Raw genomic sequence first — 70328 nt, 5'->3', positions numbered from 1 at the left:
CCATGAAATGGCTTCACCTGAATGGGGGCCTGAGCGGTTCACAAACGCGCAAAGCGGGGCGGGGGCTTGCTGACCTGCTGGGCCCACGCCCCGCCCGCTGGGGCCTGTCCTGCAGGATTTCCCCAGCACTCAGTCCACAGTTTCCCCTGGCAACTGGACCTTTTACAGGAGTCCCGTGTCAGCAGGAAGGGATAGACCCACTGTTACAGAAATGCAACAAAACAAAACAAAACGAACGTCTGAATAGAACCCTGCAAAAGCATACCCACCCCAGCCGTAACTGGGCGTTCTGCACTTGGATCGCCTAAGTGTTTTCGGTGCGCCTTTGAATCCATTTCTTCTTGTTAAAATTTGCAGCCATGGATGGGTTTGCCCAGGCTAAAGGCTGCAGGGGATGGTGGCGCAAGCCTGGCGAGAGGGCACTCCATAACCACCGCTCACCCTCCGCCAAACCTTTCAGGGTTCTCAGAGGCCAGCGCCCCGCAGAGATGGCCCCTGCAAGTGTGAGCCTGGCGGCCACCGTGCTCTGTCTCTTGGCCTGGGCTGGCCGACCCGCCGCCGACCGGGTGTACATACACCCCTTCCACCTCCTCGTCTACAGCAAGAGCAGCTGCGACCAGCTGGAGAAGCCCAGCGCCGAGACGCCCCAAGACCCGACCTTCACGCCTGTCCCCATTCAGGCCAAGACGTCCCCCCTGGATGAGGCGGCGCTGCGGGAGCAGCTGGTGCTGGCCGCTCAGAAGTTTGAGGGGGAAGACAAGTTGAGGGCGCGCACAGTGGGGATGCTGCTCAACTTTATGGGCTTCCGCATGTACAAGACGCTGAGCGAGCCGTGGGCTGCCACCCGTGCGGCCGTCCTGTCCCCGACGACGCTCTTCGGCACCCTGGCCTCCTTCTACCTGGGGGCCTTGGACCCCACAGCCCACAGCCTGCAGGCCTTTCTGGGTGTCCCGGGGAAGGATCAGAGCTGCACCTCCCGGCTGGACGGCCACAAGGTCCTCTCTGCCCTGCAGACCATCCAGGGCCTTCTGGTCCTGCAGGGCGGGGCTCGCAGCCCGGGCAGATTGCTGCTGTCCACCGTGGTGGGCCTGTTCACGGCCCCTGACCTGCGCCTGAAGCAGTCTTTTGTGCAGGGCCTGGCTCCCTTCGCCCCCATCACCCTCCCGCGCTCTCTAGACCTGTCCACGGACCCCGAACTCGCCGCTGAGAAGATCGACAGGTTCATGGACGCCGTAACAGGGTGGAAGATGAGCGGTCCCCCGGCGGGAATCAGCCCGGACAGCACCATGGCCTTCAACGCTTACGTCCACTTTCAGGGTAAGGCGAAGCCTCCGGGTTGACCCCGCCCCCAGGCGGGTGCCACAGCGGGGCGCTCCCTGTCCTTATGGCTCTAATGTCCAACGTCTGAGCTGAGCAGGGCCCGGCCTTGGAGCCGGGCAGGGGGGCTGACCTGACAGGTTCCTGCGGGCCACCCCCAGGAGGACAGGCGTGGCTGTCCTGCTGGGCTCCTGGGGTGAGCGCCGCTTGGGCGCCTGCCCCCCGCCCCGCCGCCCTGTCTCTGCAGCCGCTCTCCTGCGTCCTTTCGCTCTCATCCTCTGACCCCTGTGATGTGGTGAAGAGGTGTCACCGCCTTTGTCCCTGGAGCAGAAATAGAGACTCAGAGAAACAAAGTGACTTGCTTGCGATGGCCCAGCCGTGAGCGCGGGGCCTGGGATCCGAACGCACATCTCCTGGCCCCCGCGGCCCAGCTCCATGCTCAGGAGGCCCGGGTTTCTCCCTCTTGAGGAGGTCACTGTCCTGTGTGAAAAGGACCCCTTTGCTTAAACCCCTCCCGCACGGAGCGGGTTCTTACCTAGCAACCCCTGCTGCATGGGTCACCCCTTCACCCGACAAGGGATCGTCGAGAAGCTGCAAGACGCTGAGCTGGGCGCCTCGGAGGTGCCACGGGGGAGGGGGCGTGAGCCCCGACCCCGGGTCATTGAGGTTCGCTGGGGAGTCAGACCCTGCGGGCCGATGCCCTGGCCCCGGAGCTGCAGGCTGGAGTCCGCCACGAGGGTGCTCCGGGAGGCTCAGAGCACTCAGAGGAGGGTGTCACCGGGCAGCGGACAGAGGCCTGAGGGTGACAAGGGGAGCGGGGCGTCAGTGAGGAGAAACCTGCAAGCAGAGGTGGCCAAGTTCAAGGGGAAGAAGGAGATCGGACATCAGGAGGAGACAGGGACAGTGGGAGGCGAGGCTGGGAAGGTGGGTGGGGCCAGGTTTTGAGACTTTGAATGTGCTGCTGGGAAGGTTAGAGTTCTTTGGTGGCAGGCGTCCAAGTGGACAAGCGTTCTGCCCGGAGGTCGTGCCGGTGGCCTGAGCTGTGTGCTCGGGAGATGGGTGGGCCCTTGGAAGGTGTTGCGATACTTGAGGCAAACTCGCCAGGGACATGCTCTAAGCTAGGGGCTCTGCGACGGATGACTAACGGGGGGAGCCCGGCATCTCGGGGGCATTGAGGAGATTCGCTCAAAATTAGCAACTGAGGGCGGGGGATCGGGGGAGGGACAGGGAGCCCAAGTAAGCCAGTAGTTGAAGACAGAGCTGTGGAGAGAGAGGTCAAAAGGGGCAGATCACTTTCTTACTCTGGTCACATGCAGGAAGTTCCTAAAACGGCACCAGGAAAGGACCTCCAGCTGCCCTTGGGGCGAGGAGGAAGAAGACAGACCGTTTGCTCAGGTCCCAGGTCGGACAGGTCACGGGGGCAGAGTCCAGCAGAGGGGCCGGCCATCCGGCTGAGGACGGCCACACCATAGTGGGGGGGGGGGCCGTGGGCTGGCGTGTGGTCTCTAAGAGTGGCCCCAGGGGAGAGCTCACTGAGAAAGGCAAAGCCAGAGAACCACTGGTGTCCGAAATGAGGCCTCATGTCAGAGAAGTGCCCATCCATGTGATTCCACAGGACAGAGCTGGATGGGAAGGTGAGGGAGGAAAAAGGGGGAGACGTAGAAAAAGACCAGTCACGCTCAGGACGCAGGAGTCCTGGGGTGCGCGCCCAGCCCCGCCACGGCCCAGCCCCTGCTCTCGGGCCCTGACCTCAGCTTCTGTCACGTGGAGATGCGTGTGCCCTTCCTGCCCCCGATGCGGGTCCGTTTATGAAACAAGCAGTCTATGTCGGGGGCACTAATCCCGTTTAGTAATAATGTTTTGCCACGACGACCTCAGCGCACGATTGGACGTTTCTAACCAGCGGGGGCTGGGCATCGGAGAGCCGGTGAGCTCAGGCGCCCTTTGCCGGCACTTCCTGTCACCTCGGGCTTGGGTGCTGGCGCTGGCAGGTTCGGCGACATCCGTTGACTTAACCTTGAGGGGTTTACTTAACGCTGGACGAGGATGGTGCTTCTCAGATGAGCTGAGGCAAGAGGGCAGCCCCCTCGGCTCACATTCCAGCGCCTGTTTATTTTAGTTTGTTGGTGGAAAGAATTTAGTCCTTTTTCTCTCTAAACTAAAAAGCCTCCTGCCGGGCCTGGTGGGCCAGTGCCGAGGTCCCCAAGGGGAAGCGTGTGAGGAAGGTCGCCGGAGCTGCTGCTTTTTTTTTCAAATTGAATTTACGGGGGTGACACTGGTTAATAAAATGACATAGGTTTCAGGTGCACAGTGTGTTCACCACGCCGGCCGTCTCCTTCCCTCACCATTCCCCCCCTTAACCCCTCCTACCGCCCCGCCCGCCCCCTCACCCGGGAAATCACCGGACTGTGGCCGGTCTAGGAGGTGCTTTTTCTTAACTCCTTTACCTTTTTCAGGTGGTATTAGTTCTTCTCTGACTTACTTCACTTGGCATAATACCCTGCAGGTCCGTCCACGCTGTCGCAAAGGGTAACACGGAAGCTTCTTGCTCCCACGCCCTCGCTCCAGCTGCTCTTGTCAAAAGTGCGCTGGGTACAAAGACCAAAGAGACGCAGGGCCTACCTTCCCTTCTCACAAGACCCTGGCTCAGCAAAGCCGGTCCAGCTCCCTCCCGCCGGGAAACCCGTTCCGCACCTCCCCCCACCCCCACCTCCCGCCCCAAGCCCCACTCCCTTGGCCTTGGACACCTGATTCAATGAGGAGCAAGGTGACTTGTTTTTAAGCTTCCTCTCCTCACACCCTCGAGGGCCATGCTCCCCGGGGCTGCTCTGTGGCGGCTCTTCCTCATCCTCACTTTTCTTCCCAGAGACACCCCAGAGCAGGCCTTTTGAGGCAACAGGGAGGGTTTCAGAGGAGGGGTGAGCCAGTGGGACGTCACGGAGGTGCCCTGAGTGGCCGTGCCTTCGACGAAAGTTTGCTAAGAGCTCGGCTCTGCAGCTGCCTGCCACCGGCCTCGCTGCCGGGCAGGGGACAGGGCCAGCCCCACTCCGGGTCCCTCACCGAGGGTGTGCCTAGCGCAGCAGCTCAAATCCGCTGGGCTCAGCTGGGCTGCAGGTCTGTCCCGAGCAGCAGGGTGTCTTGAGACACACAGCCTTCGTTCCTGGAGGGGCGCGCCCAGCTCTCAGGCTGTGGCTCTGAGAAAGGGACAAAGGACCCTGGTGGGCAGCCGGCCGTCTCCGGCACAGCTGGTGCCGAATGCGCATACAATCGTGAGCGTGCACAGAGAGCGTCTGGGGCAGCGAAACTCTCCTGTGTGGCAGTGTGATGGTGGAGTCACGCCGTCGCACATTTGTCCGGGCTCCTGGGCTGTGCCGCGCCCAGAGAGAACCCTCACGCAAGCTAGGGACTCTGGGTGACGATGTGGCAGTGGGTCGATCCGTGCTGGGCGTGCTGGTGGTGACAGTGAGGGAGGCTGTGTGGGCGGGGGTTGCAGGTTCCTGAGAAATCTCTCTTCCTGCCCCTTAATTTTTCTGTGAACCTAAAACTGCCCTAAAAAGTAAACTTCATTCAAAAACGAAAACCAGAGGGAGCATGCTGGACCCCAGGCCTCGGGCCCGGCAGATCCGGGGTCCGTTCGCCCCACCAGCTCCTGGTGCGGGAGGCTCCTTAAGCTCTCCGATGTCCTCTGCGGGCCTTAAGGGGACAGCGCACCGTCTCCGGCTGGCGCCTGGCTGCACCGTCGTCACCGCTGGCGGTTGGTGTTCCCTTAGTGAGCTCACAATGGCTGGATGCGGCAGGAGGAGAACTTGACTGGCCCTTGGGAGACGCGGTGGCCCTGGGTTGTGCCGGGGAGGGCGGGCAGGGGCCGGGCCTCTGGCGTCTGCCCGTCTAGGCCTCGCTGACTCTTCCCTTGTGTCCCTGCCCGGGTCTCCAGGGCAGATGAAGGGGTTCTCCCTGCTGGCGGAGCCCCAGGAGTTCTGGGTGGACAACAGCACCTCCGTGTCGGTGGCCATGCTCTCGGGCACAGGCACCTTCCAGCACTGGAGCGACGCCCACGGCAACCTCTCCGTGGCCCGGGTGCCCCTCAGCCAGAACGTGGGCCTGCTGCTCATCTGGCCCCACTGCGCCGCGGCCCTGCGGGAGGCCGAGGCCCTTGTCCTCCAGCACGACTTCCTGACGTGGACCAAGAGCCTGCCTCCCCGGTATGGCCCCTGGGGATCCCTCGGAGCCTCCCGCTGCCCCTGGAAAGTGGGGGGCGGTGCCAGGCCTTCTGCTTAGGATGGGAGGGGATGTGGGGGGACGAGGGAGGACATGGGCGCTGGTGTCGGCCAAGCCCCGGGCACAGAGCAGGGACAGCACCTCTGCTGCTCGGGAGTAGAGGCTGTGCATCTGCCCTCGTCTCTCCAGCGTCTGCTGAGTTGCTGCTTGATTTATTAATCGCTGTCTTTCTAGGGGCAGGAGAGGTGATTCCCACCCCCCTGCCCTGCCCCGCCATTTGGAGGGTCAGGGTGCATTTCGATGCGCACTCTGAGCGGGGACTTTTTGGACGCCAGCGCAGACACACACACCTCTGCTGTCTTCTAAGGGCTTGTTGGGGGCTGGCTTCCCAGGAGGGCTCGTCCCCTCTGAGCGACCTGGGCAGCCTTTCCCAGGGGAGCCGCCCTTGCCTCCAGATGCCCCAGGGCTGCTGCTCTGGCCGCTTGCTCCTCTTCCCAATGGTGACAGAGCAATTTCTCCCCTGGCAAATGCTCCCTCCACGGTGCACACATCGGCCAGCTGGCTTCCCAGGGCGTCCGAGGGCCCCCTGCTTGCCCCGGCCGCGCGCTGGGAGCCGCCTGCGGCCTTCCTAACGGCGGGTCGTCTCCTCAGGGCCATGCGCCTGACCCTGCCCCAGCTGGCGCTGCGAGTGTCCTACGACCTGCAGGGCCTGCTCGCCCAGGCCAAGCTGCCCACCCTGCTGGGCGCCGAGGCGAACCTGGGCGGAATCAGCGACACCAATCCCCGCGTCGGACAGGTACCGTGCGGCGTGTGCCTGGGTTGGGTCTGTGCATTCCCAGGGTGGGAGGTGTACATGGAAGGGACACAGAAGGTGGGGTAGCGCAGGTGGGAGAGGAGAGCATGGCCAGGTGGGTGTGTGTCCAGGGTGGGAGAGATGTGACCAGAGCTTTCTGGGGCTTTCCAGAGACAGGTGGAGAGCAGCAACCCCCGCCCCCGCCCCGCCCCTATGTTCTGTGGCTCTGCCGGGCCGGACCTTGCCTGCGGTCGGGGCTAGGGGAGTAGGAGCCCCCAGCGCAGGGCCGGCCCTGCCAGACAGCTCCAGTCTCAGGGGAACGCCCCCCAGAGAACAGGCTCTCCCGCTGCCACCCAGGATGACGCACCTTGGCAATGAGAGGGGGCTTGTGAGCTCCCAGCACTGTGCTCAGTGCAGGGACACATGGGGTCACTCCCCATCCTGGCCTCAGACGCCACTGTTGCAGGGAGCAGGAGACCCTGTGCTAAATGGGCAGGACAACCCTCAGCCCAGGTGGGCCATGGTCGGGGGCCAGAGGCCCTTTCCAGGGCAGCGAGGTGGGAGGCTGGGACAGGCAGGTCCGAGGGCACTTTGGGGCAGAGCCCTCACGTTGTGCTGAGAGTTGCTGAGGGCCTGCAGGCACCGTGCATTGTCTGGACGGGCTAGGACCATCCTCCGCTACGGCAGCTCTGCACAGCCACCCTTGGGCCCTGCAGAGCTCGCAGGAACGACCCCAATACTTGCCGCTTTGCAGGTGCTGAACAGCGTGCTGTTTGAACTCAAAGCAGACAAGGGAGAGCAGCCCACAGAGTCTGCCCAGCAGCCGGCGGGACCCGAGGTCATGGAGGTGACCCTGAACTGCCCATTCCTGTTTGCCGTCTACGACCAAGACTCCACAGCTCTCCACTTCCTGGGCCGCGTGGCCAACCCTCTGAACGCGGTGTGAGGTCGGCCTGCTGTTGACACGCGGCCGCCACCGTGGGTGAGGGCAGCGATGCAAAGCACCACTAATTGGTCTCCATGGTCTTCTGCTTTTTCTTCCAATGAGTCAGCTGGGAGCTGAAAGAAGCCGTTCCTCCTCCGGCAGGCGGTGCTGTGATGGGAGCAGCAGGACCTGCAGGCAAAGCAGGCCCTCAGGTCCTTAGGTTTTTCTTGGGAGCGTGGGGGGAGCCGAGAACCAGCGTTCAGCACAGGACTACCGTCCTGGAAAGAGTTTGCATGGGTCAACGTGTTTGTGAAACCAATAATTGTTTCCTTTTTAATTGGAGACAGAAATTGGGTTTTAAAATTGACATATATATTTTTCACTGCCCTGGGTTTTGCAGCTTAGTGAATGGGAACTGTGGCCTGCACGCTGTCTCCACAACGCCCGAGTTTTTCTTCCCCATGATACTTGTGATGTTTGGAAAACAAGCATCTGAGTGTAAGTTAGAATGTAACACCGTGGCTGATTATCCTGTTATTAATAAATGTCTTACAACAATAAGCAAAAAGGAAAAAAATTCACTTAGCAGACAAATATATGCCATTTAGCAGACAAACCGTACAAACAAAAGTTCTTTCTAGGTCTTAGAAGCTGAAGGAGATGTGTTTTTCTGGACCCTTCCTTCCTCAGCGGCAAGTGACTGCCCTGAGCCATGGCTCCGCACCCCACGCAGCTGGGGACAAGCAAGACAGATGGGCACTTCTCCGTTTCTGGGACACAGGGTCAGGGTGTCATGATGAGGCATAGTGCCCGGGGAGCAGAACAGAAGTCTTCACTTGCACATTCCTTTCTGTCTGTTGAGTGTCCCTGTCTGTCCTCCTCCTCCCTGCCCCACACCAAACCTCAGGCAAAGCCTGAGGAGGGACTGGACACCCGGCAGGCCCACGCTGCTCCCTGATAACTGAGGATGCTGCTGAGGGACAGAAGACACTGTCTATAAATATGGGCTCAGCAGGCAAGGTGACAAAGCAGCTACCCATGAGAGCTACGGAGCACGTGACAGCAGGGATGGGGCTGGGAGGCACCCCGGGGAGGGAGTCGGGATGGCCGGGTTCAGAGTTGACCGAGTGCTTTCCTGCTGTATTAGCACGGTGCCCGCCCTGCGCCCAGGCCTCACCCGCTCTCCTGCTGGGCCATCGGAGCCGCACTCCAGGGGATGGCGGTGGGCCAGAGCCTGCGTGGGTTCAGGTGGCGGGTCTGCCTGCTCCGAACAGCAACGACAGCCTCCATACCTCAGCTTCTCCCCTCACATTCCCAAGCGCCCTTCTGGTCGGCCACAGGCCGTCCCGAGCTTTGGGAACAAGGGGGACGGCTGGCCCTTCCTGCCTCTGTGGGCGTGATCGGGTCTGGGTGCCAGGCACCTGGGGCAGCTTGGTGGGCGCTCGGAGGCGGGCCCTGGAGGGGGGCGGGCCCTGGAGGGGGGCGGGCCCTGGAGGGGGGCGGGCCCTGGAGGGGGGCGGGCCCTGGAGGGGGGCGGGCCCTGGAGGGGGGCGGGCCCTGGAGGGGGGCGGGCCCTGGAGAGGGGCGGGCTTGCAGGGAGCCCAGCACCGACACTAGATGCTGTGTGACCCGGAACAGGTTACTTCACCTCCCTGCCCCCATCCCCTTATTTATAAAATGGGAAACACTCGAATGAGTCAATGAGTGTTTCCACCATATGGCACTCGGCCCCTAACAGGACCATGGCCTCCGCCCGTTCTAGCAGCCCAGTTCCAAACCGGACTGGGAGCCAAGGTGGCCGGGGCGGCTTCCCCCGGCGCATCGAGTCATCATCTGACCGCACAGCCTTTACGGAGCTTAGAAAAACCAAACAATTTTTGTTTCCGTTTGGCAGCAAAATGCCCTCTGGGCAGGTGTGAGGCTCTTCACAACCTTTGTGTCACAGGAGGATGGTAGCGGGAGGAGTTCTAAATCCAGGATGCGCACGCTGGATTAGCGAGCCCTGTCCCCGAGACCCCGGATGTCACTCGATATGCAGGACAGAAGCCACACCCCCTTTCTGCCGTCTGACATGGCCCGGGCGCACCCCACCTCATTCCGGGGCACCCCAGCACCTGAGGACACCAGCACACCAGCTCTGGGGCCTGCGACCGCTTTTTGGTTCTATATGTTAAGTTCTTCAAAATTAGTTTTACATGAAAAAGTATTACTTCATCTTTAAATTTTCTTCGATTGAAATTCTCTAAAGCGCAGCTAAGTAATTACATGCATTTTAAAGAGAGGAGATGTTCTGAGGAAGGCAGAGAGAAGCGTTCTGGGACCTTCTGCTTTTTAACTAAAGATCCTCATTTCTTAAGCCTAAAAACATACATCATGGCCTTAAAGATGTTGCTGATGTCAAACAAGCTGGAGACTGTGGTGTTACTGGATCAAGGCTGAGCTGGGGCTTGAGGGGAGCCAAAGAAATCAACACCCAGGCCGTGACCCGCGCGGCTCCGCTGTCTGGGTCTCATCCTGCAAAGTGAAAGGTCGCTGGTTCCGGTCCCAGTCAGGGCACGTGCCTCGGTTGCGGGTTCAGTCCCTGGATGGGGCGTGTGCGAGAGGCCACTGATCAATGTTTCTCTCCCTCTCTTTCTCCCCCCTTCCCCTCTAAGAATAAATAAAGTCTAAAAAAGAAAAAAAAAATCAAGAACCTAGATCCCAATCCCCCATAATCAGCTCCCTGTTTCAATGCTCATGTCCAGGAGGGAGCGTTACCTAGTGGCGAACAAATTGGGCTCCGGAACTATTGCCTGGGCTTAAATTCCACTGTCCTGTTATCGCAACACCTAAGTTTCTGTCTCACATTCCTCACCTACAGAATGGGAGTAACAGTAGAGTGGGGGCGGGGGAGGGCTAACAAATCATATCGCCCTCCTCTGTGTTGGGTACAAAGTGGGGAGGCAGAGCAGTTGGGGACACGGGATGACACTGAGTCTGTCCCTGACTGGGGCCGGGCTGGAGGGACCAGGTCAGCCATGTGGCCACTGGGTAGGTCTGTCCCGGGTCACCAGGTGCGGCGGGGAATATGCTCCCTGGACTCCCTCCTGGGGTCGTTCGAGGTTCCTGCTGGCTGGAGGCTGCGGGATTGGAAGGCGGAGCCACACGGCACGCTCACCCGGGCGGGCAGGTGCAGGTCGCCAGGTGCAGGTCGCCGGTTGGCATGGGGCAGTAGGCCCCGCTGGACCTCTTCCTCCCAAGCCCCAGGCGGCAGCTTCCTCTGGTCCTTGGCCGGGTGTGTGCACGGCTTCAGGAAAGGCACAGCTCTGGCAGGTCACCCATTGCTGAACTTGGGACACAGGCAGGCAGCGAGACACAGGTGCAGGCTCCGTTCCGTCCCCGCTGTTTCGACCTTTGCATGCACCTTTCCCTCCTGACTGCTCCCCGCTGCACCGAGAGGCAGCGCGAGCTGCACGCAGACCAGAGAGCCAGCCCCCACACCTGAGTCAGGTCAAACCCTTGTAGTTAAGTCCCCACCCCCTCACTCCTCACTCCCACAGTCCTGTCCTGACCCAGCTCCCTAACGCTAACTGCAGTCAGACGCTCACCCGCCCAGGGGCAGGGCCTGGTCCGCTGCTAAGCCCAGAGCAGGTGCAGTCTGCAGCGACAGGGCGGGAGCCGCCTCCAGCAGTGCGGGCGCGGGGCCGATGGAGCTCCTGGTGCCCACGCCGCTGCCCTGGGCTTTCCCCAGGGCTCGTCCTCAGGGCTCCCTGTCCTCCCTCCAGCCAGGCCTCGTCACTATGCTCAAAGCAAGCCCTTCCTGTGACTCCCCAACTGCTTACTTCCCTGTCACTTCCCCCTTTCCTTGGTCTCCCTACAACTAACCTTTCAACAGAGGGGAGGCTGAGGTGCAAAGACAGGTGAAGCTGGAGGAACGCGCACGCCTGCGTTCCTGTTGTCGCTATGCTGCACGGGCAGGTGCCCCAAGCACGAGCGTGCAGGTGCGTGTAAGGGCGCAGGTGGCTGAAACCAGCACGTGCTCTGACCACCTCTTCCCGATGTCCCGACTCTGTCCACCTGACGAGCTAACCCCCCGACACAAGACTAGCTCACCAGGAGGGAGGGCGGCTGCGGGCCTGCATGGGCAGGTGTGTTTGTTGCCCGCCCCTGGATGGACCCTCCCGTGCCTACGGGCAGCCTCACTGGGGGGCAGGGCCCTCCCAGCGGTGCGGGAGGCAACACTGGCCAGATGGAAATGGGTCATTACGGGACCCTGTGCTGAATTCACAAAGGAAAGGTACGCACGCTCTGGGCAGACACTTCTTTTATTTAGAAAATAGATCCCCCCGCCTGGTCCCAGCTCCGGTAGAGGGCTGGGCGAAGAGCACGCTCGGAGTGCTGTTCTTGAACAGCTGGCGGGAGGGCGGGAGCCGGCACCTTGCAGCCTCTCGGGGAGTCCATCCACGTGGCCTTGGAGGGGGTGCTGCCTCAGGGCGGCCCCTCGGGGCAGGAGGCCACTTCTGTTGCGGGCCAGGGAGAACGCTTTCTGTACTTGTGTGTATATATTTACTTTAATCATATTTTAGAAATCGGCTCTTCCTCACTAAGATTTACAATAAAAATAAAATAATTTGCTCTGTAAACTATAGTAGAAAGTTTCAAACGTCTTAAAAACTATCTTCCATACAACGGAAAAAGGCTTTTGTGTTCTTCTCGGGTGAAAGAAGACCCAAATGTGCGGGGCGTGCTGTGCTGGCGCGTGGCCGGTGGGCTGGCGGGAACATTCTGTCCACTCCGGGGGTGCGGGGCTGCGGAGAGAACAGAGCCGCTTTCTTCTGCGCTCCCCACGGGCGCCCCGGATGCCTACGGCTGCTCTGCTGTTGCCGGGTCCTTGGCGGCGGCCACGAGCTCCGCGAGCGCCGCGAAGCTTTTTATGTCCCTTGTCTGCAGGCCCATCTTTTGTATCTGCAAAGGCCGTGAGAATGAGTTAAGTTGCTGCGATTTAAACTGAGTGTGAAAAAAAGACCCTTACAAAAAATAAAATATTCACCCCCAGCCGCTACTAAATAAGAAAAAGGCAGCTCCTTAAAGAATGGCAGCATATTTTTTCCCTTTAGAGCAAAGGATTTACTTATTGTAAAATTTTCCTTTCAGGGGTCAAACGCTTAGCATTCTAAGGAGCCAGTGTGTGTAACTGCCCTTGGCCCATCAAATCAGAATCTAACAGGTTAAGAGCCTCTTTTGTGGACTGGCAAAGAAAATTCACACTGAAAGAAATAATAAACTGAACTATTTTTTTAAGTGGCGAATTCTCAGAAAAGAATTGGCCTGTCTGAATTTCTTAACATGCCAACCACCTTTTCTTAAACCCCGACTGATTGAAAATACTTTGGCACAGCAACTACTGTGTATTATTTTGGTAACCGAGAGATGGCACATGGTGTTCCCTCTTTAGTGCAGCAGCAGCAATAGCAGCAGCAACCACACACACACACAAGCACGCACCGTAGGAGCCCGAACGGCCTATACGGCGTGTTAGCGCTGTTAGTGTCGCGGTCTGTCGCGGGGACTCACGAGATGGGGGCTGCCTTTTCTCCCATCCTCCCTCCCACCCCTCCTTTCTTCCCTTGCTTATTCTTTATACTTTCCTAACAAACTTTCTTGCTTATAAAAAGATTAAGTTTTTTGCCAGGATATGTCTCTAAATTTGCCTCAAAGCAAAGAATTCAGCTTTTTGGCAACAACCCTGATGGGCGGAAGGCGGCACTCGGTGGGCTAGAAAGCCAAGCGTCTCCGGGTGGACACGTTCCGGTCTCCCTTTTTCCCCAGCAAGCAGGCCTCGCCGGGAGGGCCTCCTGGAGGATCCACCTTGAGGACCGTTCTCTACACAGAACACCTGAGCAGCATGCAAAGCCACTTCTTGACCCTCTGAAGTTCCGGGACACCCAGGGACACTGCCTCTGCCTCAGAAGGCAAGGCCTGTGTGGAGCCCTTACCCGCCTCCCACCTGGCGACACGCACGCTGTGTTCAGCCGTGCGCCCCGCCTCTCAACCTGCGTCGGTCGGAGGGCCCCCAGAGCAGCTGCGCCCCGGTGCTTTCTCAAGCTCCACACCGAATTCAACGCGCTGGGGCTTTTCTAGTTGTTCCAAGCCAAACCAGCTAACATTTCCAAAGACCCGATGTGGCGGTGATCACGTGTCAGGCAGGGAACCGAGGACGAGACCTCTGTGAGCACCTCCCCAGTGGGCTTTGTGCCTGCGAGCGCTGAGGACCAAGCCGACGTAACCGCACAAAAGAGCCAATGGATTTCCGAAAGGAGGCTTTCGGTATTCTATCTTTTCTTTCTCGTATTTCCTAGGTGCAAGTATTTGCACTTTGAGTATCTTGGGGCCCTGGCCCCTTGTCCTGGCATCGGGGACCAGCCTCCCCAGCCCCCTCAGCAGCACCTCTGGGCTCATGTGAACCACCAGGTGACACCCAGGGTTCGGTTTCAGAGTCCCTGGGACTGACGACATGTTGCGGTTACCTGCTCCCCGAGGTACTCAACGTCCAAGGCCAGCTGCAGCCTGATTTTGTCGTCGTCACTCATTCCGCCGGGGCTGGACCCACCGGGGTGGGTGGGGTTGGTTTTTCGGGCTTGTTTTAGCCTTTTCAGGCTCTCCTCCATCTTCTTCACAGAATGCAGGACGTCAGACACGGTCTCATAGTACCTGGGGCACGAGACACATTGACAGGTGAACAGGTGTTGTGTAACACCAAACACACTTACTGGCACTGGGGACCAAAAAGAAAGAGAGAGAGAGACTGATTTTTAATATAAAAATTCACTTCCAATAAAATATCGGCCATGGTAAGTACTTAATGTTTCTTCAGACTGAATGAAAAACAGGGCCTTGACTCCCTAGCCATCCATACCCGAGAACTTCAGACATACGTGTGTGTGTCTCGTTACAATTTTAGTCCTGGACACTAGGAGGAAATCATGGGCGGAACTGTCGTTCTTGTATCAAGAGTAAACATCTGCAGCTCATTCCCCCGTGCAAGTAACACGTTCATTGACAATCAGTTCTAGGAACAGTTCCTCTTTTTAGAGAGTAAAAGCATTTCACAATTAAATAAAACTAATTGCCTTCAAAATATTCTCAATATACTGTTCAAGCTATAAATGAATGATGTTTAAAAACTCTGTTTACAAGCTGATTATCGGGCATTTACATAGAAATAATATCATAACTCATTTTGATGTTCTAAAGTAACCCACACATGCCATTTAACCCGTAAGTAATTGAAACAAATAAAATACTGCAGCAAAATGAATATTTAAACAAAATTCAACAACGAAACTGAATAATAGTCTCCGACATAACTCAATGTCGGCATCTGGGGAAAGGAGACTGAATTAGCCACGGGGAGGCCTTCAGCCACGGCGGTTCTGAGGGGGCCCCTTGCGATTCCCTGGGCTGCGGGGTCTCAGGCACCGACCGACCCTTTATCGGTGGCAATGCCTTTCCCCTTCCCCGGCAACGACGGCACGGCTGAGGCCGTCCTGGGCGGACAGAGCGGGGCAGGGGGAGGGACGTCAGGGGAAACGTGTGACTGGACTTTAGAAAAGGGTGCCCGCATGAGAGGGTATCAAGGACAGCAGGAGGCAGGGGCGCCCGGGGAGGGGATGGAGGGTGCCGGGACCCCCGAGAGGTGTGGCTGGCGGTGCCAAGACAGTGGGAACGTGGGCCAAGCTGTCTGTAGCCCAGGCGGAGCCTGAGGGCGGGGGCGGGGGCACAGCTCGCCCCCACCTTGCTGCGTGACGAGGCGATCTCATGGTCTCACCACCCCGTCCGCCCTCCGCCCTCTGATAACCTCGGCGAAGCCGGAAGCAGCGTTTTCTAAGGCTGGCCCAGGAAGGCCCGAAGAGTCCCTTACTTGTGAGTGCTCTCCGAGAGAGCGCCTTGTAACCACTGCTGAATGATCGCGTGTTTCAGCTTATCCTTGTGCCCACTCTGAAGCTGGTGGAACGGTCTCAGAGCGCTGTCCACGTAAGAGGAAGCTGTCGTGGGCACCTCCTGGAGTATTGTTGGTCGAGGTGGAAGAGGCACAGAAAAAAGAGATGGTAAGTTATTCAAGCCTCAAGTTCAAAAGGACACTGGTGATGTGCCAGTTCTGAGACATGTGCACCCTCCCTCCTTTCCACAAAGCAGTGCTAGGCTGTGTGCAGACAGACACCTGGAGAATAAGAGGGACTCAGGGAGCGGCGGCAGGGAGGCGGCGTCTGGAGCCTGACTGGGTTCAGGGGCTGCGCTAGCCGCCGGCAGCTTCATTCCCTAGGGTGCTGCTTCCTGTCACTTCACATCCACACCTGCTACCCAGTGAGCTCATTCAATTTCGGGTCTCATTCCATGTGTGTGGATGGGCTGGGGCGGAGGGCTGAGCTTCAAGATGTTTCTAACAAGCTCCCAGCAGGTGATGTTAACGCTGCTGGTCAACAGACGGCCGAGTGAGAAGCAGGATCTAGGGTGAGTAACTTGACTTCTCTGATTTTGGTTTCTCTGTCTGTAAAGAAGGGCACTAGCACCCACGTGGCAGAAGGACTAAGAAGAGCGTATGGCGTTTAGCACAGCGTCTGACCTGCGATGCAAGCACTCAGTAAGTACAACAGCCGACTGAACAGAAGGGGAAAGCTGGTAGGTTATTGTAAGAAAAATGTGCTCGGCAATACAAAACAGATCTGTCTCTTCCTTTTAAGTGGGAGCTTCCGGTCAGACCAGGAAGAAAACTCAGTGACACGGTTCTCTTGCTGAAAGTGACAATTCTGCTGCATGGTGCAGCTCTAAAAGGAAAAGGAGGGCAGCCACAGAGCCTAGTTCAGTCTCGGCTCAGCACTGAAGAGCCGCCACCACCCTCAGGACCCTGTGTCAGGAGCACAGAGAGACACCAATGCCACACAGCAGAGAGGCTGCCCCCCTTGCCTCACCCCGGCCTGCAGGGAGTCCACGGATTTTCCCAAACTGAACAATGTCTTAGCAGATTTCTACACTTCCTGAGAATAACTGTAGCTGTAAACTGCCTAAAACCCAATTCTACAACTGGGGAAAAAGGAAATCCGAGGGAAAGTTAAGTGAGATCTAGCAAGAATGCACTAAGTGTTAATGCATGAAAATGCGAGTTCAACAGGGAGAACCAAGGACACTGGTAAAAATGAGCTCCCCAGTTCCCACTCCACAAAATCAGAGAGCAGGAGAACGCCCTTGGTGTTTCTTAATGCAGCTTTCAAACCGCATCCGGCAAAAGAACAGGGGAAAGCAGGCGCTTCCAATGGCAGGATGAAGGGGACAAGGTAAATTCTAGTTTTTTCAAATACGAGACATGGAGACAAAATTACCCCACAAAGGTCTAGGACCTCAAAGTACACACTGCCCCAGTCTGACTGCCCCGGCCCCTGACCGTCCACGTGGGGCGCGCCGCACAGACACGAGATCTCCAAATGGGCGGTGCGCACTTGTCTCGGGTGGCCCCCGGGAACCCGCCTCCCCCCCGGCCCCCGTGCGACGGCCCCCTCCCCCGGCTTCCCTACCGGGCGTCCCCCCAGCTCGGCGTGCGTGGCGGTGAGCGGCGCTGACCTTGTTGGTCCTCCTGTAGAGCCGGGGGACCTCCAGCGCGCCCTTCAGGTGACTGACGCAGGCCTCGCTCAGGTCCTGGACGACGCGGGCACCGAGGGCAGGCACGCAGGCCGCGAGCGGCCGCTGGGCGTCCTCCAGGGCGGCTGCGGACACACACAGGAGCTCACTCGCTCTGCCAGCCCAGGCGTGAGCCTCACGTTCAGCACTGTCAGAGCGTTTAGAGCGTGCACAACAACACATCAAATTAAATGATTGGAACTGAACAAAATGTCTCCTTCAGGGAAGTTATGATTGCAGATCAGAATAGAGAAACTACTAAGGATTTATGACTAAAGAGAATGGTACTTGAAATATACCCCCCAGTCTCTAAAATTTTAAGTTCTTTCTTATTCAAAGATGTGTCAAGTCTAAAGAATTGTTTTTACCTGAGAGAGAAGAAAAATTCTTAAAGCCAAGCATTTCAAGTTTTGGCTTGATTGTTTCCAAGAGCTCTGGAAGCTGAAATAAATACGCACTTTATATAGTCAGTCACTTTTTTAAATCGAAGGCAGAGGCTTCACCCACACTTGCTAGGACGCTCTCCGTGAGCACTGCAAGGAAACTCAGGAAGAGAGCGCGTCTGGTAGGAAACAGCCCAGGGGAGATGAACAAGGTGCTCTCTTGAGGTGCCCCAGGACCCCGCAAGTCTAAGCCCATGGGCCGGACGGTATCCTGTGCTCGCACAGACCTCCTAAGAAAACACCGCACCGAGCCCACGGCACCCTGGGACACAGGCTCACCTGCTCCTGAAGCCTGTCCAGGTCGGCGACGACATACACCAGCTGGGTGCTGGAAATGGAAGCCACGGGCTTCGTCTCGGGAGGGCCACCTCCTTGGTCTTCAGTGTTTCCTTGGGCGGCGGAAGGGTCTTTGCTACCAGTTACCAAAGGTTTTTTAATATCCTTGGCGCTTTCATTGGAGATGGGCCTGAGTAAAAGCTGAAAAAGGAACTGAGTGACTAAACATTTCTCCACTAGCAAGACAGTGAGATGCATGAGCAGTCAAATATGCGGGTCCACAAGTCACCATAAAGCGCTAGCTGACTACAACGTCTCAGCAAGGGTCTGCTAAGACGACACTCCATGTCGTTTCCACAGACAGGTGTGAAGGGCTCGCGGAGGAACAAGAACAAACCTCGAGCCCACGGACGTTATCCTCCTGGAGCATGTGTCTAATTTCTGGAGCTAAAGGGTAATAGGCAAATGTAAAATAATAGGTCCCTGAACCAAAGGCAAATTAATTTCTGGAATACCGCAGGTTTTTAGAAACTAATTAACTATGTTAGGTAAACAATTTACTGAGTTTCTTAACTTATCAATAGTAATATAATATTAAAAATCAAAATCCGAACCTCATTATGCTTCAAATAATATAAACAAAGTGTTTGCAGTATGTATTGTTTAGAAGGAGAAAACCAGAGAGAAGTACCAGCAGCAGGAAAAGAATGAAATAATGAACCTTCAAGACAAAATAATTTATTAGAGCTTTAAGAAATACTGGCTAGCACGGAAGAATGCATGGCTCGGCAGGCCCCAGGCCCAAGTAAAGACCCGCACGGCCCGCTGGGCCCCGTGAGCCCCTCGGGAGTCGTGCGCTGGTCTTCAGAACCAGCCTGATGGGTCGGGCTGGCCTGCAGGGACCCTCTGAACGGAGGGAAGGAGGAAGCTCACTTCGACTGAGACTCCTTATGTGTCACACACTTGACTCAACAGTTGTTATTCAACAAGCGTCTCTTTACCCCTCATGACAATGTATGAAAGCTGATTCCTTATTTTACAGATGGAGAATCTGAGTCTCCTAATTTTCCCACGGCCACAAAACGAAAAGGCAGCAGAGCCAAGTCCGATCTTGCCTGACTCGAAAGCCTGTGCCCTTGGCACGAACACCCTCAGCAAGGAGACGACGGGCCCGCGACTCCACTATCCGTGTTGTCTTTCCTTAAAGCGCACGCGCGCCTCTGTTTTCATGCTCATCCCACGGCACCGGCCGGGGCATATGCCTGCTGTCCCTGGGGGCTGCCATGAGAGACGCGTCCCAGAGCCCACGAGGGTGGTGCGGAGCCTGGCGGACGGGGTGCTCGGCCGCGGACTGTGTCAACGCTCCCGTGGCTGTGTGCCTAACACCTAATAAATCTCCACAGGCAGGTGGGCACTGAGTATAGCCAACTACCTGGACGGGGAAGAAGTAGGATACTCTGAAGTGGATGAAAGGCTAATTAACTTTACTACCTTTTAATCTCAATGATCATGTAATATTTGAACGTCCAAATATTAACTATTAAAATATGTATGTTTTTATTTCTAAACATTGCCATTAAAACGAGCATTTTGTTTTAACACAGAGCCACCGCAGAGACTGGTTCTGAGAAGGAAAACAAGCTCATCGGCGCGGTGCTTCCCAACGAGACGAGCCCTGAACGTGAGACGGACGGCGGCCCCGCAGGAGCACTAGAGAGACTAAACGGGGAACGGAGACAGAGCGGGACGCACACCTGAGACGCAGGCTTCCTGCCGTCCCGCAAACCAACCACTCACGACACCCTGGCCTTCGAAGATCTTCGAGCGCTTAGCTCAGTGTGTTTGTGACCCTCATCAGCCTTGGTCACGGTTGAGCCAGGGGCTGGCCCTCACCTCGTTGACGAACACGGAATAGCGCGCCAAGACCTGCAGTGTGAGCCTCCACAGGCGGTGCGCCAGCAGCGGCAGGAACAGCTGTTCGGACCAACACCTCTGAAGGCTGCTCCACGTTCTGTGCGAAGCCAACAGGCAGTAGGAACTTCCAGCTAGAGAGGAAACACACATTGCAGGAATCTCAGTCGATTAAGGGCTATCATCCAATACAGTGGAACCTCAGTTGTTGAACTTAATTCATTCTGGAAAACTGTTCGAGAAGAGATTTGTTCGAAAACCAAATCATACATATGACTGATCATACAGACCGACTCAGCTGCACGTGCAGGGGCGGGAACTGAGTGCAGCTGCCTAGAAACCTAGGAATGGCCACAGCGTGACACAGACGGATGGGGCTGTAAGGAAGGCGAACGTGCCGGGGAAGCGCACGCCGACCACTGTCACCTGTCCCATGTCCCAGGGCGGGTGCCCGGGGCTCCAGAGGCCCCAGCCTCAGCTGTGAGTCTCCCCAGGGCGGGAAGGGCCGCCCTGAGCCTGGGAGGAAGCAGCTCATAGCCAGTTTGCTATAAAAAGGGCTGATCACTTAACCACACCAGGAACTATATCCCCTTGACATGTGATATTTGGGAACAAACATGAGGTCTGCTGCCTACATTCTTAAATAAGCATGCTCTTATCATCTCCACAATGCAAAAAACTGCAGAAACCAAAAAATTCTATTTTTTTGGTCTCTTAAAAAAAAAAAGTTAAAGTAAGCCTTTAGGGTTTAACATACTGTAATGATAGACAGGACAGGGATAAAGTACCCGTGGGCATTACGGTCTAGGTGACTTGGTGAGCTCAATGAGCTCATTCAGTGACATTCTGTCATTTATTACTTTAAGGAAATTACCTGAAAAAAAGAAAAAGGAAATTACCTGGAGCATCTTCCAGTACATCTGTAAGTGCTGCTTCTAAGGACCCCGCTATTTCTCTAAATCTGGGATTGAAAAAAAAGAGCGCACATTAGTGTTTTTGCTGCTCCTACATGCCTTTCCCCATCTATTCCCCGCTCTTCCTGAGCTGCAGGAACTTCCTCCGCCTGCGGGCCCCTGTGGGGGCTGACAGCGGCCCCCGAAGGCACCCAGGCCCTAATCCCGGAGCCCGTGACTGCGACCTCGTACGGCACAGGGGGCTTTGCGGACGGGATGAAACGAGAGGCCTTCAGCCGGGGACGGGGTCCTGGGTTATCTGGGTGCCGTCAGGCACTCTGTGTAAGACGGAGGCGGGGGAAGGTGGGAGACAGAAGAACAAGGCAATGTGACGAGGACGTGGGGAAGGAAGGTCAGAGCTAGGGCTCCTCCTGTAACTCCTACAGCAACTGCAGGCGAAAAACGGGCCAAGCGAGTGTGACCACAGGATCCAGAGCTGCTCTCCCAACCCCCCCAGAAACAGAGTTCATTCCACAAGTATTCGGGGGCCGGGGACGACAGCGTGTCAGTGTGGGTCCATGCACTGTCATGGCACCCCGCCCGCTGAGGGAGGCCGCTGGTGGGCAGGCGGTGGGCGTGCGGGCCCGGGGCGGCGGGCTGGCTCCGCCCTGCGCAGAAAGCCCCCACTAAACGGGCCATAGCCCTTCCACCCTCACTGGGGTAGCTCCTGTGGGCTGCGTCCTTGTGCAGGGTCACAGGCCCCCCCGAGGACTGCCCACTATGCCTGGCAGGCTGTCGCCCTGCGCGTGCAGCCCTGGCCGTCTCCTCTGCCAAGCCCGGTCAGCGGCCCACAGGCTGGGGTGCAGCCTGGGCCCTCAGAACGGAGGCGCCGCGAGTGGCAGGACATCCACTCCAAGCCCCGCAGACATCGCTCCCGTCGGAAAAAAGAAACTCCCCTGAACCCTGTGTCCTCATGCGATACTCTGGGACCCCGCAGCGCGTGTGAGCGGCGTGGACCACAACGCCGCTCTGCATCATGTGACTGTATTTCATTTTTTACTTGGTTGCTTATGTAGCACTGTTTACCAAGTATGTAACTCTTCCATCTCAACACCATTTTGTCACCTGCTAGTTAGTTCCCTAGGTGGCAGTAAGTTCTGACACAGGCTTAAGAGTAATTTTGGGGTTTTTTGGTGGTACATATGCGTTTTTAAAAAACAGTTCAGAGCCCAAGTCTGAGGACACTGAGCAGGAGAGGAAATGGCGTTTCAGACAAAGAGCAGCAGCCCTGCCTTCAGTGAGGGCCGACCGGCTGCCCTTCAGCCCTTCAGCCCCGCCGGGACCCCGGGCGGGCCTCGCAGCTCCCTGTCTGCTCCGGGAGGGACCCTTCCCCTCCCCCGCCTCGGGGGGCCTGCAGAGGGCTCGCCTCTGCAAATGGCGCCGCCTGAAACCCCTTCGCAACACTCCTGTGAGAACAGATGAAATGCAGACGAGGCAGGGTGTCAGGAACAGTGAGGGGACAAGTGTGTCCCCTGGACGGCAGGGAGGGAGTGTGCGCAGTCAGACCCAGGCACGTCAACTGGTCGCTGAGAGGGCAGTGGGAGCGTCTCTCCGTGGTGACGTGTCGGGACACTCCCTGCCCACTGGTTTTCAGGCTTCCTTCAAATGACCCTGAGGTGAACCAGGGAACAGCGCAACTCCGACCCGAGCCGTGTTTGCAGAACTTCTTGTCACAGTCCAGGGTAAACAATCTGACACCTGATAAAAATCAATAGGGGAGGCCTACAGACTATTACTTGGGTTTACTTTTTAAATGGAAAAACAAATGTATTGAGAACAAGTGCCACATCTGGAACATACCTTTTAAATATTTTATTCATTTTAAATAAAACAGTTTATAAAGAAGAGTTAGTCCACTCCTTGAGTGCTTAAGGCCTAGGCGTGGCAAAGGCAGGAAAGCCGGGACTCTGCCTGAGCTTCCACAGACCCCCCAGCTCAGTCACCGGTTCCGAGAGGCCCGGGGGGCCGGCCGGGCAGGGACCCGGGCGTGGGGCTGGGGCAGCCCCGAGGAGCCTGGGAGTGGGGCGAGGCGGGGTCACTAGGCCGGACCGTGGGCTCCGGAGTGCGGCCTGAAAGGACAAGTGTGTGGATGTGCTGGGACGGCATCTAAAGCCACCGACCCCCAGCCTGGACCACAGAGGAAACGGCCCCACGCACGTGTTGCTTCTCCATCGCAGCCTCCCCCCGTAAGAGGGCGTGTCGCCGTTTTAAATTCTGCTCAGGGATCAAAAGGGCATCTTACCCTGGCTTGACCCTGATTCTCATGCATTTCCAATGCCCCCCATGAATATCTCGGATGCACAAATCCTTAATTTCCTACCAGAAGACAAGCCACATGATGATGCAACCCAGAAAAATTAAGCATAAAACACAGTACGTGCTGTATGTATGGGAGAGGGCACCTCACTAACATTCTGAAAACTGTGATCTCATTACCAAAGATGATCGCATACATTCTCAATCATGCTGAGCAATTATAATCAAGGGACCTGATTCTTAATGTATTTCCCTCTCCGTAATTTTTCTTCAGAACTCCAGGGTAAAGGACTGCATCGTAACTAACAAAAACATCCAAAATTTTTAAGAAGCATTCCAACTCAAACGCTTTGGTTAATGCCGTTCTACAAAGGAACATACCATGATCTCATTCAAGAGAATCTGCAAAGAAAAAAAAAAAAAAAGAATCTGCAAAAATGGCTACTATCTATTTTTTCTAGCGGAGCACACGTTGGTATGGGTGTGTCATACAGTTCCTCTAGGAGCTCTGAGAGCCTCATTACTGCGTCGGTAACATCCGGAAGTGGCATCGCTTTCCAGAGTGAAGAGAGCAAGCGTCACAAAGGCCACACAGAAAGCCAAGACAATCAAGAGGATTCTCCTAAGCTGGGTCACAGAGCCAGCTGCAAAAAACGCTCAACGCTATGCTTCTCCCCATGGCCTCTGAGGGAAAAAGATGTTACACGTGAGCAAAAACAATCGCTGTGGGACAGGTCCACCATTGGAGGCAGGTGACGAGAAAGGGAAAGTAGCGAGGAAGGGCTGCGGACTCCTGCTCTCTCCCTCCCACGAGGAAGGAGACAAGGCGCGGGTGGGGATGAGCCTGGGCTTGGAGTCCGGCTCACTCCAAGTCCAGTGTTCTCTGCTCTCCAATTTCTAGAAAATAAATCCTATCTTTTGGTCACGCAAGCCATCATTTTGGCAATCGTGATATTTCTTGGAAATTTCCACTTTAAATTTTGTTTCGCAAAGAATGGTAAGGTGATCACAAAGGAGGGCCGTTAATCAGGGACAGCGTCCTTACCTGGCGCTCAAATTCTGTTTTAGAAAGGAGGTGGGAAGTGAAGAAATTACTGACCTTATCTGAAAATACACAGGCAAGTTCCACTTGTTATTGAAGCTGTGATAGGCAGGATGTGCTCTCAGTCGTTTTACACTGGCCTGTGATCCACACTGCCGCTCAAATGCTCTTACAAAATCCATACTTATGGTATATTTCTAAAATAAGAACAAACAGGCGGCATTTCAATGCAAGCAAACTAAGCACAACTGGGAGCACAGACTACAAACTATAAGCGAGATAAAGAAGGTCGACCCATAGAATCCCAGTTCCTAGAGCTGACAGGGACCTTGAGGGACTGTCCTTCAAGGTGCCCACTCAAAGCCGAGGTAAGGCCCGGCGGTCCCGCGGCCCGCTCCGGCCTTTCGCGGCAAGTCCCTTCGGAAACCCGGGTGTTTGGAGCCCGGTGCCCTGGAACTGACAGTTTCCAGGTTCTGGGCGCCGCACCCCATCCTATGGAACTGGAGGAGACGGGAGATTAAGTAGCGTGACTTTCATCACCTCTCCAGGAAGAGAAAATTTTAAAAACAAAGGAACCAAACCACACGTATAGACGAGGAGACCACAGGACACTGACGGGAACCTGGCAGCACCTGGCACCCACCTACCATGGCCACCCACATGCTGTGCCTGAAGCTGTGTAATTTCATCGGACCTACCAACTGCCCTGTCCGGGAACCACTGTTATGATTCTGTGTGTTACAGACGGCATTTCCTTTTCTGTTTAGGCTCAGAGAGGACTTTCTTTCCCAAGGACGAAGCGAGGAAACAGAGGAAACAGAACTCTGGTCAGCAGGGAAAACTGGGGCTGTCGTAAAGGGTATGCTGTTCCCCAGGCCCCGGGCTCTCAGGGGACCCTGCGGGACCTGCCCGTACTTCTCAGTTAAGGGGGGCTCAGTTTTGAGCCGCCAGGCCGTTCACCTGCACATTCACCTGCACGCGCGAGGTCCGCGCTTCCACAGGCCTTTCGGCACAGTCAACACCAGGGGCTTCGCATTCCTTTCAACTCGCTTTGAGCGACACTTCTCGAATATGCCCTGAGCACGGTCAGGGGAGGGGGGTGAGGCAAAGAAAGGTATTTCGGCACCTCTTCTGGAATGAAGCCGAACCTTGGTGTATAAGGGGTGCTAAGGGAATGCAGTATTTCCCTCTTCACAAGAGGCATGTCACATTAAAGCTGAAAGCTGAAAGCACTCTTTGAGAGAAAGGGATGGGTGCTTGCTGGAAACTCTGCCCATAAGCATTAAGTATTGGCTTAGAATTCTAAAGTCAGAGTTCTACCAGGAAGCTTCCTTTAGGAGCTGAAGCATCTCTTAGCCTAATGTGGTCAATGCGATTCTCTAAGGAGGACAGCAAAATCTGAAGGGTCTTAAATTGCAAATGCTTGAGACTATTAATTTCACTCCACTTACGGAATCTACTTTTAAAAACCCTACTTTTAAAATCACAAAAATCAATGTCAGTGTACTGTAACGTGCGACAATCAGCCAAGAGAACAGATAATTGGTATTTCTGGGACAATAAAGCTCCACATTTGTTGCCTTATTTGTTTTGAAGTCTAGCAGGCTCCAGGTTCAGGTTCACAACACACTTACCTTGTGCCTCTCTACACTTTAAAAAATAATCAAATTCACCATGCAGATTAGAAAAAGAAGCAAACAGAACTTCTAGAAATATAAATTAGGATAGTTAAAATTGGAAACAATGCACAGATGAAAAAACAGTGTAGACACAGCTGAAAACGGGAGTTAGTAAATGAGAAGACAGGTCCTGAGAAATTATCCAGAATGCAGCACAGAGACAAAGAGATGAAAAATAGGAAAGTACCCATGCATTTAGAAAACCTAAAAGATAAAGTGAGGAGGTCTAATCAAGAATTCTAAAAGGAAATAAGAGAATAATGGGAGAGAGGCACAATTAAAGAGCTAATGGGTAAAAACGTCCCAGAATTTATAAAAGACAATAGTCCTCAGATTCAGAAAACCCAATAAATCTCAAATACGATCTATTTAAAAAGCTCATGTTAGACATATTATAATGAAACAGCACACCAAAGTCACAGAGGAGATTTTAAGAGCAGCTAAAGAAAAAAAGGTATTAACTACAAAGAAACAACAATTAGGTTAACAACTAATTTCATAACAAAAGTCAAAAGACAATGTTCAAAGTACAGAGAATTCTATTTCCAGCAAAACTACTTTTCAAACATGAAAGCAATAAGGTTAACTGCAGACAAACACAAACTAAGGGTTTATTATAAAAATGAAGTTTATCATCAACAGATCCTTACTATTAAAGTCCTCTAACATGAATTTCAGGAAGAAGGAAAATGATCCAAGAAGGTAGATCTCACATCCAAGAAGGAACAGCATGCAAAGGAAATGATAAACTTGTGGGAGTAATAAATCATCATTCTGAGAGGGTCATGATCATATAAAACAATAAAAATCATGCCTATTTGGGGGGGCTAAAGAAATCAAAATAGAAATAAGACCCTGAAAGCAATATATATACTATATTAATATTATTAATATTAATAATATTAATAGCTCTAAGTTTCCAGTGTTATTTGAGAGGTTGAAGAACCCCAGTAAACTTCAGATTCTATAAGACTAAGCGTACTTAATATACACAGAAATAAAGGGCAGCACTTCCAAAGTAGTGGAAGAAAATACAGAGTAGAGGAAAACAAATCCCCAAAAGTCCAAAACACAAAGAAGGTGGAAATGGAAGGAAAAAAAAAGAGGATGAAAAAGGAAGAAAAGTGGGACCAACAGGAAGTACAAAGACTCAAACATATTAGTAATTACGGCCATTATAAATGTAATAAATTACCTAATTAAAAGACAGACAATGTCATATTGAATAAAAAAAACAAAATCCAGGGAAGGAGAAGGAAAAACAAAATCCAAGAGGCTGGTGAGCTGGAGGCTGGGCCCGGAATTCGGGCCACTGGCCCGAGAGGCTTATTCTTCACTACGCACCATGTGCTGCCTTTAAAACATGACAAGGCGAAGAGTGGACATATGAACTTACCTCTGAAATCTAAACCATGGAATCTTTCAATGATAACATGATCTTTAAAAAAAAAAATCACTCACTGTTAGGGCCTCCTCATCTTTTTAATTATATAGGACAACTACATACTATCTTTTTAAATGCAATCAACAATTTTTGTTTTCCTTCAAAATTATACAGTAGAGATATGCAAACTTAATTTTTCATGGAAAACAACTACAAAGAGATGGGCTTTAAATGATTCTAGAATCTTTTTTAAAAATTTAGAAAATAACGTACATATCTAGTCACAATCATCTACACTGAATTTTACTTGACATTCTAAAATTAAAAAGTCTCATTCCCCAAAGTATTTGGGACTGTTACATGGATAAAGCAATGTGTGTATTTTAAGATAAATGCTCACTCAGCAACTCAAATTTTGATTTTTAATCAACCACAGAACCAGGACAGTGCAGAAAAGAAAATGGTTATTCTACAGCCTCAGGTTACCATCTTCAAAAGTCAAGAAGGAGGAGGGAAAGGTACCTCATGAAATGCATCAGGATCCCCAGGATTAAAAAGTGAGGGCAAGTTCTCTTCTAATCCTCGTACTATTTCTGGCCAGACCGAATTCACCAAAAAATCATATCCAGGAACAGTATTGCCTTTTTCACTGGAAGGTAAGAACAAAATTGCAGTCAAATACACCATAATCTTCTACTTACAAAGAGCAAAATTCCATTGTGGTGCTTTTACTAAAAGTTCCTCAGTCTAAATCTTATTTCAACCCTTAAAAAAAAAACAAAAAAAACTCCTGTCAATTAGTTTATTTCTATACCCAAATTTCTATTTCACTCCTTGAACTCAGTCTCACCTTGACCCTGACACATCCCCTGTACCTATCACACAGCAGAGTGAGCCGGCGTCGAGCATAACGCAGAGCTATCACATCCAGTTGCCGGAGCACAATTTTCTCCCCTAAAATAGGTACCGCCTTTACCCTCTGTCTCAGAAAACAAGTCTAATACTACCACACAGCAATCTCTGCATTCAGCCTTAACACCACTAAGCGCTAGAGCATTGCAAACGTGCTACTTTACGAATTACGGACAGTGTTGTGATTATTAAACTATCTCTAAGCTTACCTCCAGCTGTAAAATTCTATGACTATTTCATATACAATTTTGATACAAAAAGCTGAAAACATTAATGTGTTTCTGTGCGTGCACACTTTATTCTGCATCTTTTAGCAAAAGGCTGGACCGTGGGTTCTAACTCACAGGTTCGAGGGGAGGCCACACCAAGATAAAAGCAGGTCCGTCAGGAGCTGGAGCACCTGAGTCCAAAGCCTGGGTCATTTAACTGCCCCGAGTTTTGGTTTCTTCATCTTGAAAAGGCAGATGGCAATAATACCTACCTTACAGGATCATTATATGGGTTAGTTTGTAAGGCATTTAGGATGGTGTCTAGCATACAGTAAGTGCTGTGGTAGTGATGATTAAATATTTAAGTAACTAAATAAATAAGGCAGATTCCTTACGTTTCTCTTGAACTTAAAGACCCATAAATATCTCCGAGGCAAACATCATCTCACTGATCTACCCACTTATATTGTTGTATGTTGAGTAATATGCTCTATTTTAAGATAACGTTCTTTTAAAATGGTCAGCAATTTAATATGTGATCTTACTTTAGCGAAACTGGCAGTTTTGTAGCTAAGTTGTCAAATTATCAATATCAAACTGGGGCTTAACATTCTGACATGTATTAAAAACAAACAGAAAAAAGTTTTCATAATTTTCAAAAAACACAAACTATCAAGGAAGGTATGCTTTACTGTCCAGAAAGCTATCAAATAATCTCACTATAGTTAAGTATTGGTAAGAAATTCCTGGCAGGGTTGGAAGAAAGTCAAGGAGAGTAAAGAAGATGCTGCTTCCAACTACCAGACTGCACATATCCTATTCTATATTTTTAATTATGTAGAACCACACCCATTAAGGTATCTGGTCAAGAGAATAGTAAAATTGAGGATTTTAAAACTACAGATGCAGATAATATAAGCAATATTAAATGATAAGATCTCCTCATACCCAAAGTCAATACCTAATTAAAGCCCCAAATTGAAATTGGAACCTGCAAGATCACCAATGGAAACAGAGGGCTAATTAGAAAAGCCAATCCATATTCTTTGGAAGACAAAGCCGGAATGTCGCTGGCGTTCCAGTTACAAAGGGCACCGAGGACGATGCAGGAAGAAGGCAAACATGAAGCGGTCGAGACGCAAAGGCAGGCGCTGCGCAGTGGGAGGGCAAGGGCAGCGCGGTGAGGGGCCGAAGGCGAAGACCGACGGCCCAGCGAAGTACCGCGCGGGCCCTCACGGTGCCGAGGCCGCCGCGAGAATTCTGCCACGCCGACAACTGTGGACAGGGACTTTCAGGACCAAGACCAGTCTCGTCAAATCTACTGGCTGGTTGTCTCTCACGTCTGGCTTCTTTCACTTACATCAAAACTTCTGCTAAATTCCGACCCCCAAATCCAAATGATTACTACATAAAAGTGGCAAAATTAGGCTTCATCAGAAATCATGCAGTGGAAACAGAGAGAACGTCAAAGGTCAGGTGGTATTATTTATTACCCCAGCTTTTTTTCTTTTCAAAGAACAAAAAATTCAAGACCAAAGACACTGCTTACTCCACGAAGATAAAGACTCCTTTGCCTTTCTAATGCTGAAAATAAATCAACTGGGTGTTTTGCAAATGTTGTACAGGGCAGAAGATGAGCACACATTTAAGATGGAGATCAGTCCTCAAGAGAAGTGCAAGTGACATCAATGGAACACTGGAGTGTCAGGAAAGGGCAATGCCACCGTGTGACCAGAGACCAGGTGGTACCCGGAGGGTCCCGCAGGGAGCTCTGCAGGGGAGACGCACGGGGCCAGAACCTGCAGGACCCCAGATGCTGCACCAAGAAGCAACGAGAAGCCACTAACGACTGACAAAGATGGCGGAGTACATGAATCAGACACCCGGGTAAATGTGAGAGACGAAGGCTGGACTGCGTGGAAGACGGGGGAGGCCGGAGACCAATGGGGAGACCCTGTTATTCTGGAGACAAGAGGGCAGAGGCCCAGCCGGGGCGAGCAGCAGTGATGAAAGGTAAAGAGCTACTTATGAAACCGAACTGGAACGTCATGGAAGTTAAATAAGAGGAGGATGGAAAGCTGAAAATGATTTCAATCGCAATCAGTATAAAAGTTGTTGAGTTTAACTGTATTAGTATTTCTAGACAGATTGTGACATTAGATTAATAGAAGGAAACCAATAATGATTTCAAACTAATTTAGGAAAAAGGGTAGAGGAGGAAAGGGTTTGGGCTTCAGATCCAGAGAGGTGTTGTAACTGTCGATCTTAGCTTCACCTCCCATGGTTTCTTATCTATAAAACGAGGCCATGACACCCGCCTCACAGCATTGTGGTAACGGTGAACTAAAAACAAGGTGTACCTTGTTTCATTCACTTCACTGCACTTCGTGTTTTTTACACATTGAAGGCAAGACCATTCACCAGCAAAAAAATGAAGACTCACTGAAGGCTCAGAGGGTGGTTAGCAATTTTTAGCAATAAAATATTTTTCAAGTAAGGTAGATACGTTATTTATTTTAGAAATAAGGCCATTGCACACTTAACAAACTACAGGATAGTGTAACACACAACTTTTATAGGCATCAGGAAACAAAAATTTGACCGGACTCGCTTTACTGCGATACTCGCTTTGCTGCGGTGCCCCGGACCTGGCCGGTCCGAGCCAGCGCACAGCAGCCGCGCACCACAGCCGGCAGGCGCCGCCGGGAAACCGGGGTGTGCTCCGCGCAGCGGCCGCGTACCTTGAGATGGCTCCGCCGGTGACTTCTCGCAGAAGACGGCAGTGGTGAGGGACGAACTCCAGGAGTTTATTATACATGACCTGAAGGCCATTGGGATGAGACTCAACAACCTGCTCTGTAATCACCTATTAAAAGGAGTAACATTAAAAAGAGAAGCATCTAAAGGAGAAGTATGAACTCTATACGTCAAAGAATAAAGATCCACCCCTCTCCCCAAGGGACGTGTTTTCTAACCAGTAGGTAAATAACAGCTGCACTCAAAACTAGTTCCTAGGAGGAGGGTATGCAGTTCTGACCCTGTGGAGACAGACACTGCACACACTGAGCACGGGTTTTGCGACTTCTACCAGTTTGCACTAGATGAAGCCGCCATTTTTGTATGTCAGAAAACTGCTGAGTACCTGCATCTTCTTACAGTACAATCTGTGTTCCGGCTGCTCAAAGGCAGACTATACCTACTTCCTACATTTGAACTGTATCCTAATAGGTGAGGGATACTGCACGGCCATGTTCTGGATTAAAGGTCTTGCCCTGCAATGTGCCCCTAAAAGTCCTTCATCTCTGAATTTTCCCTCCCTTCCACTTTCCTGGCCTGAACAACTCATCATATTTTTGAAAACTAGGGCCAAAACTCAGTTTCCACGCTCACAGACTTCTCTGCGCGCTCCTCCACCAGGCACATGCACTGCAGCGTTGCTGGCTGCTGCACGTTCTACTCTACCCACAGGACTAGTAGTTGAAAATGCTCTTTAACAACTAAAAACCCTACCTTCTTCCTGGGCCAGACCCTCACCCCCTCGAAATGAAGACGGTGCCTGGGCTGTGGCGCCCTTAGAAAGTGCGAGAGAGCAGGCCCGGCTGCCGGCACGCAGGCTGCCACCAGCGGGGTCCCCCGCTTCCTCACAGCTGATGCCATGGTGAACAAGAGCCTCTTCACAGAAAGGGCTCTGACCCGCCCCCCACACCCAGTGCACCTCTGAAGACAGAGCAGGCGCTCTATGGATGCCTGAGGAATGAGTCTCACATGCACGAACCTGGTCCATGTATGGTTTCACCAGTACTTGACCCACTAAGGCCTCCGCGTCCCGGGTCTTGTCGATCGTGGCGTACGTCCGCAGGCAGTGCCGTATGATATCGACGTCAGAAGTCTGCAGGCCCTCCAACAGGAGCCCTTCCAGCGACTGCTGTAACATGGCTGTAATGCCGGCTATCCGCTGCATGAGAAGAGAGAATAAAAGCTCCAATCAGGCCAATTCCTAAGAATTCAGATATATATGTAACAAATCTTTTGTTCTAATAGAAGATAATGTAAAATTAAAATGTCAACATTTCCTGAAGAGTAACGATGAGTTTCTCCTCCTCCCCACAACCTCTTTACAAGTAAACCTTTGCATCATCGAAGGAGACTCTAGACAGAATTACAGAACTAGGGAAAACAGTTATTTTCCTCTTAAGCTACAGAGTAAATCTGACAAACGTATGACTTTAAAGCCCAGTCAAGGGCTTTGGATAAATTAACTCTGATTACATCTTATGATGTGTCAGGTTATGTGAAATTCGGAGTTAACTTTACTCTTTTAATTCAGAGAACATGCCCGTATCTTTACACAAAATCTATACTGCATGACATGTAGGAAGCAGGGCTCCAAAAAACAAAAACTAAGTGGAAACATTCAAAGCTAGCTTCAAAATCCTGTAGATCAGCAGTTACCAGGGGCATTACTAGGTTAAGCCAAAATTACTTAGCAAATGCCTAAATACCCGATGGTGAAGATCTAGAACAACACTCACTGGCCTTACTTGGTCCAGAAGAGGCATGCCTCTGCTCTGGACGGCGTCAAACTGCAACTGGTTGAACTCTGTAGCAATTCTCTCCAACATCTGTCCTGTCAGAAGTGGGCTGGCAGAGACAATGACACAAGTTTTAACTCCTGAAGTTTGTTCATTTCCAAGAAAATACATCACATGATGAGCAATGGTGAGGCTTGAGCACCCGCTGTTACAACTTTCTGCAGAGAGGGTTTTCCTCGCCCTGCCTGTTACATGGTGAAAGCGGAAGCTTTCCCTCGTGCCGCCGATTTTCACTACGGGTCGCGCGCACAGCGTGCTGCAGGCGCAGTGGGGAAGCCACCTCGGCCGCTGAGGCTGCCTGGCTGCAGGCCCCGGGGCCCGACAGGGAGCAGGAGCTGGACGAGGCCAGTGCGGGCACCCTGACCCGCTCCCACCACCTTCTCCAGGCTCTCCCAGTCCTCGCCCTCCTACCGACAACCTCCCTTCTCTCCGCTTGCCCTATGCTATTAGCCACACTTTTTCTCAAATACCTAATACCTCTCATATACCAAATACTGCGGTCTACTGCAGAGAATAGAACCAGCCGTCTAGCAGCAATAAATAAAACAATCTTAAAACAGCTCCCTTTAAATTTCCATTTACCACATGGCTCTCTTGCCCACTTAGAGAGCAGTTTATATGCCATGTCCTAGCAAGAGCATGTTTGCTGTGCATCTTCCACAAAGTTTAATATGTGCCCTTCTTTTTGCTAAAACATACTGTAAAGCCTCACTACCACTCAAAAAGAAGTTAAATAGCAAAAGAAGAAAAGCATAAAGGCACTGAAGCACCTGCTGGGCTCCTCTGAGGCATCCTGTATCTGACAACGAGCAGTCAGTTCGTGCGGGAAGAAGTGCGCACCACAGGCGAACACGAAGGGCCACACTGAGGCCAGCAGCACCCAGACAGGTTCAGAGGTACAGCAACTGCTCAGCAGGACCAACAGAACAGGTGGATGCCTGACTCCTTCCCGAACAGCCCGATGTGCATTTACTGGTGATGAGCTATCAGAACATTCTTGGCCTAATAGGCATGATGTATTCACTATTCGCCCGCACTGCCCTGGCTTTCCCTTCTCTACAGCGTGGAGCTGCGGGTCTGAACGAGAGAAAAGGTCCTCAAAGGCTAGTCTGAGCCAGCAAACAGCACAATGGCTATTGTGTTAAAGACGGAACACAGTGAAGGAATAGCCCGAGAGAAATGGCAATCACTGAAGCGTTTCTATCAGAGGAACAGAATAGGAAGGGCAAAGGTGGGCTGAAGGCTGGGAGGCAGGTGCCACGGCGCCGAGTGAGGACACGGCAGGAAGGAGATGTCAGTGCGACAGGGAAGCCGGGCAGCAAGACCTGCAGATGCCCTGCGCCGGCCGGAACGGATGCCGGCGGCGACCAGCAAGTGCAGACCAGGGGACTGGACGGGCGGGGGGCACTAGTGCGGGACTGGAGGCACAGGCACGGCAGGTACTGACCATTCCTTCAAACACCTCACTAACCAAAGGAAGCAGAGCCCCAGGCGTGAACGTCACTTCCTTTTTTGGATGCCTTACTTCTTAACCTTCATGACGAGGGATGTGGAGCATGCTGTCTCTAAGGGCCTTCCAAGTCTCAAATTTTGAGAAGAAATCTACCATGCCTTTAAAGGATGACCAAGACTTTGAACTACAGTATCCAACCTGGCTTTGGTTGGTTTTGCAGCAGATAACCCAGTAATACTCATAAAAAAAATGTTGGTGTTATCAATGCAACTTTCAGAAAAGCTCACGTTAGACCCAGCTAAGAAACGTACTAAAGCTACTATTCGGTATTTGCCAGGTTCTGGCGGACAGACTCTCAATGACTGTCGGGCATCCCTGCAAGTGGCGTTATGATTGTGAGCCTTTGTTACAGATGAGGCGGGGGACGGACCCCGGCCCAGGCTGCCCAGCTGGCAGGGACAGCAGGAGCCCGCGCTCCGCCCACCGGGCCACGGCACGTCCCAGCGCTGCCGCCAGGATCTCCTCGCCTCACCCGAGTCCCTCACCCCCGAGGCTGACTCGAAACTAGGCCAGGAAGGTGGTAAGACAGTAAGCACACTATGACCAAGGAAAAAGCCATCTTTTTCTTATTTCATAAACTTTCTCTTTCCTGATTATAAATTTCAACTAAATGTGTCCTATATTGTTTCTTAATGACATAATGCTAGTCAAGGGACACCAATGTTAACACTCTGGGCATGGCTAAAAGAAAATTCAAAGCGAAACAAATGCTCTTCCACACCTTGAAGATCAATGAGGATCCTGCAAGACATTCGGTGAGATAATCCAAAGATAAAACCTTCCGCTGACAGCCCGCTGCTCTGACTGCCTAGAGGTGGCATGTTAGGACTGTGGCCTAAAACCACAACAGTTCAGGACAATGTATTATAAGCTTTACCATTTCATGCACTCTACTTTTCTTGAGCAACATTCAAAGACACTTAAGCCAAAGACTTGGATTTTCATCTTTTTCAGAAATGAGTTCTAACTAAAAAAAAAAAAAAAAAAAATTCAGCCTAAGTGTGAAGTCTTAATTTATGTGCTATTTAATAAAAAAATACTTACCTGTGTTCTTCCAGTGCAGATGTTTCTTTAGAACTTTGAGAATTTAAGATCTTTTCAATTTTCTCAACTGATCGAATAACTTGTATAAGTCTCAACACACACATCTATAAAAATTAAAATTATGCAAAAAAAAAAAATTATGACGTTTAACCTTAATTATCTGTTTTCCCCAAGCTAAATCAGGAAAATACAAAGCCAAAAGTCAACTTAGAATATTTGGAGCATCCTATATTTTGAATATCTATATAACATTGAATTCCCAAGAATGCAAATCCTAATTTTGGCTTTCTACAACAAGTGTATTTCAATATTCTATTGCAAGTTTATAGTTAAAAAGAAACTGGACTTCTTCCTTCCTTCTTTTTCCTATCTTAAGTGAACTTCTCTATTGGTACTATACTTAGTTTCTTATAACCCCTTTGTTCATGTTTTAATGTGTCAATTCATTAAATACATTATTATACTACAAATATTATCAAAGAGGTTGAGGAACATTATAAAAACTCTCATCCTTAAAGGGACAAAAAGATATAATGTCATTCATTTAACAAATAGTTACTGACCACCTATTATGAACAGACATTCTTCTAGACAGTGGGGACCTCAGTGAACAAAACAAGAAAAATTCACTGCTCTCAGGAAGCTGAGAATCTTTTCCAGAAATGCACGCCATTCTTGAAATCTTTAGACAAAAGCTCAGAAGATATCTAAAGAATTAAACAGAAGGTCTCTATAATAGGCTTCTCTCCCTGATTTAAAACAAAACAAAACGTGTTAATAAATTTAGAAAATACCAAGAGCACCAGGCTAGAGTGGGAAATCTTGAATCCTAATTCCAACTCTGACACTGTATCATTATGACTATAAATAAATCAGAAACTAAAATTAAAACATAGGTCCACTGAAAAGTCAAGTCAGTGCACGAAGACATTTATTTAAAAGGGGAAAACAAAAGAAGTAATAAACATAGCGGAATGAGACCACAACACACTAGCTTTTCTGAAACAATAAACCTGCAGTACAATACTGAAAGGATTTGCTTTAGAAAGCCCACTTACTCCCTAATCCCTAAAATATAAACACCTTCTTTGTAGGAGTGCTGGAAATGTATACGCCTATTAAACTGTAAACCGCTTCACTGATGTCAGTTATTACTATTTCTTATTTGGGAAAAAATGAGATATTTTATGTCCCCTTAGGTACCTCTAAAATTCTGTCTTATCATTTTAAATAGATACCACGACATTATAATACAATACTATACTATATAATTGTAAAAGAATTTTGGGGAAAAAACCCAATTTCATAGTAATGGAAAATATGCACAGGCATGCAGCCTATGAAATCTAGTTTTCTTTGAAAATGTTAATGTACCACAAATAAATTAAAGCATAAAAAGACTATAGAATTTTTGTCTTCAAAAAAGATTTCATTTCTTTACCATGCCTCTGTTTAACCACCCCCGGAGTGAGGCGACCTGGGTCCCCGGGCCCGGCCCCCCACCAGCCTCGCTCGGCTGCTAATCCCTCAAGACGAGGAGGCCTCCCTTCTCCCGCCGCAAAGGCACCCGGAGGGGCAAACCAGGTCACAGGCACGGGAGGGCCTTACCCCCAAGGGGCCATCACCAGTGCGCGTTTAATAGTATGACACTTTGCTATACCTTTTTCTCCCTAATGTCCTCTTGCTTAGACATTCGTTCATCTACTGCCCGGATTCCTTCACTGATGGAGGACCTGAGACTCTTCAAAAAAATAAAGAAAATGTACTGTAGAAATTGTTTGATAACATTATGAAATTCACACGCTCAATTCAGTTCTCCAGAACTGAATTTACATATTTAATTCAATTCCAGTATCTACAGGCCAGTACTACACAGATATTGACAAAAATACAAAGTTTCAGATACAACTGCTGTGGATTTTGGGGCAAAATGCTATATAAAGCCAAGGTCACACAGGATTAATTAATAGCCAAAGGAACACTACATATACAAGGACTGTCACGGGCGGTCAGGGAAGACCAAGGACAGTCGGAATCAGAGCACAGGAGAGTCTGGCTGAGGGGATGGGACTGGAGTGCAAGCCTGACAGCTGTGGAGGCGGACAGGGGCGGAGAGGAGACCCCTGGGACACAGAGGCAGAGGCTACGGCTGAGTGGGACACACTCGGGGAAGTGAGGCGTACAGCTGGGTGCGCTGAAGGCTCTGTCTCAGGGAGAAGTAGAGGAAACAAGGGAGGGGTTGATTTAGGAGGACTCCACTGAGATAAGGTCTTAGACTAGATTCTATACATTTTTGGAGAACTAAAGAATTTTCAAGTGCTAATTTATCATAATATAATGTTGACTTGGGAATCCTGGGAAGCAAGAAGGAACAGATCGGCCGGGAAAAGGGGGAGGCCATATGTGGAGAAACATGTCCAGAAGCTAATGAATTAAGCCGAGTATGAGATACTTAGGCATTAGGTGCCAGATAAACGGAAGAAAAACAATTAGAATAAACTGGACAAATCACAAAAATTCTTCGGAAAGGTGGATTCATTCATTCCATAAACACTACACAGTGCCTGCTAATGTCATCGCTGTGCCTCCCTCTCCGGACGACAGGATGATGAACAAGACAGAAATGCCTCCCTCGGTGACCTCGGAATCTCACAGCGGTGTCAGGGGTGGGGCAGAAAAGCAGGGGGGGGGGGGGGGGAGAGGACTGTGGCTGCTGGGAGAGAGCGGAGGGGAAGGGCGGGGCGGCGGGGCTGCGGCGCTGGGGGGCGGCCCAGGCAGGAGGCACCTGCCTGCGGGAGTGAGAGCAGCCCCCGGGCCGGGCAGCCGGCAGCGGAGCGGGCCTGCCGCCAGGGAGAGCGTTGGGAGACGAGGCTGAGGCTCGGGAACCACCCAGCAAGGAGGCTGGAGGGGAAGAGGGGCACAGGAAGAAGGCAGGAGAGCCACACGGGGGCGGATGTGGAATCCAGCAACACTGCTTCCATTTCAAGGAAAAGTGTAATGAGCTTTTGTAAAATTAAAACAAGACCTAAACGTTCAAAAATAGTTGCTGCTTCCAGGCAGAGCTCCAGACACATCGCCTGTTTGAATTTTCCTGCCCACCCCTCCTGTGGGCTTCTCAGCACGGACAGCTGTCATTCGGCATTTCCTCAGCTCTGCCCGAGGGGCTGGGTGCAACAGGGTCCCTCAAGCTGGCCTGGTCTAGCGGTGACGTCACACACAGGCAATGACGGGGTGCGCCCGACGTGAGAGAGTGCGCAGAGCTAAGGGAGCCGGAAGGCCGGGAGCCTGACTCAGGCTGGGCTGGGGTGGGGGAGAGGTGGGAGAGGACAGGGCAGCACAGCTTTCTGCTGGAAGCGATGCCCCAACTCCCCCTCCCCCTTCCTCCTGATGGAGCCCCTACGCCCAACAGCTCAGAGGTGGGGGGTCCTAGTCCCCCAGCAGAGGTTTTCTCAGAGAAACGATAAAATGTAATGTTTACCAAGTATCACATTACACTCTTATCCTTCAGTTAAATTAAAAGGGAAACAGCTGCTGTGCACTGGTCTGGAAGCACTTCCACGTGGAAAAACACACTGGGAGAAGACTTATACAATCATCACCCGTTTTGAAAACATAAGCCATCCGGCAGCTGGTGACTAGGCACATGAGTGAGGTGGCGTTCGCAGGGTGAATTCCGAAAGCCTGCCTGCCCTCCCAACGCTGCAGAGCCGCCTACTCTGAGAATCTGCCATCTCCAAGTTAAACATGCTTTTTAGGCTGCGATATCACAAGAAAAAACAGAGAATCATTTACATCTCTTGGGAAGGTGAGCGCCCGCCACGGCTCCCCGGACAGCCGCCTACCAGGTACAAGGAGTTCCCGGAGAAGGCAAACAAGTGCAACACGCTCTACGGGAGACTTACTAGAACTTCTTCTCGTAGTTGTCCCAAAGGCACAGAGAGCTGGTTGAGGGCTTTGTCCATGCCAACCTAAAGGCAAAACCATGTTGGCACAAACACGTCAGAACTGGGAGAAATAGTGACGTATCTGTTCAACGATCAAAACAGTACTAGACGTAGGTTATTCTTCTGTACAACCACATATTGCTAAGTAATCAGCTAAATAACAAATGTTACCTTGCCATAAATGTTGCTCCTACAATATGGAATAAACTTGATATACATGAAACAATAAAATCCAGGAAGTCACAATAAATGAAAGCTTCCTTATGCACAATTTGCCTTTGGATGAAATTTTAAATAACCTGGAAAGATTTTAATGGGATGTGAATACCAGCTGATGTAAAAGTCTGATGGACAGGCTCTATTTCTTCCAAACATGATTATAACCTTTGAGAAAAATCCAAATTCAATAAATGGTATATGAAATATTTTGTGTTTCTAATTCACAGAAACATTTATCTTAGTGGTTGATCTCCCAAAGCAAATATGGCTCATTAATTTTAATGCTTCTTCAAATTCCCATGGAGATAACGACTTTCTGTACTTCTTTAAACAAACATGTAAAAACACAATAAAATATGATGAACAAGACGACTTTTTTTTGCAAGTATTAAAACTCAAGCGTTTCTAAATGACTTTTACAAACTGAGATGTTCACTACAAACCAATCTTACAGTTTTATAAAACCAAGCCTCCCACAGAGCACCTGGGGCCAACGTTCCCCTCACCGAGCTCTAGCTAGTACATGTGCCTGAAAGTCAACTGAACGTTTCCTTAAGAGTGGTTGATGCTTATTCTTGCGAGTTAGTCTAAACCAGTGAGATTTCATGGTAATTACTTGGCAACTAACAAAAACAACTACTTTAGTATTATTCTTTGTGTGTGTGTGTGTGTGTATAAAATATAAGCATATAACTATATATAGTTATCCTTATTAATTAAAAAATAATCAAGCTAGAACTTGTCTGAAAATCAAGTCTGAAATGAGAAAAAAAAATGTATACCAAGTAAGTTTAGTTCTTTTATTAATTAAGGAAATTGGTAATCTCTTTAAGTTTCCGAGGGAAAAAAACCAACTAAAAGGTTCTTAAAATGCTCCGCACTTTTAAGGACCAATCTGAGATGAGAAAGCAAGTGCGGTGCACACGAGCCAACTGGCAGGAAGGGGGGATTTAAGGGTTACCAAGTTTGTGGAGAGGTTGACAAAATCTGCGTAATCCTTGTTGATGAGTTCCACCATGGCCGTCTTCAGAAGCTTGTAGTAGAGCTCCAGGTCGTCTCTCAGCTCCTCCAGCTGCACGCGCTTCCGACAGTCAGAAACAAAATGATCGACGTCGAAGTCTTCCTGAAAATAACACCAGGAAAGCAAAAATGATGGCAATGATACACTCTCTGCACAAAAATCAAAGGCGAGACAGTGTCAGAGAGGGAAGCCGCCTGCTACCTTCATGGGTCGCACAGCGCGGCGGCAAGTTCACCGTACACGGCTGGCGCGCGGCACGGACCTCACAGAGCGGCCTTACAGAGGTGCGCTCCCCTGCGATGCTTTCCTTTTTAAATGAGACAGTTTACAACAGGCTCTTCTCCAAATAGAAACAGCTTTCCCCCTTAATTTTAAAAGTAACAAATGTCCAACATAAAACTTTCAAACAAGTACCTGTGTAACAGAGATTAAAAAATCACCCACACTCTGATCCTCTGCAGTTAAGCACTATTTTTTTCTCTCCACTATTTAACATTGTGATTCACATCCTGCCAGATTTTTTTTTTGGTCTCTCTCTTTAAAATATAAATTACTTTTCAAAATTGAGATATAACTGGCATACAGCACTGTATTAGTTCGTACAACATGACTCAACATTTGCATATACTGTGAAACAATCACCACAGTAAGTCATTAACATCCACCACCACGCAGAAATTTTTTCTTGCGATGAGATCTTAACTTTACTCCCTTAGCAACCTTCAAATACGTAATCCAGTATTATTATATGCAGTACTGAGAGTTAATACAGTGTTATTAACTATCGCCAGGCTGTAATTACATCCCGTGGACTTACTTGTCTTATTAAGATTGGACCCCTTTGCCCATTTCACCCCACGCCCACCAGCCACCAACTGCTCTCTGTACCTATGCACCTGGCTTTTTGGTTTTGTTTTTCAGATTCCACATATAACAGGGATTATAAGGTGTCTGTCTTCCTCTGTCTGACTCACTACACTTAGTATAACGCCCTCAAGGGCCAGCCACGTTGTCACAAATGGTAAGATTCTCTCTTTTCAACAAATGGTGCTGCTGGGACAAGCGAGTATGTACCTACAAAGGAACGAATCTGGACACCAACCTTGCACTCTATACAAACATGTGACTCAAACTGCGTCAATGACTTAAATGTAAGTGCTGACGAAAACGGGGGGAATTCTGTGTGACCTTGGACTAGGCAATGATTTCTTAGAAAGGACAGCAAAAAGCATGAAAAACAATACATAAGTGGAATATGATAAAAATAAAAACTTTTGTGCATCAAGAATACTTTAAGAAAGTGAAAACAACCATACAATGAGAGAAAATATTCGCAAATCATGTATCTGACAAGGACCTAGTATTCAGAGTATACAAAGAATTCTTACAACTGAACCATAAACAAACAAAGAACCCAATTAAAATATGAGCAAAGGATATGAACAGACACTTCTCCAAGGAGAATGTACCAATGGCTGGTAAGCCCATGAAGAGATGCTGAAAAGCATTAACCATCAGGGAAATGCAAATCAAACCACAGTAAAATACCACTTCGCACCCACTAACGTGACCACAATAAAGTAAGAAAAAAGGATGAAAAATAGGTGTTGGTAAAGATTTGGAGAAATTGGAACCGTCATCTGGATGGTAAAGCTGCTGTGGGAAACAGTTTGGCAGTTCCTTAAAAATCAAGCATGAAATCACCCTGCAATTCCACACCTGATAGAACTAAAAACAGATGTTCATACAAACATGTGTATATGAATGTTCACGACAACCGTTATTCATAACAGCCAAAAAGTAAAAACAACTGAAATGCACATCCGTTGATGAATGAGTAAATAGAACGGGGTATGCCTACGCAATGGAGTATTATTCAGTCATCAGAAGGAGTAAAGCACTGTTACATACTACAACTTGGATGAACCGTGAAATCATTACACCAAGTGAAGAAAGCCAGACACAAGAGGCCCCACACTGTGATTCCATTTATACGAGACGTTCCAGAACAGGCAAACCCAGGAGGACGGAAAGTGCATCACTGGCTGCCAGAGGATGGGGAGAGGGAAGAACTGGAACTAGTAGGTACAATTTTCTTTCTGGGGTGATGAAATGTTCCGGAAGTGGTGACGGATGCACAACACAGTAAATATTCAAAAACCCAATGAAGTGCACACTTTAAAATAGGGAATTTTATGTTATGTGAATTATATCCCAATAAAAAACTTTAAGTATCAACAAATAAAATGGTTCGGTTACATTAAAGATTCTAAAGTAACACTCTGCAAATGGAAGCCACAGGAGCCACATTAAAGCTACAGTGACAGTGATTAAGGACAGACGGTGCCAGTAAAAGAAGGGACAAATCACCACTATGGGAGAGATCCCCACAAACATGCAAAGCCAAGTCAGCAGGAAACAACGAACAGTCTCCCACAAACAGTGCGGGAACAATGGGCCATCCACAGGCAAAAAATGAGCAAAGACACAGAAAGGTCTAAAAGAGCAACTCAAAACAGACTTAAGTGTAAAATGTCAGACTTCTAGAAGATACAGGAGGAAATCTAGACACTCTTGGATTTAGCGATGACCACTTAGACACAACACCAAAAGTACAACCTGTGAAAGAAAAGAACTGATGACTTGGGCTTTGCTAAAATTAAAAACTTCTCTGCAAAACACACTCTTCAGAGAATGAAAAGACAAGTCACAGAGCAGAGAAAATATCTGTAAAACACGTACATGGTAAAGGACTTGGATCCAAAATATGCAAAGGCCTCTTAACAATAAAAATCAAATCCGATATTAAAATGGGCGGTCTTGGGGGCCATTTCCGATACTTTTCTAACTATCCCATTTCCCGAAGTTCCCACCTGCGGCCTCCGGAAAGCACAGTGTTGCCTGGCTTGCCCAGGACAGGAGCCTGGGGGTCAGGAGGCAGTGACCACGATTCGTCCCACCAGCTGTATGACTGCGGGGAGTCACGGCACCCCGGGGCCTGCTGCCGTATCGCGAGCCCGAAAAACGGACCAGTCTTTTCTAACAAAAACATAAAATGTCCAGAGCTGCACGAGACTACAAGCGTTATCTCGGCACGTGCCGCCCTGACAGACCGAGGAGGAAGCTGAGGCCGCAGAGGCCAGCGGTCGGCCCCAAGCCGCACGCCGGCGAGCGGCAGAGCTGAAGCTGGGGCCCACGCCTCCGGGGCGCTGCTGTTCGCCCAGCGCAGCACAGATCTGAACGCTGGTCCTTCTCCCTCCCTCATTTGTCCATTACAGTGCACGTCCCCCGGGCGCAGGGACAACGCGGGACACACTTCCTGTTCCAGTGTTGGAGATTCAGCCAATCGGACGGGGGAGGAGCCTCAGTGACTTGTTCATCTTCTACTACTCCTTTAACAGATTGTAGATGCTTATCCCCACCATAAGGAGGGTTTCCGATTGCTCTTTTCACTGCAGGCCCTGTGTGCCCACCCAGGGTGCCAACCAAGCCGCACCCTGTTCGGGACAGGAACCCCCGCACCCGGAGGTTTGGGACAGGAACTGATGAACAGAAGTTCAGTGGAGGCAGGTTTGGGCTCAGCACAGAAACAGGCTGTCCACCAATAAAAACTACCCAAGTATGGAGTACACTGCTTGGAAACACTTTCAAACGTTTTGGAAAGTCTTCTCGTGACCAGGCGCACTGAGCAGCCAGCTGTTGCGTACGTCGGGCGTGTATCCCGAAAGGAGCGCAGTGCTGCAGCGTACACCGCGGACTAGAAAGGGGCAAACAGGTGCGAGGAGGCCGTGACAGAAGAATGGCAGGAAAGAGGAGATGGGGACAAACAGATGGACCTGCGATGTTTAGGAAGCGAAATCTGCAGGACTTGGTACTGGGTTGGATTCGGGAAAGGTGACGAAGAGAGGACTTGACTCCTGGTTTTCTGACTCACAGCTGGGTGGACGGCAGAGCAGTCACAGAAATGGGCAAAACCACAGAGCGAGTTTGGCGGGGGCTGTGCTCACCGTTCCGTTCGGAACATGAGCCTGAACAGGAGTGACAGAGATAAACAGGAAGAGATGTCAAGGAGAAGTTCGGGATGAGGGACTGGAGCTCAGGAGACTTTTGGGCCAGAGATACGGATCTGCGACACCTGCCTACAGGTGGTCCCTGAAGCTGCAAGAATCACCTAGGGACAGGAGAGGACATGTGACTGAGCCCGTAACCAGCCGATCGATGGCTTCAAGGAGGAGAGTGACTATGCGCAGGAGACAGAGAGACCACACAGGTAAGAAGAAAGTCGGAGAGCACTGAAGAGAGCGTTTGGTCTGCTGAGAGGTCAGCAAGGAGAGAGCGAAGGGTCTGTCACCTTTGGCGAGACCTGCTGAGTGGAATGATGGGGCCAGAAGACAGACTGGGAGGGGTTTAAAAGTGACAGGTGCGAGGGAAGGAGAACGCTGAGCGGCGGCGGCGGCAGAGGCGGCACTGAAGAGAGTAACACGGTAGTAACGAGGCAGGAGGATCACGTGGGAGAGACTCAAACGGGAGCCTGTCGGAAGGCCTGCGGGAAGCAGCGCAGAGAAGGGTAGCAGCGGGCTCCGGGGAAGGCAGGAAGGAGGGGCTCCACGCCGGCTGGGAGAGTTACCCTGAGGAGGCAGGAAGCCCCCGCCCACTAGCTGAGAAGGAGACAGCGAATGGGCAGGGGCACAGGAGTGGCACTAGCACCACATGGTGAAGGAGTCCCCATCTGGCGGCCTCTGCTCCTCCTGGAAAACGGGAGAGGGGGTCCCACGCTTAGATAGCAGGGGCCCACTTCGGCGTCAACAGCTCATCCCTCCCACTGCCAATACCTTAGGTCCAAGTTCACCTATTAGTTCGCTGTCAACCCTCTACAGAGTTTTGTGCTTTTTTAAAGCTGACAAAGCTAATGTGATGTCACCACCACTCTGGCCCCAGGCAATTCTTCCCTTGGCCACTGCTGCCTGGGGACAGCCAGCAGCCTTCGCAACCCCGCCCCTCTCCTGCATTTCTCAGTAGCTCTCATGGGGCCACAGAGATAACGTTTAAGTAGCCTCCTGCCACCAGTCGGCTCCACTGCAACGGGTAGGACAGGTCATTTTCTGCTTTAAACTTGACTCTAACTCCACAGTGAAAACTGCATCAGGCACAAGCCCCTCCCGGCTGTAACAGGGCTCACACACCAGCAACCCCGCCCCCTCTACCTTGCTAGTCTCATTCCTGGCCATGCTCCACACTCCAACCACTTTGTGCGATTTCCCGGCACACACGGTTCTCCCCTCATCGTGCTTAAGAGCCAAAACCAAACTGTTATGTGTCCTCGTACCATCATGTCTAGGTTGCTGGCTGGCACACAGTGGGTGATCAATGAATGCCTGTCAGTTGCATGAGCAATTGCTACCATTGCCCTACCAGCTCCCCATCATGTTTGGCAGACTAATGACACAGTTTCCAATCAAATGACTGGATTTCAAGTCATCTCAACGTTCTTAATGCAAAACCTGATATTCCCTAACTTCCCCACAGGCATAAAACCTGTACAAATACAAAATGCGCTGAATGAAACACAAATGTGGAAGTACAACCTCAGCAGCAAGCTCTCCACCCAGCCTTTCTACCCCAGAACTGTAACTTACAAACCATCTCTTCCCAGGAAACAAGAGAGGCAATGAACCTTTATTCCAGGCCCCACCTAGAAAGTCAACAACATTTTACACAGAAGAGCTGTTCTTTTAGTTTTCATCCACACAGGAAGTGGGCACATTTAGTAGCACAAGTTGTACGGCATCGTCAGAGGTTTCAGGGCCGTGAAATATGAAACCACTGGCATTTCAGCCACTTCCCCGGTCTGTCTTCTCCCTACTTATACTCTGAGTCTTCTTCCTGAACCTGCTTTTAGCAAAGGCATCCTGTCAGCTTAGAGTGAGAAAGACAGTGAGTCAGGAAGGGTTCCGGTGCTGGGCCCGAAGGAAGCCTGAAGATGACGGGGGACGGACAAGCTACGTGTTTTCTGTACCCCAAGACCCCTGAAGTCAGAATAGGGGCCCTGATCCCTGCGGGCGCCCTTCCTTCTTCCAGCCCCCCGCTCCCCACCAGGCACCCTTAGCTTCTCCCTGGCTTCAGGGGTGGGGCCGGGACTTCTGGATCAGTGAGCTCCCCTCTCGGACATCCCATCTCAGCCAGTCCTTTCATTACAGGGGCTGGGCAGGGACGTTCCTGCACATGGACGAGAGCACCCCGTTCCTGGGCCTAGACAGCTGCACAGACCAAAAAATGATGTGGACACACTGGAGAACGCTCAGATAGAAACACTTTTTAAAAGCCAGACTTTTGGAGATGTGATCACAATGCAAATATCAAAAAGAGACAAAGAGGAAACATTATGACTGGAACGCATCAAAAAACACAGAACAAGAGATTTAAACTCACAGGTTCAAAATTGTGGGTGTCTGACTTTTAACTTTTTAACACTGAAACCAGCTCCTAAGTGCTGTCAAGAATCGCGGTCCTTAGGAATTGAACATAAGGTATATCCATTTGTTTAAGTGCTGACCCCAGAGGGATGCACCAAATAGCCAGGCAGAGTTCCTCCTAGCTCTGATTCAAATCCTGGGCCTGTCCAAGGCTGTACCTGATTAATCTTTATAATCAGCAAGATGTTTTCAGTTTATATTTCTAGCCTGTAAGTTTACATCCTGTTCACCACCAAACTCTGCACACCAACTTCCAGTTCACCTTATCTAGTGGGGCAACTTGAGAAAACGAGAATGTTTTGCTTCGTTGTACTGCAGCAAAATCGGTAAGAATATTAAAATCTTTTAAATAGCTCATTCCAGAAGCTTTAAATTAACGTTAGGCAAGAACTTGAGACTAAGTGCCTGTTTGTTCGGTCGTAATTCCTGAGCATCAGGGGCAAGACGCTAGTCATCAAGCTTCTGCCTGGCAAGCGGATCGACAATTTGCACGGCACGGTAACAAGGTCGGGGAACAACTGGGGCTTTTATACTGAACTCAAAACTCCTTGCCCAGAACTTTCAGGCCCTTTAACTCAATAAGCACGATTTCACCGAAGTGCTTTCTCGAGGCTGCATCTGCTAAACCTGAGGCCAAGAGACTCCCTGTGAAGTGCAGTGGGGTCCCCGCCGAGGACAGCAGGGCAGGGGATGCCCGACGAGAGGCCTCGGAGGGCGAAGGAGGGCAAGCCACCCACGGCCCGGCTCCGGGGAGCGGAGCCCGGCGCGCACCTTCATGAACTCGTCCTTGTCGAAGCAGAGCGTGTCCGGCCCCTTGGGCAGGTTCATCCTACTTTGCTCCATCCCACCGGCCGCTGCCTCTCAGCGCCGAGACACCCGCGAGGTGAAGAAGCAGCGGACTGCGCCCACCGACGCGGCGGCCGCAGCCACGACCAATTTCCACAGCACAGGAGGCACCGCTTCCGCCAACATGGCAGCGCCCGAGCCACAGCCAATGAGCGAGGGCGCCGCGGGCAGGCCTCCGCTTACGCCGCCAAGAGGGGTGCGGGGACTGGCGTCGTGGCTCCGGGAGGTGGCGCTGCCCCCGTGCGGCGGAGGGCGGCACTGCACCCAGGGCTGAATGTCAGTCCTGGTTCCCAGGCCGGTCTTCCAGGCTTGGGCCCATTACCAGCTCATTTCCCTTGTCCGGCCCTGTGCGCTGCCCCGCGGCGCCCTCCTGGGTGCTGAGACCTCTGTGGGAGACCCGGGCCTCCGCCCTCAGCCTCGGTACCCACAGGGGAGCGTAGCATCTCTTCCCATGGTCTCAGCTCCAGGGAGCTGTAGGGAAGAAAAGGTGGTCAGCGGGGCAGCCGCGGCCCAACTTTGGGCTCATTTCTAGGGTGGGAAGCTTCTGAGCACAGCTTCGGGCCTTCCACGCTCTTAGAGGAGTGCGCCACCACCAGCGTCATCAAAGCACAGCAGATAAATACGTGTGCTCACGTATTCTTAATAAAAACCAGAAATGGACAAATTTTGGTGTTTGTGCCCAGTGTTGGTGCAACCACCACCCCTCCCGCCCCCCTGCAATTTCTCAGACTTTTCCCCCACTCCCTCCTCTCCCCACTCATCCCAATTTTATTTCCAGATTTTCTTTCTTTTTCTCTTCCTTGCTCTGACTCCCATAGTTCCTTCCTCTAGCTGTGAGTACCATGAGCGGAGATCATTCATTTCTCCTTTTTTCTCCTCTGACAGTCAAACCGCTAACCTCACTTTACACTCTGTACCCTGCACGGCGTTCCTTCGGTTCCTTGCTTTTCTAGACGGGGTTAGGCTGTTCCTCCCAATGCTGTTTTCCCTTTGGAGGAAACATTAACCCAAAGGCCCCCCTGAAGAAGTGGGAGAGGGAGGCAATACCTGCAAATGAGACTCCTCTATTCAAGTCACTCCCAAGAAGAGACTGGTCACTTTAAAATTGTGGGTGTAGAATCCAAATCAATCGCCTCCGTAGCACTGGGCCTGGCACGCCTTGTTAAGGACACTGTTCCCTGCCAGAGTCTAGAGGAGATGACGGATGAGAGCTGGGCCCGACCCAGAGAATCAAAATAAACTGCCAGAGGGGTGATTATGAAAAGCGCATCCTATGTCCAGGTGATGTCTGATTGGGTAGGGAATTGAAAGCCTCATTGTTGAAGAAACAGAAACAAAAAAGAAGAGGCTCACAAATAATGGGAAGACAAAGAAACACTCCCCAGTCGAAGGGAAAGGAGGAATCCCCAGAAAGAGAACTAAATGAAATAGAGGCAAGTTAACTATCAGATATGGAGTTCCAGACAATGGTTCTAAGAAAGCTCAATGAGCTCAGTGAGCTCAGAGAGAATTACAAAAAACTACAGGGAAACTATGAGGAACGAACTGCAAACTATATCAGCATGAAAAAGGACATAGAAACTATCAATAAGAGACAAGAGGAAATGAAGAATACAATTTCTGAGTTGAAGAACACAGTAGAAGGAATCAAAAGCAGGCTTGATGAAGCCGAGGATTGAATCAGTGAGCTAGAGGATAAGGTAGAAAAAAGCTCCCAGACAGAGGAAGAAAATGAAAAAAGACTAAAAAAGAATGAAGAGGCATTGAGGGAAATGCAGGACAACCCGAAACGTAATAATACCTATATAACAGGGATACCAGAAGGAGAAGAAGAGGAAGGTATAGATACTCTGTTTGAAAAAGGAATGATGTAAAACTTCCCTAATTGGAGGAGAAAGTCACACAAGTCCAGGAAGCACAGAGGGTCCCACTCAAAAGGAACCCAATGAGGCCACACATCATCATTAAAATGACAAATAGCAAAGACAGAGAATCCTAAAGGCGGCAAGGGAGAAACTGGTAGGAACATATAAGGGAGACCCGATACGGCTAGCAGCTGACTTCTCAACAGCAACACTACAAGCCAGAAGGGAATGGCAAGAAATATTCCAAGTCATGAAAAGCAAAGGCCTGCAATCAAGACTGCTCTACTCAGCAAGGCTCTCAATTAAAATAAAAGGCAAAATAAGGAGTTTCCCAGACAAAAGAAGGCTAAAAGAATACACCTCCACCAAACCAGCTCTGCAAAATATGCTAAAGGGACTGCTTTAAGAGGAAGAAAAAGAGTCTATGAATACCCAGATCCTTTCACAGTTGCCAGTACTTGATATTACCAATATTTTTAATATGTATTAATCTGATTGTGACAATGATGTGTCATTTTAATTGTTTCTTTATTATTTGTTTAAACTAAACCTGTTTTTGTATATTTCTTGCCTATTCCTATTATTTTTAAAAAGCTTTAGATGACTTTTTGTATTCTTTTTATTTTTAAGATTTTCTTTATTTATTTTTAGAGAGGGGAAGGGAAGGAGAAAGAGAGGGAGGGAAACATCAATGTGTGGTTGCATCTCAAGTGCCTCCTGCTGGGGACCTGGTCTACAACCGAGGTATGTGCCCTACACTGGGAATTGAACCAGCGACCCTTTGGTTCGTAGGCCTGAGCTCAAGCCACTGAGCCACACCGGCTAGGGCTGACTTATTGTATTCTTTATCCATTTATTGATTAACGGTATGTAGAATTTTTTCCCTAAAAAAACCCCCAACTATTAACCCTTTTTTAGATGTGTTGCAAATACTTTCCCATTCTACTACTTGTCCTTAAACTCTTTTTATATGCGAATTACTATATAGTCTTAAATGATTAATATGGTCATATTGTCAATATTTTATTTTATAGCTTCTGGGTTTGAATATTTTACTTCAGGGTAAGAAAAATATTAGTTTGTATTTTCTCCTAAAACTCCTTAGATTCTACGTATTGATTTTTAACTCACCTGAATATTTCTTGCATAATGTGTGAAATAGGGCTCTATATTTGTTTTATTTCAAGTCATAGTGGTCCATGCACCTTATTTGTTTGAATAAGCCTTATTTTCCCCATTGATATGAAATATTAATTTAATCATATATTACATTATTAGACAGATATATACATTTATTTCTGGAATGCTCATTATATTGCATTGATCTACTTGATTATTTCTGTGCTGGTGTCATGTTGTTTTAATTGCTGAGACTTTATAATGGTTTTAAATTTTTTAATATATTAAAAAAAAAGAAAGCCTCATTTTTTTTTTTAGTTTGTTCACTTTCATTACAAAAACTTTCCAACTTACATAAGCATCTGGAGAGCACAGATCCGCCCCCTCCCCCCACAGACTCATCGCCCGCTTCCGCCGTTGCCAGCGTCACGCTGTACCTGTGCTATAGGTCCTCCTCCTGCCACGGCACTGCCACCTTCTCTTCTGGCTGCAGGATATTGTAAGGCAAATCCCAAACATCCTATTGTTTCCTGCTCCCCAAATGCCTCGGTTTACACGCCGAAGAAGAGGAGGAAGAAGAGGAAAGGACATTTGGTTACACACCCGAAGTGTCATCATCACACCTGACAAAACCAACACTTCTAACAACCAATCCGTCTCCGCTCTCAGAGGCGTGGCTTTAGCCCAAAGCCACCCTGAGTAACAGGTGTAAACCCAGGTAACACAAACGTCAAAGCCCGTGCTCTTGACATGACCCAGCAATTTCACTTCTGGGTATTTATCCAAAGAAAACAAAAGCTAATTTGAAAAGACGTACGTGCCCGTATATGTTCACTGCAACATTGCTTACAGAAGCCTAGATATGGAATCAAGCCAGGTGTCTATCAATAGATGAATAGATAAAGAAAATGTGACATATATACAAAAGGGAATATAACTCAGAAATAAAGAGAAGGAAATCTTGCCATTTGTAACAACATAGATGAATCTTGACAGCGTGGTGGTGATAGAGGTCAGACAGAGAAAGACAAACACTGCGTGATATCATTTATACTTGGACTTTAAAATGAAAACCCAAAAATGAGCTCATAGACACAGAGAACTGATCGGTGGTTGCGAGAGGGGTCGGGGTGGGCAAAAGGGGTGGGGGGTTATGAGGCACAAACTTCCAGTAATAAGTCAGTCATGGGGATGCAATATGCAGCAAGGTGACTATAGTTAATAATACGCATTGTATAGCTGATTGTTGCTAAAGACAGTAACTCGTAAAAGTTCTCATCATAAAGAAAAAATACGGTAACTGTGTGAGGTGACAGATGTTAACTAGACTTATTGTGGTGATCATTTTGCAATCTATATAAATATCAAATCATTATGTTGTATACCTGAAACGTATATGTCCATTATATCCAAATAAAATAAAAATACAGACAAATCACTTCACCATTATATTATTATGACACCTCTAACAGTCAACAACACTTCCTTCATATTACAAATTACCTATCATGCTCAAATTTCTCTGACTGCCAGAATTTTGAATAATTGATTTGAATTATAGTGTAGATAGGACCACCATCCCTTCCCCCCACTGCATTCCGTTTGGTGGTTATAGCTCTTAATTGGTGGGTTGCTGTTCTTTTTTCTTCCTTGAAATTCTTTAAAATAACTCCTTACTTTTCAGTTACAGTTGACATACGTTATATTAGTTTCAGGCGTGCAACACAGTGATGAGACATTTCTATGTCTTACAAAGCGACGTTCCCCATAAGTCTACTTCCCACCTGACACCATACATAGTTATTAGGATATTAGCGACTCTATTCTGTGTGATACTCTTTACATCTCCTTGACTAATTTTAGTCCTTTTTTATTTACTTCTTAATCCCGTCACCTTTTTAACCCATTTCCCCAACTGCCCTGCCGGCCGTCATCAATTAGTTTCCATATCTGTGAGTTTGTTTCTGTTCAGTTTGTTCATTTATTTTGTGTTTTATATTCCACATGTAAGTGGATTATATGGTGTTTGTCTTTCTCTGTGTGGCTTCGGTCACTTAGCATAATGCCCTCTAGGTCCGCCCATCATGTTGTCACAAATGGCCAGATTTCATTCCTTTTTGAGGCTGAGTAATATTCTATTGTAAACCAACCAACCTCCCTCCCTCCCTCCCTCCCTCCATGTATCGATGGAACTAGTCTTTTGATTGGAGCATTTAAACCATTTGCACGGAAAGAAATTATTGACGGATACGCAAGCTGGGTGGGGGAGGGCCAACGATTAAACGAGGGCTGCTGTCCCCGCATCTGTCTGGGAGGAGGCTGCTCCCCCAGCCCTCACCCCGAAGCCAGACACTGCAGGTCCTCCCTGGACCTCCTGGCGCGTTCAGGCTCCTGCCCGGACACCCGAGCTCAGAGCACGAGAGCCTGCGGGGGAGGAAACCCCTCTCGCGGCCCCTGACCGGGAGCCTGGGGCTCCGGCAAGCAGCGCCCCCTTTCGCTCGGCCGCAGCCCCTGCCTGGGTTCACGGCCAGTCACGGGGCTTTCTCTTCCCGGCCCTGGGGCCCTGGGCTGAGGAGTGATGAGTGGGGCCGGGACCCCCTGCTCCCCGCTGCCCCTCCAGAGGGGGCCTCGGCAGCCCAGACACGCCCCCCCAACATCGTCTCTTACCTGCCGCACTGTGAGGGTGGGGCCTGCCCCTTCCGCATCGCCTGCCCCCTACCTGCGTCGCTGAGGCTTCTCCTGAGCATCCTCTCCCTGCAGGCCTTCCGTTCAGCGGGTCTTCAGGCTGCTCCCGAGGGGCGCGTCCTGCGGCCGAGCTGTGGTTCTGCTGCGGCGCCGGGGCGGCGGGCCCAGCATTGCCCTGCTCTGCCGTCGTGGTGAGAAGGTCTCCCCTGTAACTTACTTGTGGAAAAATCACACCCTCTGTCCATTAGTTTTGGTCGGGAATGAGGTGCCTGCATCCCACGGTGTCATTTCCCATGTTCCTCCGTCCCTTGTGCTCCCTATGGGCTGGTAACTAGGGGAAGCTGTTAGAAGTGCGCGCGTCCGGCCGCCCCCCCGACACGTGGGCAGGAGGACGGGCGCCGGGCAGGAATCTCCACTCTTCCCGACGTCCCCGGGGGAGTCGGCCTGCCGGCCTCGCCTCGGGGAACTGCCAACCCCCCTGACTCTGCCCGTAGCCACGCGTCGGCCTCGGTCCCAGCGAGCATCCGAGGCAGAGGCCAAGGGTCTACTCCCCAGGGGTGGGCGGGGTGGGGGCCCTGCCGGAAGAGGCCCCGCTGTCCTCGCGGGGCAGCTGAGACTCACCGTGGGAACTTCCGGGACCCTCGCGCGGTCAGGGCCTTCCCGGACCTGGAGGGTGCGTGTCGGGGGAGGAGCGACGGTCCTGGGGCTGTGGCCCTGAGGACGAGTGTGCTGTCCACAGGGGGAGTGACTTCAGCCTGGTCCCAGGGCCACAAGCTGCTGGCCGTGCCCCCTTCTGCCCTGCGCAGCCATGACAGGCCCAAAGCCATGGTTCCGTCATGTCTGCGGATAACGGCCCCTCCCCGGCTCCCCAGGACCAACTGCCCCCTTACCTGCGGAGACACCCACTGCCCACGGCAGCACCTCTCTGCCGCGTCCCACAGCAGCCGGAGTGGCCTTTGTATCGTCCCCCTCATGTCACGTCGCTGCCCTGCTCTGGGCCCACCCAGGACTCCCATCCCACTTAGGACAAGCCCCACACTCCTCCCCACGGGGGACAGGCCACTGTGGTCTCTGCTGCCTCGCCCGCCTCGTCTTCATTCTCCCCTCCCCCCTCCCTCCAGCCTGGCCTTTCCTCGGGTCCTGCCCCGGGGTCTGGGCCTCTGCCCCGCGGCCCCCCAGGAGCGCGCCGCCTGCAGCTCCTCACGTGACCCCCCACTCGCACCTCCACTGAAAAGGCGCCTCCTCGGGAAGCCTTCCCTGACCGCCCAGTGCAACCTAGTCGCTCCCTAAGTCCCCCTATTCTGCTCCTGAGGCCACAGACCCGAGGCTCCCTGGGTTACCACTAGTTTGTGTCTGTGGCCGCTGGCCATGGCTCAGGGCAGGAACCCGTCTGCTAGGCTGGGTGGGCCCCTGCCCAGGCCACTCTGCACCCTCCCTCTGCTCCTGGGTCCTACTTGGCTCACAGAATGCAGGCCTCTCGTTCTCCCACCCAGGAAGGGGCTCGAGAGGGAGGAGCAGAGGGACAGCAGGGTTTCTGCCCGGCCGGCAGCAGCCCTGGGGCATCAGAGCAGCCTCCCGCTGGTAACGCCGTGTCTGCGGCTCCGTGGCCCTGGCTGTTTAGGACAGAGGGCGGCTCCTGGCTGAGGAAGCTCGGACAGAGCGGCTCAGGCCGTAATCACCAGTGTGGGCACAGGGGGCCCCTGAAGGAAGGGGCATTGGCTGTCTTGGGCCATTCGACCTTTGTGCCCTCTGCAGAGTGTCTCAGCCAGCAAGCTTCTGGGGGCTCAGACCTTTGTCCCCAGGCTCCAGTCGCGGAATTTTGGGCCTGGAGCAGCCGAGTTCTTCGTCTGACTCCTCCCCAGGATGACGTCTCTTGAGAGCCCGCCTGGGGCCGGGCTTCCCCACCACCACCTTTGCTGGGGGGAGCTTCCGGGGGCTCAGATGTTTGTCTTCAGTCTCTAGTCGCGGAATTTTGGGCCTGGAGCAGCCGAGTTCTTCGTCTGACTCTTCCCCAGGATGACGTCTCTTGAGAGCCCGCCTGGGGCCGGGCTTCCCCACCACCACCTTTGCTGGGGGGAGCTTCTGAGGGCTCAGATGTTTGTCTTCAGGCTCCAGTCGCCGAATTTTGGGGCTGGAGCAACTGAGGTCTTGGGCCCATCTCTCATTAGGATGAGGTCTCTTCAGGGCTCTCCTTGGGACTGGTTTCTTTGCTTCCACCTTTGCTGGGGTGGGCAAAGGAGCGTCTCCGAAGCACCTGTAGCCACCGACCAGGCAGTATGTCTCTCCGTGCCAGCCCACGCGGGTGGCTCCGTTTCTTCTGTAGGGCACATGGTAGCGACCAGGTGTAGAAGAATAGATGCGAGGTACATCTCCTGGAAAGAAAATCAGAACCGATCAGCCACTTGTGCTGTACATTGTCCTGCCAGGAGGTCCCCTCTCTCACGTCTCTCCCAGGTCCTTGCTGAAGCCTCCTCATCTGCCTGGCATCCCAAACCGTCCTTTCTGTGAATTACCCAGGGGCAGGGGGGAGGGGCGTTGGCTGCACAAGCAGATCTGTGGGTCCGCAGGCAGCAGCAGGAGACAGAACACCTTCCCCAGTCCCAGAGGCAACAGAACCCGACAATAATCACAATCAGGAACCACTCCCACCCTGCCCCCCACCTCCCCTGCAACAGACAAACGATTTCCTGCAGCCTGTCACTTCTGGGGCTTTAAGGAAGTGCCTTCCAAATGTTGGAAAAAAATAATTTAATCCTCATCAGTTTCAGAACCCCCTCCCACCTTGGCAACTCCTCTCAGGCCCGGTTCGTACTGGTTTTTCCAACCACACTAAACTCTGGTCCTCCGGTCCTTTTATCTGGAGCAGAAAAAGGCCAGAGGCTGGGGCAGAGTGACCAGGAGGCCCAGAGCCAGATTCTGGACACCAGGCCTGGGCTTCCATCAGCCCAGCGCCCGCCTGGGCCCAGGTCCCCGGGCCTGCAGCCTCAGAACCGCTCCATCGCTGCCCTCGGCTCCGGTGTTCTTCCCGGGGGTTAAGCCCCCCCGGCCCCCGGCACTGAGCAGCTCAGCCTGGGAGGTGTCTGGGGGGCCCGTGGATGTCTACACGACAGCACAGGGAAGGTGACCGGGTTTGAAAGACAGGTTCATGAGCCGCGCTCAGCAGCTCTTCCTCAACCTTCTCCATGTATCATTTGCCAACAAAAATGCACTTGACTTTTGTTAAGAGGGCAGCCAGTAAAGGGTCTGAATGGGAGTATCTTGTAGCCCAGAGGGGAAAACGACATCGATAAAGATGAGAACTTTTTGAACGCTTGCCCAGGAATGGCATGGCCCTTGTCCTCAGCGGTGAGCAGGACAGGGTGGGTCCCTGAGGGTCCCCGGGGCACTGGTACTACATAGAGCTAGGGTGGTCCTCGGGGAGACGGACGGGCCCGAAAGGGTGAGGATGTACATTCACCGGCGCCTCCTGCACCGCTGCCCAACCTAGGCCTACCTGTCGCGCTGGTCTCCCAGGGCACGGGAGCCAAATCGCATTGAATGGAAATGATCTCGTCAATCAGCATCTCTCTCTCTGTCTCTCTCTCAGGCAACCAAACAGATTGGTGTCCGTTAGAGAAATGGGAGGGAAGGTTCCCACGTTTCCGTAGTTACCCTGCCACGGAAGCCGTGAGGTCATCACTACCCGATGATGTCACCTACGGAATCTGTGACTTGAGGCTGTCGAGGTTTTGTGGGGAGCAGGCTGGAGGCCAGGAGGCACCCTGCCTGGGCCCTCACACCTGGCCTTCCCCACCCAAGCCCTGTAGCCGCTCCCTGTGGAGCTCACCTATGGGTGCGCATGGCGCTGGGGACCACAGGGAAGCCGGAGCCGCTCTATTCTGTTTTGTCTGGTCATTGTCAATATATCCTCCTTCTGATCCTGTCTGGAGCTATTGGACTAAAGCGGCCAAACCTGCTGCCGACAGCAACCAGGGTTGCCCGCTCACTAACCACAGAGGCGGTTTCCACTTTCAAACGGATCGCATGCTCACAACTGAAGTTTTGAAAACACCACCTGTGTTTTCGGTCTGACGATCCTTAGTTCCAAGAGGGAGGCAGTCACAAGCGGGGAACAGGAGGACAGAAGGACACGTGTCATGGTCAAGGCCTCCGGTCCAGCTCACGAGGAGCCAGCAGGGCTATTTCGACATCTTCCATATTTTATCCACTCCCTCCCTCCGTCCAGAGGGGGTTGGAGGTGGTTTGGTGTGATTCTGAGATGTTTTCCCTTCCAGCTGGAAGAAGGCTTAACCCTCACGTCCCAAGTTTCTGCCTCATGTCCTTAATCAAATAATTCTCAAGTTCAAGTATGGTAGCACAGGAATATAATTCCAGGTGTATTTTCTCACAACCCAACTAAGAGAAGTAGTAGGAATTACTTTCTTTTTCAGCGTTATAGGAAAAATTGTGAAAGGCTTTGGAATGAACGTAAAGATGACAGTGTCTTCGAAGGCAAAATAGGTGTTGTCTAGTGCACGTTTCTGGGCTGATCCTTTGGGGTATTCTGCGCCTTTCTTGTCTTTGAGCTATTTTACAAGTCTATAAATGGTGGATAATATCAGTGCAAATGACTCTTGTCTATAGACATGCAAATGAATTTTGTACCATGGAAGTACAATTGACTCCCCACTTTCCTTTGGAAGGAGCCAGTTTTGCATTTATTTGCATATTATTTGCATATCTATTTGCATCATAAAAGCAAAATCATTTGAGCATTACCAAATATATATGTGTCTGCTCTTTGGCTTCTCCCTTGATGTGGTGGTAATCCTTTCCTCCCTTGTAATTGATGAATTACATGAATATTATATAAATTAAATAAATCTCATATTTGTATGAAGTCATGATTTTACATTAAAAAAGATTACCTCCAGGAGCATTTTAAATGATAAACCATGATAGGATTCTAGTAAATGAAAGTGCAGAGAAATCAGGTCAGAGCGGATTTTAGAATTACCTTCTGCATGGCCAGCACTATGCCAGAGGCCCAGGATGAACTCGCTGAGGACCGGACAGCTGGCCCTGGCGAGCGATGCTCTGCAGGTAACTTGACTCCTCTGTCCTACCTGCTTCTGATGTGACGTCACTGATGCCACGTAAATGTCCTGTAATCGTAATAGTATTGTAATCGCTCTCAAAGCCTGGTATAGCCTTTTCTAGTTCTGAAAGCACGTACGCATCCTTTTCCTGTTAGCTTCTGCAAAAGCAAGGCATGTCAACCAATGTGGAACTTGTTGGAGCAGAAAAGGACTTTATTAAAGACTGGAAGGGGCCTGGAAGAATCCCCAGGACAAATGTCACAAGACCACTAGAGGTGCGGGTTTAATGTCTTCCAATGGCCATTCCTGGGCTCTGGTAACTGAACTGCTGTCGATTCACAGGAGACCAACGCAAGAGCACGTTTTTGACTCTGCTCACCCGGATGGGACTGTACTCGTCCTGTGAAAAAGTTTCTGAAATCACTGTCTGGTGCCACTGAAGTTCCGTTTCTCAGTTGATTTTTTCATATCCCTTTAGAAGCCACGCTCAAAGCTCTGTGCTCAGTGGGTGGCTGAATAATTGTTTTGGTTCGTTTGTTAAACATAATTGCTCTTCCTCCCTTCTGCCCTCCTCCTTTGATATATGCTTTGCAACTGGGTCCCTATGGATATCATTAGTGCTGCCCACAGTGGGCAACCGATGGGTTGTTACATCGCTAAGTTGGGGACACATCTCTCATTTTTCAGGGACTTAGGCTGTTTCTTCTGACACCCTGGGGGTTAAGTTAACTGGAGAGTACTTTGATAGCTTTATTCCAGCTAATTCTGCTTGTCCCATGCTAAAGGGGAGGTGGAGAACAAGGAGGAAGACAGGGGACACAGAAGGGTGTCAAAAGATCCCTGTGTTAGATGACAGTTTCCCCCTGCCCCCCGCCCGCCACCAAACCAGTAATTGCCTGGGTATGTTCAAATACAGACATCAAGACGAACCAAAGTCAGGCCCCTGGCAACAAGTCAGAAAGTTTATTTGGAAAGAGTAGTTATTCTAGTGGTCCCTTGTGAGTCTAGGCGTCCTCCGAGAGATCTCAGAGTGTTTTACTGACACCCTCTCACCCACCCTTGCAATGCCTGCTGTGAGAGAGTGATTCCCAAGTCTGGGAAAACGCGAGAACACTGGACCCCTGTGCTCCTAGAGACTAGGGGAGGTACCTGCAAACCACCCTCCTACTGAGTTCACACCTAGACTGGTAATAGATATAAGTCCAATTCAGTTACAGGTGGCAGGTGTGTAGGGCTAGCTCAGTCAACATGGCTTAGATCCAAGACCAGAATGGGACCCCCTACTTCCTGCCCCCCAAATTTAAGAGTGGAGCTTAGTCCACCTGATTCCACCCACCTTTGCTTACCCAGAGCCTGTGAAGACTTCGTTCTATGTGATGTGGCCCGAGTAAGGGCGATGATTCGTTGTCCCACACGTGTATCCACAGATAGAAACCAGCGGACCCAGTGGAGAGCCAGCCTGGGTCCTCCCTGGGGACTCAAGTGGTAAATAGTCTGAACTGGGTTTCTAATCAGCTTTGACTGAAGTTCATATACGTTGCCTTTTTAATTGCCCTCTGTAGATAAAATCAATTCACTTGTTTAAATTAAACCTGAAAAAAAAAACAAGACACCAAATTAAACCACTTATAAAAGTTTCATTAAATACCGGTCTTTTATTCCTCACCCCGGGGTTCAACAACACTCTTATTTCTGTGAGTGAAAACAGACCATGTACCCCCTTGTGAAGTGCACACAAATCACATGCAAATAAATCTTAAAACTGATGTGTCATGGAGAAAGAAGAATCATGAATTTTATGAACTATTGGAAACAGAGATCTGTAACTTAGCCTTTGCATGTTTACCTTATAGTTGACCTGTACATTCTCATACAGTTGGGCATGTTTATGTATAGTAGATTTTTGTATATCAGATTAATGATACAATTTCATCTGGGAAGCAGAGATTTGTTGTTGGTGTTTTATACAGACTCCAAAAATTCGGCAAAAACACAAAACAAGTCTCGGGCTACAAATTTGTTCTAATCATAAGGTTGTAATAACCCAAAAAGTACTCTTAAGAATTGCTGTAAATCTAGATATACGATACCTACTCTCTATATCAGTAGACATTTCCCAAATTGTACCCTATTAATTCATTTATTTTCCATGAAAAAATGGATTTGGTGGTTAAATTAGTTACCAAAGTAAGGATTAAAAGAATTAAACTTTTATACTAAAATTTATATACAATTTTCAGTCTTTAATTGCTAAAGTAGATAAAAACATTTCGATTATATCATGTGTTTGTCCCTCCTTCCCTTCCTCCCTTCTTCTTCCCTCTATTCTTTTGCTTTCTCTTTCCTACACGTTTCCTTCTCTATACTCCATCCTTCTTAGGCTATTTAGATGGATACTCAGCTTCACCCTACCCCCCACTGGAGAACACGTCAAAGAGAGCCACCCTGTCTCGCTGATACCTGGTCTCTCCCAGCAAAGCCCTGTCCAGATGGGCCATCTTGTCGTGCCTACCGCATGTTGGGGCCCACAGCTCCTGCCTCCTGTGGCTCCTCTTCCGACTGCCTATTGAGTCACAGGAGCCACCTCCTTCTGCACCTGCCCAGGACTGGGGCAAGTGGCATTTCCTCTTAGGCACCCTGTGTTACAGCTCCTCCCTGCCTCCAGCTGCGGACCAATCGCATACCACTCCCACCGTTACGTTCAAATTCAGCATTCAAATGCACGCTTGCGCTGTGGCTTAGTCGAAGACAAAAATACCCCTGCGACAATTTAGACCTTCTGTGCCTCAGAAGCAGGTAGAGAGCTTAGAAAGGGGTAATCGTGGGGAACTCAAGGGCTGGATGATAGTGTCATGACTGAGGATGGTTTACAGAAGCAAGACTGGGATGTTCTGACCCAAATCGAAGCGCCTTCAAAACTGAGACAGCTGTCTGCCTCTGTCCTGGAACATTCTGTCGTCTTCCTGCAAGTAGGAGCCAACCCTGGAGCAAAGTATCACCATATTTCATGGAAAGAATTAAGCAGAGGACTTTTACAAAGCAAGAAGCTCAAGGATGGGTATGGAAGCAGGCGTTTCTAGGATGCTGGAATTTTGGGAGGTTATAACCGGTGCTTGGCTCTGGAGGAACCGGCCAGCCAGGCTAAGGCATCCTGACTTCACGGTGCAAGCAGAAGGCAGCCATGATCTGGACCATGAGCATTCGATGAAAACAGCGACTTTTAGGGAGATTAAACTGACCGTGGTTTGTAATCCGAGTGTGGGCGGGAGAGACCACAAAAGCGTGAGGATGTCACTTTGGACTTAGCCGAATTCCGGTGTTCTTGCCCCTCTGGCTACCTGCCTGGCCCAGCCTCAGAGGTGAGCCTAACTTCTCCATTCCCAGTACCCTGCTGTAACCTCATCCCAAATAGAAAACTGTCTTCCTGGGAAATATAGCCATTCCAGTGGCTAAAATCCATCTGAGCTGCTACTGCGGCAGGCACGCTGAGAGCCAGTCTCCGTGCACCAGCCTGCGGAAGAGGTTATGGTGCGGTGCGTGCAAAGCCTTTGTAGATGGAGGATGGGCAGCCTCCCGCAGGGCACGGAAGGGGCCCCATAAAGAGGCATCCCACAGCTGATTGGTGGGGAGACTTGGGGGTGGAGGGATCAAGCAAAAAAGAAAAAGGACTCATGGACACGGACAACCCTGTGGTGATTGCAGGGGGAGGGGGAGGAGCGGGAAGAGGTGGAAGTGAGTATGAGGGGGATAAGTGGTAATGAAAATACAATAAAAAAAATTAACTAGTAAAAAAAGGAGCAAACAGCTGATTCTAGATGAGAGCCTGCCTAACGAACAAAGGCCCCCTGTAGATAGATTATCTGTTTAATGTGCGGGAGGGACCTTAGAGATAATCCAATTCAGTTCACAGTGTTGCTAACAGGGCACTGAGCCGGGCTCTAACCAGCCTGTGGGAAGCTCTAGGCGCCTGGTCTCTGTCTCCCCGCCCGCCAGGCTGGCTGTCGCCTGAGCCTTCAGAGAGGAAGGAAGCACAGCATCCACCTGCCCTGAAGGGGAGCGTCCACGGAGGGGGGGCGACTTTGCATGCGGTTCCTTGGAAAGGAGACATCCACCAGGGTGTTTTTGCTCGTTTTTTGATAAATCACAATAGGAGAACTTGTTCTGGTGCCTCCTGCTTTCAGCTAGACAAAAGCCATTTTCATGTGTGGGTGAAAATGAAGAGAATTCATGTTTCTGTACTTAGCAGAAAGTGAGCAGGAAAACTCCATGCATTTTTATCAGACTGATTTAAGAGTATGAAAGGATTCGTGCTATTTATTCAGGATTAGCTGTGTATAATCCTCCAATTATTCTGCATTGGTAGAGAGTTAGTTATTCACCTTTACTTGGAAACATCAGTGTGTGAGGGTCACACGCGCACACACGTGCACAAGCACAAGCTTCCCCACATCACCCAGCAGTTCTCGGACACTAACCGGGAGCCTGAGAATTTAGCTCAGTTGTGACACCGTCCAGCCAGAGATAGTATCAGATTCCACAAGTCCCTAAAAGGCTGGCCCCCACCCCTGACCCACTGCAGATGCAAGTCCAACTTGTCACCTGCACCAACTATAAATTGCAGGTTCCCGTGACCCTCTCTCTTTGGTTCAATTCATTTGCTGGAGCGGCTCACAGAACTCAGAGAAACATGTTACTTACTAGATCCCTGGTTTATTACAAGAAGATATGACTCAGGAACAGCCGGATGGAAGAAACGCACAGGGCGAGGCGTGGGAGAAGGAGCGCGGAGCTCCTGTGCTCTCTGGATGCGCCACTCACCCCGAATCTCTACATGTTTGCCAACCTGAGATCTCGCCAAACCCTGCCTTTTCAGGGTTTTATGGAGGCTACATTCTATAACAATTTATTAAATCATTGGCATTGGCAATCAATTCAAACTCCAGGACCTCTCCCAGCACCAGAAGCTGGGGGGTGGGGCTGAAAATTCTCACCCTCTAATAACAGGGCTGGTTCTATTGGCCACCAGCCCCCATCCTCAGGGAGATGTATGCTCAGGCCAACTGGTGTCTAAGGCCTTGCTGAGGGTCATGGGCTGAGCAGGTCAAGGTTGGGGAGTGTAGGACCTGGCTCTCTCCAGTCGTTTTCTTCAGAGGAGCAGGAGGTGAAAAGCCTTTCTACCTGGCCCCTCTGTAGCTTTGTCTGCAGGTGCAAAGTGGGGAGGAGGGACCTATACCCAAGTCATTCATATCTAATACCAACGTATGGAGGGCCTAACATTGTCCCAGGCTCCGGGCTCTCTGCCAGTCTTGGGACAGGCCTCTCCAGGAACAGATGGTGGGATTCTCAGATGCTTCCATTTGAGCAAACCATGACAGGCACATCAACACCAAGGCCAGACGCAGACCCTGAGTCGGGCTAATCTGTTTCCAAGACACTGAGTTAATTGGCACCAGATGGTCAGATGTTGTTCCAAGAAGGGAAAATCGTCCCTTCTCAGAGCCCCTGCCTCATCACTGTCCTTTAGGGCAGGGATGTAGGAACAAGGAGGGTTGTGTTTGAGTTTATCACCCTTGTGGAGCAAAGCATGACATGCCTGGAGAGTCTTTGGGGACCCAAGGGCATTGTCACGACCTTGAAGATGTGGCTGGGCTTCTAACTTTATGGCCAGGACAGGTCATTCAATAATTTTCAGCCACCCATGATGAGGACAGATCAGGGGATACTTGTGACGGCCAGGTGAGGCAGGAAGAAAGGAATATAGAGCGATGGCTACAGCGAAAGGTTTGGCTCAGTGTGGGAAGCTGAGGGATGGCAGAGAGGCTTCCATTGCATTTCTGCTAGGACTTCCTGCAGACACCTGGGCTGACCGCGGGGAAGCACAATGAGACCGAAGCCCAGCAGGAGAGACGAAAGGGTGGAGGGTAAAATCATGGTCGCCACGTTGGGGAATCTCGGCCATGCTCTTGAATTCTTACCTTGACCTGTAAATGTTCTCTTTAAAACTATTTTGTTTTACTATCTTTAATATTCATGTTTAGTAGCTAAGCTGTTTGTTTGTATGCTTACCTTCCCATTCTCTGCCCTGTACATTTTAAGATAGAACAGTCCGCATGAGATTAATTTTGAATCCCTGGAAGCTCCTGACCAGCTGGGTAAACCCTGGGCGCCACCAATGCTCCTTCCAGCCCAGGCCTTCCCCCAGCCACTCTCTTTCTCTAAGAAATAACATCGATAACTAATACTTTCAAAACACTATGATCTTTCAAAGATTATGATGCTGCATTTGAAAAAATATGAAGCTTATGAGGGCCACCAAACATACCCAAAATTTCTTAGAGAGATTTGCAAGTGAAAACTAAAAAAAAAAAAAAAGCATGTCTACCAATACAAGGCTGACTTTGTATCTTAAAAAATGTTAGGAATGTTCCTAAATCACTTAGCTTTTTGTCTAAGCCACGCATCTTCAATTCACAGGAAGGTCCTCACAAAAAGTCATTTGAAATACCAAGTTCTGGCATGACTTCCAAAGGCCCGAGTACCACACGGATCAGAAGGGGGGTAAGGTGTACTTAAAGAATTAGATGTGTAATCCTGAGGAATGATTTATGACAGTTTGGCACATATAATGCCAAGAAGCCCTCTCATAGCCTTTCCCTTGCAGGCTTAACAATCTCAGCAGCATTGACCTGCTTTTATGGGTCAAATTGGAAGCATCTATAATTCTGCGTAAGCGCAGTTTTTAAAGCTCTTGCATATTCTTAAGTGAAAGGCTTGCCAGAAATAATGTTATTACATGGGTAAATGATGTAATTTGCACACTATTTAAATGATACTGGTGGGTGGCTTTGTAATAAGAAGCACCATTGTGCAGGACTGCACCTGGGGATATAATAATGATAAGCCAGTGCATCCTCTTTTTGCTTAAGCCTTGTTGGGTGGCACTTTCTGTCACTTACAGGAGGGCCCTTCTGGACCTCAAGCCTCATCGCAGTCATGAGTAATACTGTTGACCGTGAAAGAGCTACAGGCCCTGGAGACCTTCTTTTAAGTTGATATCAGTCCATTAATCAATACACTTTGACATGGTTATGGAACCAGTGACTACTTAATTGTAAATAGCGTGTAATCCATATTTCTCTACACAGTCCACATCCTGGTGCGCTCTCCAGAGCTACTTGTCTAGCCATGCCATCGAGGTGGCAGAAAAATCTTCCAAGTAACTGGTTCTTGGTGGTTCGTGAGGCCATCACCACCGATGACGCTGTATGTGGGCCTGGTGTTGTCCTCTTGTGGCCTCCCCGGGCCTCTCCATCTTTGACCTTAAGAAGTTCATAAAGACCCTCAATGGCGTTCCTCTGCCCTCTCACCTATTTGGCCTGTGCGGAAGCTGCGTGGACCCTAAGGGATGACTGGGGACCATTCGAAACCGAGTCAAGTGGCGACACTCCAGTTGCAGCCACTGTCCCTAATGTAGCATCTCTCCTGGAGCAAATTGACATAGCTCCTGGCACTTGGTGTGCCGCGATGGGGCCAAAGGGGCAACTCCATCGGTCACCCTGCTCTCTGCAAGCACCCCGATCATCTTGACGTCCCACAAAGCACCACACTGACCCACCATGTGGATGACAGTACGATGAATGGCCAAGGGGGTTGATCCTGATTATCAGGGTAAATTGGGCTGTTGTCACACAAAGACGCAAGGAGGACTGTGTCTGGGACCGTCACTGAGTCATCTCTGAGGACTCCCATGTCCAATAGGAAAGACTGACGGAAAACCAGAGAGCAACCCTAAACAAACAAACAAACAAACAAACAAACAAATAAAAGGCAGGACAGCCGGGGACTCAAGCCATTTGGGAATGATGATCTGGGTCACTTCAGCAGGTAAAGGGTCTGGAGCAGCTGAGGTTCTGGCTGAGATACAGATCGGGCACTGGAAGAAGATGCCTTGTGACCAGTCAAAGAAATGAGGGCCGTCGAGACTTTGCAGATTTTTCCTTTGCTTGTTCATATACCAATGCGTATTGGCATATATTCACCATTTCATTCTCTTATCTTCTTTTTTATTTTTATGATTCTTTTGAGGTGAGCATTACAATGAAGTCTTCAGGTAACAGAACATTCCATGGGACCATGACTAAATTGGAAGGTAAGTTAGTGCAGTCAGCCATGGATACAGTGACTGCTGGGACTGTGTGTCTTCTTTTTGGGGGGCAAGGTGAGTGTCTGTATCTCGTTAGATAGAACCAGAGTTGTTCTGTTTTTGTCTGAGAATCAAATGTGTGTAGATGGGTGTACGTGGAAGCTGAGTAGCCAAAGGGTGGGCCACCAGCTACCCACTCAGTTCCTCTCAGCTCCAAATTCACCATTCAGCTCCTGCTCTGTAATAACGCACTGAACTGTAAGCTACCCTTTTACAGAACATGATGCTGAGCTCTGTCAGTGAGGAGTTAAAGATAACAAAAGTGAGCCCTTTGTCCAAGACATTGCTTTACTTCGTGAGTGTTCTTCTGGTTCAGCACCAAGTATTACATAGCTCAGTTCCATGTCCCCCCTTTTCTGCCCACTCCCATGAGGATGCCGATCCATTTTCCATTCTGGGAATCGCTATTAGTAGCTCTACGATGGCTGATTACTCCTCCGTCTGGAGATTGGACTTACGCAAAACCTTCATGACTTGAGTCTCAGGTCAAAACGGTGAGCAGGTCTTGACTGGTGTAGCTCAGCTACTTGAGCATCATCCTGCAAAATGAAAGGTCACTGGTTTGATTCCTGGTTGGGGCACATGCCCGGGTTGCAGGTTAGGTCCCCAGTTGGGGCGCATACGAGAGGCAACCGATCGATGTTTCTCTGTCACATCAATGTTTCTCCCCCTCTGTTTCTCCCTCCTTTCCTCCTCTGGCCCCTCCCTCTCTTAAAAAAAATAAAAAGGCAAGCAGACCTGCTGTTGCATCAAGCCGGTGGCTGGAGAGTATTTGAAATGGTATTACGATACCACAGGATCCGGTAAACTGGGGTTGATGTAAGACAATACAATACCTGTGGATGAGGATGTAAGAGAAGCCATAAGAAGGCTTCTGAGAACCTGGATAACGATGGGTATTTCACAGTAAGAGAGCCCCGAGCCTGCCCATGAGGCAGCAGATCTTGCCTAAAGAGCAATGGACAGAATATGAGGAGGATAAATTCTACCTTGAACCAGATCTGAACAAGATTATTCGGGACAGAAAAAAAAAGAGAAGAATGGGCAAAGAAATAATCATGTAATTGAAACCTGTGGATGCATCTGCCCTCAGTATTTTAATGATGTTGGTTAAACCTGAAATGTACAATTTAGAACCATCTGGACTGCAAATATATTACTTTAAGTGAATGTGTATGATAACTTAAAAAAAATTCATGTCTTAAATGTTTATCTGCTAGGAAAGAAACTGTCTTCCGTGTAACCTATGTAAATCTTGTCTTTCCAAACACTAAAAACAGAAGGAATGCCCAGGCTTGAAGTTGACTTTATTCTTGCTCCAGTGAGGAAGAGGTGGGGGTTGTTCCTGCAGACTCAGACCTCCACCTTAAGGCAAGTCATGGACGCCCTGGAGGAACTCCAAAGCCATATGAGTTGGAGGTTCTCAACATTCCCTGCCCACCTGAATTTACCTGGGGAGATTTAAAAATTTCCAGTGTCCCAGTCACATCTAGATCTCTGGGGTTGAGCTCTAAGCATCAGGAGTTTTGAAGTTTCCCAGATTGCAGTGTGCCACCCAGACTGAGCCCCAGTTACTCCATGGAGATGATTCTCAAACTTGAATGTGCTTGTAATTCCCCTGAAAGTTTCGTGAACATGCAGGCTCTGATGTCATAGGTCCACGGTGGGTTTTCCAACAAAGTCCAGGTGATGTCCATGCCTGCTGGTTGGTGGCCCACACTATGCAGAGCAAGGCCCTTGAGGATGGATCAATAGTTCTGCCTATAGATACCAAAGGTCTTCAGGGGACAACGGACAAACCTGCACCCAAGAGGGCTAGTATTGATCAGTTATCAGTTCCATCAGTGCTCATCAGAAGGACCTTTGGAGAGTAAGAAAAATGGTTATGGAGATTCTGATTTATTTGTCTTCGGTGAGACTCTCCATCTACATTAGAAAAAAGTAGTCCTTGGCTGATTATAATATACAGTATGGCTGAGAACCATTGATAAAAATAGCTAATACTGAGTGAGTTCATTCTTTGAGAAAATTATGGGGTGATGGGTGTAAGCTGTAACCAGGGGTGTCCAACCCACAGCCCACAGGCTGCATACGGCCCAGGATAGCTATGAATGTGGCCCAACACAAAATCTTAAGTTTACTTAAAATCGTTTTGTTTTTCTTTTTTGCTCATCAGGTTTTGTTAGTGTTTGGTGTTTAATGTGTGGCCCAAGACAACTCTTCTTCTGGTGTGGCCCAGAGATGCCAAAAGTTTGGACACCCCTGTGTCTTTGCAAAAACAACATTTTTAGGGTCTTGACTTGGGATACCGGGACCACCTGCCTGACGTTGACACTTGTCCTTGGAGGACTGAGGTGACTAGCATTCTCAGCACAATGTTAAGGAAATAACCTTACTTTCCATCTGAAATGGTCAGGTGGTGGTAGGGAGAATCAAGCCTTAGCCCTGCAGACTGGCTACACACACACACACACACACACACACACACACACACACACTGGAAACAGTATTAATTCCCTTTCAGCTGATGGATATTTTTCAATTTAGCACCGATAATGTTCATATGAGACAGTGGCTTGATTTATATCCAAAGCACCCCACATGACAGATGGAAACAAAGACAGCTAACACACCCAGAGCCACACATACTCTCCAGAAGCAGGGAAACTGTGGGTTTCAATGATAGTCACGTGGGTGGCAGGCACTTGTCCACAACATGACTTGCCTTCAGCCCCAGTTTTAATCCTGTCTCTCAAAGGGGCTGAATCTGCCTGTTAAGTGCACAAAATTAACCAAGTTTATCTTTATTCATTTGATAAGATTTTGAACTTGCAAGTTAAAAAAAAAATCACCATTTCCCAGGAAAAACTCTAATTAAATAAGAAGCTCCTGTTCATTTTTAGAATTTTGGTATGTTGGAATTTGTGGTCTATTTTTTTTTTTTTTTAACAAACAGTAATCCAAAATAGCTACACACCCTGACAGAGCAGGTGTTCGAAGATGCTTGTTTGTGAGCTGATTGAAGCCATGTTCCTGGGGCACCGTGGAAAGTGCTAGAAACTTCCTCAGGCCCAAAGAGAGGCACATGGGGCCTTGAGAGAACAAAGTAGAAACATGCTCTGTCTGGTATTCTCTCTGTAGACACCTCCATCCGCCCAAGTCAGATGGCCAGCCACTGGCATATTTGCTGACCGAATCCCTGGTTCTCCTCTGTCCGCACCACACATTGACTCATTGTGGTCAGCTGATTCTCCCATCAAATGCTGCTCCAGTGCCCCCTCTGCTATGTCTCTGCCCCCACACTTTGAGTCTGGCTTTGTTTTCTTTCTTGAAGACAAGGGCAGTAAATATTCTTGAGCAAAGTCTATGCATCAAGCGCTATGCGCGGTGCAGGGCATCCTAAGAGAAACAACACACGGTTTTATGCCTTCAAAGATTTATTCTAGAGGGGAAAGGCAATAGGTACTCAAAAACATCACTCAAGTACTTAATATATGCTAGGTACTGTGTTAGATGCTGGGGTCAGGGTACAGTATGGGGGATAAATAACCCTCCTTCCACAGGCAACCACACACACCTACAAAAACCAACCTTGACTGACTTAGGCTCATGCATTCCCAGCAAACCACAGAAAGGACAGGGAGCATCTGAGCCCCAAGAATTCAAGCATCCTCAGGATTACTTTCTGTCCCTTCCTCTACAGGATGGCTTCATTCCCTCCACGTGGTGGCTGAATTCTCTAGAGTCTCATCTTCTA

At 50.3% G+C, this 70328-nt stretch overlaps 2 protein-coding genes and 1 pseudogene across 3 annotated transcripts in view; 2 read left to right on the top strand and 1 right to left on the bottom strand.

Annotated features, from left to right (window-relative positions):
* AGT (angiotensinogen) overlaps nucleotides 1–7876 on the top strand; it is a 9427-nt gene extending 1551 nt beyond the window's left edge. Inside the window, exons 2-5 of the mRNA XM_054576730.1 lie at nucleotides 461–1317; nucleotides 5252–5519; nucleotides 6187–6331; nucleotides 7083–7876. Of these exons, the coding sequence (XP_054432705.1) occupies nucleotides 489–1317; nucleotides 5252–5519; nucleotides 6187–6331; nucleotides 7083–7274 (1434 nt within the window). The 5' untranslated portion in view covers nucleotides 461–488 and the 3' untranslated portion in view covers nucleotides 7275–7876. The remainder of the gene's footprint in view (nucleotides 1–460; nucleotides 1318–5251; nucleotides 5520–6186; nucleotides 6332–7082) is intronic.
* A 3670-nt stretch (nucleotides 7877–11546) lies between these two features.
* COG2 (component of oligomeric golgi complex 2) lies at nucleotides 11547–47756 on the bottom strand. 2 transcript variants are annotated; one of them, XM_054576728.1, is made up of 18 exons: nucleotides 47547–47756; nucleotides 40243–40404; nucleotides 39021–39086; nucleotides 36779–36859; nucleotides 35119–35222; nucleotides 32502–32610; nucleotides 31745–31924; nucleotides 30711–30835; nucleotides 27371–27497; nucleotides 23843–23982; nucleotides 20434–20495; nucleotides 19517–19668; nucleotides 17627–17824; nucleotides 17273–17345; nucleotides 16848–16990; nucleotides 15154–15293; nucleotides 13760–13943; nucleotides 11547–12197 (listed from the first exon to the last, which is right to left on the bottom strand). In XM_054576728.1, exons 1-18 carry the CDS (start codon nucleotides 47616–47618, stop codon nucleotides 12096–12098), a joined length of 2220 nt encoding a protein of 739 aa, XP_054432703.1. In that variant the 5' UTR covers nucleotides 47619–47756; the 3' UTR covers nucleotides 11547–12095. The 2 variants fall into 2 exon arrangements, with proteins under 2 accessions (XP_054432703.1, XP_054432704.1); XM_054576729.1 differs by having other exon boundaries at nucleotides 32511–32610.
* A 17797-nt stretch (nucleotides 47757–65553) lies between these two features.
* Nucleotides 65554–67627, top strand: LOC129073098 (cytochrome b-c1 complex subunit 7-like; annotated as a pseudogene).
* Nucleotides 67628–70328: the final 2701 nt, after the last annotated feature.

Source organism: Pteronotus mesoamericanus, unplaced genomic scaffold (genome assembly GCF_021234165.1).
Source record: "Pteronotus mesoamericanus isolate MK-2021 breed Mesoamerican mustached bat unplaced genomic scaffold, CSHL_Meso_final contig_347, whole genome shotgun sequence".
NCBI lineage: Eukaryota > Metazoa > Chordata > Mammalia > Chiroptera > Mormoopidae > Pteronotus > Pteronotus mesoamericanus.
This window is presented reverse-complemented; position numbering and strand designations above follow the sequence as displayed.

Excerpts from the sequence above, each read along its gene's own strand:
- COG2 (XM_054576728.1), bottom strand. The coding sequence starts at position 47,618 with ATGGAGCAAAGTAGGATGAACCTGCCCAAGGGGCCGGACACGCTCTGC. Across the intron at positions 23,983-27,370 it reads ATCCTGATGCATTTCATGAG|AAATATACCATAAGTATGGA; the intron begins GTACCTTTCCCT and ends TTCTTATTTTAG. Across the intron at positions 17,346-17,626 it reads TGGACAGGCTTCAGGAGCAG|CTTCCAGAGCTCTTGGAAAC; the intron begins GTGAGCCTGTGT and ends TATTTATTTCAG.